Source organism: Rattus norvegicus, chromosome 17 (assembly GCF_021556685.1).
Source record: "Rattus norvegicus strain SHRSP/BbbUtx chromosome 17, alternate assembly SHRSP_T2T, whole genome shotgun sequence".
NCBI classification, from domain to species: domain Eukaryota; kingdom Metazoa; phylum Chordata; class Mammalia; order Rodentia; family Muridae; genus Rattus; species Rattus norvegicus.
In genome coordinates, this window is record NC_141550.1 from 23942141 (window position 1) to 24013159 (window position 71019).

Genomic DNA, 71019 nt, shown 5'->3' on the forward strand with positions numbered 1-71019 from the left:
GACCAAACGCCTTCCTATCCTTGTCCTTTACTCTTCCGTGGTGCTGGAAACTGAAACACACTCACTCATGCTCCGCGTGCCCTCCGTCACCTCTGAGCTTTCTCTGTTTACTCACCAAATATATTTTTATTATTACAGATCATTGTATAAAACACTAGATTTCATTATGACATTTCCATATATATTCATGTGCTTTGATGACATAAAAGCGCCCCTCCCCCGCCTGCCACAGGGAGCAGAGGAAGTCCTGAGTGATTCTGTATTGTTGACATGAGCATGGCCACCTCAAGGACTCCAGTACCTCAGATCGTGGGAATGGGAGGTCTTCCCAGGTCAGGGTCAGAAGAGTGGCCAAGCTGGTCCAAGAACAGATGTTAGGGATGCCTGGCCCTTAGCTACAAGGAGTGTGCGCAGAAGCTATTACATTTTCTTCCTCCCCGGATGACTTCGAGCTAAGAATGCTCCCTACAGAGATCTGCCACTGAGATTGCTAACCGGCCACTGCCTCTTCCTCACTGGTGCTGAGCGTAACACTATGAGTTTCAAGGTTGCTGTTGGTGTATCTCCATTAGAGTGTATGACCTGATCAATCCCTGTCTGTCTGTCCTCTCTCTATTCTCTCATCATTTCAGTCACGTTTCTAGGACCCAGCCACACAGGTCATGACAGCCCCAATAGCCTCCCTCAGCGCTCATACCCTACCTCCTTCCTGTTTATCTCCCATTTACTTGTGTGTCCGTTTTCCCTCTGGATTCTTCATCTGAAAGAAAATGGGACATTTGTCCTGAATCTGGTTTACCTCCAGTTTGACTCACCTTTCTGCATGTGACATTTTTTTTTCTTCTTTATAGATGAGATAGAACAATGGATGAGCAGGGGAAAAACACTTGCCACCAAGCCCGATGTTCTGAGTTCAATTCCCAAGTCCCATGATGTAGAAGGAGAGAATCAACTTCTAGGAATTGTCCTCTGACTTCCACAAGTGTGCCAGGGCCGTCCCAAACCTACACACATACATAAACAGGCAAAGAAACAGATAATTAAGTCAAGCCACCTCTTGGAAAAGAAAAGAAACTGAATATTCTAAAGATCTCTGTTATACATCTCTATATATTTCATGATGGTCCCATATATCTTGGCTATTGTGAGCAGTGCTGTAGTAACCATGAACCTGTACACATCTCTGTGGTATGATGTCTGGGAGTGCTTGGGGTCATGGCCAGGAGTGCTGTGACTGGGTCATAAGGTAGCTCTGTTTCCACTTCTGTGGAAATGCGCTGATTCCCATAGCACTGCAAGCCTTTGAAACCAATTCTGTAATGTTGAACTTGGTCCTTCCACTAGTGGGGAGCGTATTTGTTAAGTTACGATCATAAACTCATTCTCCACCACCAGGTTTCTTGGGATTCATTCATTCATTCTCTCTCTCTCTCTCTCTCTCTCTCTCTCTCTCTCTCTCTCTCTCTCTGGACTGGGTGAGCCATGGAACCAAACACTTTGTAATAGACAAACAAAATCAACCTAATTATGAAGGTTGTTTCCAGAGTGCCCCATCTTCGTCCCCTGCCCACACTTTTACAAGTATAGATTTGGAGTGGATCCTAGAGATAGAAAAAGACCATACCTGTGATTTAGGACCCTTGTGTATCTTTTAGAATATCAATTGGGTTAAGTAGCCAGGGCATCCTCTACTCTAATTAGAAAATGGGGGGAAACATAATGATATCAGCAGGTAAGTTACAGCGTTAGCATAAATAATGGTAAATAAAATCCAACCAACAAGCTTTGAACAAAATTCCAATAGATGGCAGTGTTGACCAATTTTTGTTACAACTGACATTTCTGCCCAGACCTATTAGAGCCGTTTAAATAAATACATTTTAAAAATTCCTGAATAACAATTCTATGTGTTTCGATTATGGGTTGTACTGTACACTGTAAAATAATCAAAGCCACAGAGGAGCAACAACAACACCAGAACCCCAGCAACCACAGCCTCACTAAGGGATGAGTGGATGGTGGTTTGGAGTGATGTAGCAGTCTTCCCTCACACATTCATAGGCCCAGGCAGGAATCCCAAATACAGCTCCATTTGGAAATAGGAATTTTGGGAGCTAAAAGTGCAATAGGTCTCAGGGTGGACCAATCAACCAGGGTTAGTTTTCATGGAAGAAGAGGGAGAAAGGTGGGGGTGTAGTTCAGAGTCAGAGCAGGTAGCTTGTCAAAGGCCTGGGATCTCATCTCATCACAAAGAAGAAGAATGGCAGGAGGAAAGGGAAGGAGAGGAAAGAAAAGGAAGGAAAGGAAGGAAGAAGGAAAGAAGGAAGGGACTCTAATCTCTCATACACACAGAGGCGAAGGGTAGAGTGTCCCATGAGAACACTACCGGAGAATCATGGTCTAGCTGCACATAATCATTGGGTACCCAGGTCTCAGGAGTCGGAGCCAAGAAGATCCTGAATTTAAGGCCATTGTGAGGTACATACGTTGTGACTCACGTACACATATAAATAAATAGGTAAGTGATATATATAGCAAAAAAAAAAAAAAAAAAAAAAAAAGAACATAGTTGTCCTCAAGCCACAAAGAATAACAGCACCAGAAGCAGCCCTGGAAGCACTTTAACCTTGACTTTGAAGCCTTGAGATCCTGTGAGAGAGATGTCTGAGCTTCAAGCTGTCGAGTCTGTGGTAGGCCCTCCCTAGCAGAATAACTCCGAAGCACTGGTCCTGCGGCCTCCCTCAGCTCTCTCAGACTACAATCCCGAGTGGATTAGTGCTCCCATTTTACCGATGAGCACAGGAGGATCCCGGGGCTGTGAGAGGCTTGCAGTGCTGAGGTACTATGAGGTGAGTTTGGTTAAGGCTGTGGTGAAGATCTGATTGGTTACAAGGTCCCTTTGCTGTTCTATCTTTCCCACCCACTGACTTCCTGCCCAGGAGCTACTGCCTGTCTTCATGATCAGGATCTTCTTCCTTTGGGGTCACAGCAGGTGTGGACATAGAAGTTCTCTCTCACTGGAAGTGAGTTTCCTTTTTCCTCTTTGCCCTACCCTTCTTTGGGGTGCTTGGTAGATGTCCCTGTCTGATGGACGAGCCTCTCTGACTGGAAGAAACCAAGGCTGTGTCAGGGTCTCTTTCCTCTGTGACCACGCCCCAGACAACTTAATCAGAGTTAAAATACCCGACAGAGCTAACTTAAGGGAGAAAAGACCCGTCTGGACTCACGGCTTTTAAAGAGTATGGCCCATCACAACAGGGTAGGCATGACAGAGCAGTGCGGTCCCTGGAGGACGAGCTGCTTTGGGTACAGTTCACAAGGTCACTTCCCAGGAAGTAGAGAGCAAAAGGGAAGGGGCGGGTATAGTCCTCCAGGCTTCCCCTAGTGACTTCGCAACTTCTCTCCGCATCACAACCCACCACCTGAGGAAGAAGACAGGAACCTATGCAGGGCGTTTCAAAGGCAAACAACAGTGAAGAGACACACCTTGGGGTGTGTCCGGGAGAGCGTTTCCAAAGCAGACTGACTGGGAGAGGGAAACTCGCCCTCCATGTTGGTAACATCTGATGTGTTGGCGAGTCAGGCTAAATAAAAAAGAGGAGAAAGCTAGTGGCGCGCCGGGCACCAAGGTTCCCCTGGCTCTGCTTCCTGATTGATTTGCGGGTGTGTGAGGGAACAGCAGCCTTCTCCAGCCTCACCTTTCTGCCCGCAAGAGCTTCCCTGATGAAATTCTCCAAAACAAAAGTCAGAGTCAGATGAGAAAAGGAACTAACTAAAGCAGTTAAATACTGAAGGTCTCTGAAGAGCAGGAGCGACACACAAGGAGCCATTTGGAAACAGGACACGGTTATTTGCCTAAATAATAATGGCCTTGTAGCACTGACTGTGAGTTTTCAAATAGCACGATCTTTTTTTTTTTTTAAATTTGAAAAATAACACGGGGCTGGGGAGATGGCTCAGAGGTTAAGAGCACTATGTGGTCTCCCAGAGGTCCTGAGTTCTATTCCCAACAACCACATGGTGGCTCATCACTATCTGTAATGAGATCTGGTTCCCTTTTCTGGCCTGTAGGCATATATGCAGGCAGAATGCTATATACATAATAAATAAATGAATTTTTAAAAACTTTAAAAAAACCACGACACAAATAACGATAAAGATTATTATATAGAATTTATTCAGGACTTAAGCAACTCAATTTCCTTAAGGACACACCAAAATCTTTACATTAAACACTCCTGACGTGTTTTCATATAGTTCTCTCAGAAGATAATGAGTAAGCAAGGTCGCTTTTACCTCATTTCTGTATCACTGAGAAGTCACCTGGATTTCACAGACTGAGATGGGAACCAACAGTCTACGTGGGATTGATGCTCCCGTGTTCTGACTTGTTCCACGGGAAGTGGACAACGGACATTCCCTGGTTTCTTCTAGTCTCCCAACTGTGGTTTGCTAGCTGTGTATTTCAACTGCACCGTCCTTTCTAGTCAGAGTTGCCAGGGCACTTGAGGAGCTCATACATTTGGGGCTCCTGACAACCTTGCCTTCCTGATTGGGAAACGAGACTCCGGGACACGAAGAAACTTGCCCAGGACATCTAGTCAGCTTGTGGCTGATGTTGGAATGGGGCTCTTCTGACTGCAGTTCCGTGGTGCTGGGGGAAATACTGATGAGCACAGATAACAGGGCTTTTCTAGAGGGGTGTGTGGTGCTGAATCTCGTCATATAGATTTAGAGAGATATCGTCAAGACCTGGGAATAGGGATTGGAATTTAGGAATCATGGCCAGGGTGACAGAATTGTGGGATGAAGAACAGGACACAAACAGCTCCAGTGTTTGGCTTTTCCATCAAATTGAACGGTGGCCCTCAGGATGACTTCACGTCTGTCATCACACACATCCTTAACACCAGATGACAATGTTCATCAACTGTGTTGGACAAAGACATCACATAACATGTCTGTGATGTAGATAAGGACACATGGACCTTTTCTACTCGGGAAACCTGTTTTCCAGTTAGCTAAATGTTAGGCCAAACTGGTAACAGGGAAACGGAAAGATCTAGCTGGATTAACTGAAATGTTTTGTTTTCCACCTTTGGGGCTGAAGTGTTTTAATTCTTAAGGTTAGGAATAGGTGCGGATACGTAATGATATGAGCACAGGTTTGGGTCTGGGTGTGTGTGTGTATCTGATTTATATTACGTGGTCCACATCTTACTGATAAGTGCACAGGTTCAGGAACTGTAAGAATATCAATGACTAGAGTCAGGTTTCTGCAAGCAACTGAGAATGTGATCATTTGGTACCTTGTCTAGTAAGAAATAGTAGGCTAATTCTCTACGCTACCTGCTACTGGGGTGTGATAAATGAGGTAGGTTTCTTTTTTTTTTTTTTTTAAGATTTTATTTTATTGTATATGAGTACACTGTAGCTGCCTTCAGACACACCAGAAGAGGGCATCAGATCTCATTACAGATGGCTGTGAGCCACCATGTGGTTGCTGGGATTTGAACTCAGGACCTCTGGAAGAGCAGTCGGTGCTCTTAACCGCTGAGCCATCTCTCCAGCCCTTTTTTTTTTTTTTTAAGATTTTAATGAGGTAGGTTTCTTAAATATGACCATGATTTGGAATCCTATGACCAGAGACATATCATTTATTAATTGACATTGATGTTTTTGAGTGTGGGGTATGTGTGTGTGTGTGTGTGTGTGTGTGTGTGTGTGTGTGTGTGTGGTATATGCATATGTTTGTGTGGCTGTGTATAAAAGTCAGAGGTTGACATTGAGTGTCTTCTTTGGTCACTCTTTGCCTTACTTTTTAGCCATATCTAGGCTCTTGATCTGAATATGGAGCTCAGTTTGGTTTCACTGGCTGGCCAGTAAATTTCAAGTATCTATAAACAAGAAAGACCCGTGTCAAACAGGGACAACTGAGGACGAACAGCTAAGGTGACCTATCATTACTTTCACATCTGCACCATGTGCCTACACCTGAACACACACGCACACACACACACACACACACACACACACACACACACACATACACTCTCTCTCTCTCATACACATACACACACACACTCACATACACACTCACATACACTCTCTCTCACACTCACACACACACTCAAACACACACTCATACACATACACACACACTCACATACACACTCACATACACTCTCACACTCACACACACACTCAAACACACACTCATACACATACACACTCACACACACACTCACACAGTCACTCACTCTCTCACACACACTCACACACTCACACACTCACTCACACTCTCATAGACACATTCACACACTCACACATACACACTCACACACACATTCACACACACACTCACACACACACACACACACTACCATTGGGAAGAAGCTAACAATAGAAAAAATAGGTTGGAATGCAGGAGCATCAAACATATTGGTGACTAAAGTTAACTGTGAAGAACAACCAGAAAGTTTTGATAGGACAGTAAAGACGTAAAAATGTATGTACTCAAGCCAAATGGCAATTAAGCTTTTATCACCAATGATCACATGCAATCTGGGCATGGTGGCTCACACTAGCACACTCAGGAGGCTGAAACAGGAGGACTGTAGGAGTTGAGCCAGTCTGTGTTACTTGGCAAGATCCTATTGCAAATAAACTATGATAATAACCATAATAATCACATAGAATGTGGAAGTCAAGATAACCTTAATAATTGCTCGCAGTGGACTGGAGATACAGCTCAGCTGGTAAAATGCTTGTCTACCATGTATGAAGTTCAATCCCTGGCACCCCGTGAAACCCTGGAGCAGCAGGTACTGCTCTAAACTGGATGTGAGGTTGGATACCTTGCAATCCTACAATTTAACATGTGGAAACAGGAGGATGAGTTGTTCAAGGTCATCCTTGTCTTCATAGTAAGTCTGAGCCCTGCCTGGAACACATAAGGCCTTGCCTCCCCTTCTATCCCTCCTCTCAAATTGTCCATATCCAGATTTATGACCCAGTGTCTTAGTTAGAGTTTTACTGTGGTGAACAGACACCATGACCAAGGCAACTCTAATAAGGACAACATTTAATTGGGGCTGGCTTACAGGTTCAGAGACTCAGTCCATTATCATCAAGGTGGGAACATGGCAGCATCCAGGCAGGCATGGTGCAGGCAGAGGTGAGAGCTCTACATCTTCATCTGAAGGCTGCTAGGAGAAGACTGGCTTCCAGGCAGCTCGAATGAGGGTCTTAAAGCCCACACCCACAGTGACACACCTACTCCAACAAGGCCACACCTTCAAACAGTGCCAGTCCCTGGGCCGAGCATAGACAAACCCTCACACCCAGGCTGCATCTGTTTGGAGTTTTCAAAGCTGCCAAACTCTAATTAAACTTGAAATCTTTGCATACTCTCCCTGGCCTTAGTAATTTTTTTTCTAATTTAAAGATTTATTTAATTCTTTTAATTACATGAATAGGGGGAATCCATGTGCAACTGAATGCTGGCACCTGTTAAGGGCGAATGCATTGAATCCCCTGGAGCTGGAGTTACAAGCAGTTGTGAGTCTCCTGACGTAGGGCTTGGAATCCAAACTCAGGGGCTCTGGAAGAGCAGTGTGCCCTCTTTACCAGTGAGCCATCTCTCCAGCTCCTGGTCTAAGGGGGTTTATGGATTTCCCAGAAGCATCTGAATCCCTGTAGCTAAGGATATGAACCAGTAAGCGTGTGAACCGTTTTTCTTTTGTCAGGGCAAACGTGCTTACTGCCATGCCCGGTGACCTGAGTCCAATCTCTCGAATTCACATGGTGGAAAGAGAGGACAAATCCCACAGAGTTGTCCTCGGATCTCCACATGTGCTGTGACACAGATGCCCACAGCGCCACAAAGTGTGGAGCCTCAAGGACAGCTCCCTGGCGTCTGTTCTCCCACCACATGGATCCCAGGAATCAAGATCCAGTTGCTGGGCTTGGCTGCAAGAGCCTTTATTCAAAGAACCATCTCACTTGCCCAAATGTGTGACTCGTAAGCCAAGATTCATCCCTTTGGGCAAAGGAGGTTCCTATCTTCTCTTCAGACCCTTGGTTGCCTCCTAACAAAACAAACGCTGGGAGGAATGGGGGAGAGACAGCAACTTCCTCACTCCTCTTGTAGCCACAGACAGCTGTTTTCATTTCCGACTTAGAGTGGGACAGAGCCCAATGGTTGGCCATTATAGGAAACGAATTCTTTCTTGTCAGAGCTACTCACGACAGCTGAAGCAGGTTTGCCAAGATGACAGAGAGCCATCACACTGACCTCTAAGTTGATGGCTTGCCTAGAGATGGGTAACTGGCTTTTCCAAAAGCCCTTTTTTATTACCCTCCAGGAGAATGACTGAGTCTAAGAGCTAGATGAGACCTCAGAGAAGATCTGCTTGATCCTTCCGGTTTCAAGTTTGAAGAATTTGGGACAGAGGGTTTGACCCATGACAGGATTATCCCAGAAGTCCGTGGCAAAAGTCAGGCCCTCCCTCCTCATTTCCATATTTTTTTCCTCAGGTCCTTCTTTCTGTCTGTGGCTCCTTACAAGGTTTCTTTGACTGGGCTTACGGGACCCGCCCCTCACTCCCCGCCACGCCTAGCCCCGCTCCAAGTCCTCCATGACCGGGATTTAGCTTTATCCGTCAGTTTTCTAAAGGGACACACGAGGGCAGCAAAGGTTTAGGAAAAACATTTGGTTCATGGGCCAACAGAAGTTCAAGCTGTTTGGGAAAAGGGTTATTGGGGACTTGTCTTAGCCTTGTTTATTTGAAGGCCTCAAGTTGATTGTTCTTTGTCCACTTCATCAAGGGGTTGAGGACTTTAGAAGATGTGTCCTTCACCACGGCTCAGTCAGTTTCTAAGTGTACCTCTGCTAGGAAACGGTGTAAAGCACTCCTTAGAGATAGGAGCTATGGGCTGGTAACTGGGATTAGCAGGACAGGGTGATTGCTACCAAGCCTGATAACCCAAGTTCAGTCCCTGGGGTCCTTATAAGGTAGAAGGCGAAACAAGATTTCTGCGAGCCGTTCTCCGACCTTTACAAATGAGCACATGTACACAATAAAGATGTTAAATAGCTAAATGTTAAAACAGAAGCCCTTGGAATGCTAACTTTGAATCACATCCTTGCAGAAATTGTGAGCTTTGGTACGGTGGAGAGATTAAGAATCATGAAACTTGGAAATTTCTTTCTACTGGTCTCCTAACACATTTTTATCGTATGGATTTTTTTCCTCTTTTGGCAAATTTTCTTTTTAAGTGCTTGTTCATGTGATAATTTCATGTCTTATTGTTGTTTCTTACTCATCCCTAAGTAGTCTCAATCAAATTGTAACTATTGACTTTTCAACTGCTTTTCTACTATGTCCTGTTGATTCTGAAAGGCAGGATGATGGCTTGCCACAGTGTGTGTGTCTGTAGCCCCAGTTACTCAGAAGACTTAAGACTGTAGGATTGCTCCCAGGCAAGGGACTGGAGTGCAGACTGGGCAGACTGGAGGGGCTGGCATAGGACACACTGACAACATCGAAAGTGACATTCTTGTTCTGTGACTTTATTGTTACAAAATATTAGTTCTGTGTCCACTCTTTTAAAGAATATTTATTTGTATTCTTTGTGTATACGAGTCTTTTGCCTTCATGTATGTCCGTGCCTGCATCTATGTCTGTGCCTGCATCGATGTCTGTTCACCCATGTGCATGCCTGGTGCTCTTGGAGGCCCGTGGGGGGCATCGGATACCCTGTCACCAGTGATTGTGAGCTGGTATTGGGTGCTAGGAACTAAACCTGGGTCCTCTGCAAGGGCATCAAGTGTTTGGGATTTGGGGTTTTTGAGACAGGGTTTCCCCTGTCCTAGAACTCACTCTGTAGACTAGGCTAGCCTCGAACTCAGAGATCTGCCTGCCTCTGCCTCCTGAGTGCTGGGATGAAAGGTGTACACGTAGCCTTGTCAAGTGTTTCTAACTCTGAACGTCGCTGCAGCTCCACAATGTCCCAACTTTTTGCAGCACATTAAAGACACAGGCAGAAATAGCCTAACTAGGCGACATTCCTATTCTGGTTTTCTTTTCAGTAGAGGTTGAGCTCCCTGCAGGAAATATTCTCTCTCTCTCTCTCTCTCTCTCTCTCTCTCTCTCTCTCTCTCTCTCTCTCTCACACACACACACACACACACACACATTCAACATTTGAGTGAAGAACCTTTACTCTACTTTGGAGTTCTTCACACTTCCTGCCCGAGGTGGGCAATGAGTGTATAACATCATTGATCATTCCATCCTCTCAGCTTACGAGCATTCATTAGTCAAAAATAAATTCTTATCAGGTCTTTAATCCAAGACCCACACTGATGCATTAACTCCTTTGGAAATGGATACAGAGAGGACAGGCCTGTCCATCTACATCTGATTACCTCTTCCACTAATAGCCTTCAGTAGCTCTCAGATCACTGTATGGGGGTGAACTGGGACCAGCATAGAGATTTGAAGGCTCAGTATACTCACACTTCAAGTTTTACAAATGACATAATAATAATAATAATAATAATAATAATAATAATAAACCCAATGCTCTCAAAGTCTAGTTCTGGTGATTTCTTCCTCGGGGTCAAACTATGGAAAATGTACTGAATTCTGTCTCTTTTGGAGACTCGAGCCAAGCCACGGTTTAACCTCAAACACCACAAGCCAAATTTTCCCTATTGCAGACTGGCATCTCAACACACTGGGGGTTGCCAAAGCTGTAGACTGCCCATTTATTAGCCTCTCTTTCTAGTAGTAAAGTTAATATTTAGCAAATATATATATGCTAAAAATAATGCTTGAAACCGAAATCGCAGGATTTTTTTGTATTAAATATTTGAATGAAATAGAAATGTTTAAGCTGGGCATTTTTTACATGCACCTACTTATTCTGCACTGTACACATAGTTGCTTGAATATTCTAATAAAAGGAGACTCTTTTAAGTACATGTTCTTTCTTAAGTAAACATATGAGTCTCATTCAAATTTAATTTTTTCAAAAAATTAAAATAGAAGCTAGAAACAGCCAACTGCTGCTGTAAAATCCTTGTTCTCCTAAGTGTCACACACAGCTTTGCCTTTAAGAGTTCCTGGGGTAAATGAAAACCAGTTTTTCATAATTAGAAATAAACTATTTAGACTGAAGACCACAATTATCCTAGTATCCTATAATTTGCGTATTTTACATAGCAGTTCTCCAAGTCAGAAAGTGTGTATAAATTGTCAGGTTTGTGTATTTGCTTTCAATCACTCTGGGGTGGGGGAGGGGAAGCAATCCCTTCCCTTCTTTTGAGCGCCACTCTTCAAAGGGAAATGATGAAATTCTCACATTCCCAGCCTTCTGTCTGAAATCATCTAATTAAAAAGATTACACAATTTACATTGTGAGCTTCAGAACCAGAAGGCTTAAGTTTGGGGACAAATGATGTCAGAGCTCTCTGTCAAAAATCCCCCAGACATCTCCCACCTCAGTGGCATGTATTTGGTTTGGCTTTGTTAAAACCTGAATTTAAAGCTTACCATGGTGAAATAAAGATAGAAAAAAAAACACAATGCTGTTTGAAGATCTCTCCGGGGGGCTAATGTAGTGTCAAATACTGTTTTATTGGGGGATGGGAATGAACTATTTTTTTTAAATATATTTATTTATTTATTTAATGTATGTGAGTACACTGTAGCTGTCTTCAGACACACCAGAAGAAGGTATTGGATTTCATTGTAGATGGCTGTGAGCCACCATGTGGTTGCTGGGAATTGAACTCAGGACCTCTGGAAAAGCAGTCAGTGCTCTTAACCACTGAGCCATCTCTCCAGCCTGGGATGAATGTTTTTTTAAAAACACAGGGAAATGAAACTCTCCAGACTTTGAAAAGCCAGCTATACCTGAAAGGCAGAAGTATCTGGCTTATCACTTTGGGATTGTCCATAAATATTTTTTTTTACAAAGCCGGCGTAGCTACAAGCACTGAGAGCTGTCCTTTAAGCCACATTTGCAATGATGAACAAGGCTCTGATGTGAAGAGCTTACCCAGCAAAGTGTTGGGACCCAGGGCTTAATCCCAGCACCTGGAAAGCAGAGGCAGGCAGCTCTCTGCCAGTTGGAGTCCAGCTTGCTCTACTACTAAGGACAACCAGAGCTGTGTAAAACAAAAACAAAGAATGAAGAAAATAGAAAAATAGTTAGATAAATAGATAGATAGATGATGGATGGATGGATAGATAGATAGATAGATAGATAGATAGATAGATAGAGTGGGCAGTGGTGGACCTTGCCTTTGATTCCAACATTAGGTTGATCTTTGAATTCTAGGCTAGTCTGGTCTACAGAGCGAGTTCTAGAACAACTGACAATACACAGAGAAGCCCTGTCTCAAAAACCAAAATACATACACACATAGATACATACAAACATGCATACATATATGCATACATACATACATACATACATACATACATACATACATACCAGACAGGCAGACAGACAGACATGTTGATGCTGGCGGTGGGATGTCGGGTTAAAATGGGTTTGAGGTCAGCCTGATCTACATGTTTAGAAAATAAGAGAAAGAGAAGACAAGAGGAAGTGGGGGCGGAAGGCAGAGGGAGGGAGGAACTCAGAGACTAAAATATAGAACTCTGGTTTTAATGGCAGTGGAGGTTTGCGCTGGAAGACCTGTGGGGTCCAGGGGTCCCCTGATCTAGCTCCATCAGCAGCAAATGGACCCCTTAAAGAAACATAAGAGGCAAAACAAGTGTCTCAGCTTTTTAAAATAAAGCCCTTTAAATCAATAATTAAAAAGGCACGCCAGGGTATTTCCAGATTAGAGTAACAACTTGAAAAGTCTCAGGCCACGCCCTACACCCCAGTCTGCTGTCACTCACCTAAGATTAACTGAAAGGAAATGCAATCTTGTGCGGGACTCGGATTCCCTCTCGGTCCCCACCGCTTACGGGGGGGGGGGGGGTGATCCGTGAAAGGACCTGGATAAAGGGACTCTGGACAGAGCACTGGCGAGAGCCCGGGTTTTGCATGGCAGAAAGTTTTGAGGCTTCCTTCCCAGACTTCCAGGAGACTTGTTTCAAATTAGGAGACTCTCTGTCTCCACCAGCCTCTAAATTCTGAATGGGAAGGAGCCAGATCGGCTCCCCACCCCCTGGCCCGGCAGGATTTGGCGCCGCTGCGCGCAGCAGGGACCATCCATCCCGAGGGGGCTTCCTATGCTCGGCGCCGCCTCCAGGCTGGACTCTTGGCTCCCCCTGGAGCTGGGAGGATCTGAGTCTCTGGGCCGGGGGTTTGGACTTACAGAAGGCCAGAAGCCCCTGTTGTCCCCTTCGTGACAGTAGGCGACGCCCACCTGTTTGCTCACGAATGATCCAATTCAGGCAAAGACACCTCAACTAGAGGCCAGACTCCACCAGAGGCACGGATGAACCACAGGGGCACACATCCTCCTGCAGATTAAAGTGCCGGAGGAACAACAACCTGGGGCCACGAGCTGCGGGTAGAGCCCCCTGGGCTTGCAGCCTTTAGCGTGGTTGAGTAAAACTTAGCCTGCTGCCAAATCCAGCCGCTGCTGCAGGAAAAGGTATCCGAGCTGTTGTGTCCAGGAGCCCTACCTTTATGCTCAGATATAGAAAATTTGACCCAGGAGAGGAAGGATTCCTGAGAGGACGCTAGGACGGAACCGATAGTGGCCAGCAAACAGCTTTGAGAGTTTAGGGGGTGGTGGGTGGGTAGAATGGAACAGAGAGAGCAATGTAGGGAAAAGATAAAGAGTAGACGCAGACTTTTAAAGTCATCCTCCGTGCTTAGGAGCACTTGTTGCTCTTCCAAAGGACCTTGGATCAGGTGCTCGCACCCTCACTGGGCTGCTCACCGCGACCCTATAACTTTTAGCTTCTACAGGCACCTTCACGGGACACACACTTAAAAAAATAATTTAAAACATTTTCTTTTAAAATCGCTTCAAGTGTGTAGTAGCAGCATTCTGAGGGGCAAGACAAACAATGCACCTGGTTAAAATATTGATGGCCAGGCCCCGATCCTCACAATATTCAGCAGAGTGGCATCTGAGACCTTGCCTAGTTTAACATGTTCCCAGCTCTGATAGTGACTTTCCCCTGACTACCCCCTCCTCCTCCTCCTCCTCCTCCTCCTCCTCCTCCTCCTCCTCCTCCTCCTCCACCTTCCTTCCTCCTCCTCCACCTTCCTTCCTCCTCCTCTTCCTCCTCCTTTTCCTCTTCTCTCCTCCTCTTCCTCCTCCACCTTCCTTCCTTCTTCCTCCTCCTCCTCCACCTTCCTTCCTCCTCCTCCACCTTCCTTCCTTCCTCCTCCTCCTCTTCCTCCTCCTTTTCCTCTTCTCTCCTCCTCTTCCTCCTCCACCTTCCTTCCTTCTTCCTCCTCCTCTTCCTCTCCTCCTCCTCTTCCTCCTCCTCCTCTTCTTCTTCCTCCTCCTCCTCTTCTTCCTCCTCCTCCTCCTCTTCCTCCTCCTCCTCTTCTTCTTCTTCCTCCTCCTCCTCTTCTTCTTCTTCCTCCTCTTCTTCTTCCTCCTCCACCTTCCTTCCTTCTTCCTCCTCCTCTTCCTCTCCTCCTCCTCCTTTTCCTCTTCTCCTCCTCCTCTTCCTCCTCCTCCTCTTCTTCTTCCTCCTTCTCCTCTTCTTCTTCCTCCTCCTCTTCCTCCTCCGCCTCTTCTTCTTCCTCCTCCTCCTCTTCCTCCTCCTCCTCCTCTTCTTCTTCCTCCTCCTCCTCTTCTTCCTCCTCCTCCTCCTCTTCCTCCTCCTCCTCTTCTTCTTCCTCCTCCTCTTCCTCTCTTCCTTCCTACTCCTCCTCTTCCTCCTCCTCCTCTTCTTCCTCCTCCTCCTCTTCCTCCTTCTTTTCCTCTTCTCCTCCTCCTCTTCCTCCTCCACCTTCCTTCCTTCTTCCTCCTCCTCTCTTCCTCCTCCTCTTCCTCCTCCTCCTCTTCCTCTTCCTTCTTCTGGAGTGAGGATTAAACCCAAGGCCCCCTTTATGCTAGGCAAGGGTCTTGGAGTTAAATCCTCTTGGAATATTTTTGCTTCATCCCTCCTCAGAGACATTCTTATGTAATTGCACCAGAAAGTTGCTTGGGCATCAAAACTGGAAAACTCTCCAGGTGAACTTGTTTGTAGAGCAAAGCTTTGAGAAGCCAAGACTTTTTAGTCATTGCTCCCTGGGAAGCTTTTTGGCTGGGGAAGGGACTGGGGTCACCCCACCTTAGACTTTTGAAGATCCTGTTAATTCCCAAGCCCCTGACAAACATGCTGGACAGAGAGCTCTTGCACCAGGGCTCCAGTGTAGCCCGGACACTGCTTTCCTGAGCTATATGGGAGTTGTAAATGGCGACATGGCTTCTCCCAGGCCTTCACCAAGTGCAAATGAGAAGTCCTCACTGGAAATTCTTGGAGCTGCATTGGAGGCAAACTTATAACTTCTGCTGTCCCTCTGGGCTCAGGCTCGTCCTTTGGGACTCCACATGATCTCTTAAAGGCTAATGGCCACAGACTTTTCAGACTCGGGTAACAGACACCAAGACTCCCCAATTTAGGGTGGCTTGAAAGTACAGGAGTTCGAACTCCCAAATGTGGATGTATGTACTTCCTGGATCATGCTGGGGATAGAAAGGCCAAGGGTAGGGGTGGTGAGTTAGGATACAGTTTTAAATGCTCAGGTACAAACTCAAAAAGTGTAGTTATAGTAAGAGGTGAAAACAAAAATGATACCAAGGCTGACAAAGCAGTCTCCAAGGAAGAATTCCTTCTCTTAATGTGTTTGTTTGTTTGTTGTCTCAATGCAATGGAGAGGCAGGCGGGAGGCACCTGGGTGGAAACCCCTCCCCCTCCCCAGTCATCCCAGTGTGTGAGCTTGGCTACACAAAACACCTCTCATCCTGCTTTAAATCTGGAAAAAATTAGAAGATTCCAAGGCTTGTGGGTGAAGAAAAGGATCTCTCATGGTATTTAGGACAAACATTTCCAGTTTTGCCTTGACATTTAGTGGGTACCACCCGGCTCTGTCTTAATCTCTCCCTTTCCAGAACAAATTCAGGAGAATGGCCTCCGTTGCAGGAGGCACTATCCACTGGCACCGGTCAGGAATTTCATGAGCACCCCTGTAACCAGAGACTCCAGAAGGGACTCACAGTTTCTAAGAATTCAACCCCTTCCCAAAATCTCTCAGCTATCTTGAAGGGCCTTATGGGCATCTGAAGACTTGAGGAAAGCTGGCATTAGTGTTAGGTGGGCAGCAGTTGGGTTCATTCCATAGAGCCAAGAGAGGAGACTCTGCACCTTGCCTGGCCCAGTCCTGGATGCTGACTGGCTGAGCTCTTCTGCCAGGGTCCTGCTCCAAAACCCAGGGTACGCTGGTCTTTCTTGGCCTGTCAGGGCAAGACATGATGGGGGCTCGCTCTGGCCAAGCGATTTACTCTTCAAGGAAGTTAGAATAGTCTCCATTTCTTCGGTTACCTCTCATGCCACCCACCACACCACGAGCGGTTCTCCAGAGTTTCGCTCCCAGGCAGATCACGTTATGACAGGGTGTGACAAGTGGTGATTTTGTTCCTCTTTTGATGGCAGGATTGCTTTGTAAACAGAAGCACAAACTCGTTCCGATAGTGGTTCCGCACCAATGCACCAGCAGCCCTGGCACAGCGGGAGGCCGAGGCAACCGCTGCACCTGTCGCCCAGGGCAGAGAGGGCCCCGGAGGCCGGGCGTGAAAGGTGTGTACCCAGTGGTGGCGTACTCTTCCAGCCTTCAGGGCACATCCCCAGCCATTGGGCCTTTCTTTCCTCTAGTACACACTTAGGGCTTTTTGCCCAGGATGACTCTTTCCACTGGCACCAGGGAGCCTCAATGTGGAGCAGCCCGGTTCCACTCCGAGGTCTCAGGTCCTCAATTCGGCACCTGTGCAAAGCGATGTAGCTTCCTTCTCTTGTGGTTTCCTGGTAATCCTCTTCTTTTGCCTTAATCCTACTGGAGAGTCCAGAGGGCTTTGGGGCCCTGAAGACATCATTTCCAGTGAAGGCCTCAGGTACAGTGGGAAAATGCCACCCCCACCCCCACCCCCTTCTTTCTTTTCAATCTCTCTTCCTGGCTCGGACCCTAAGAACTGGTTACTAGTTTACTATTCAAAGTTGATTTGAGTTTTCTCTGGCCCAAGGGCAGCCAGGAAGACAAACCACTGCTAAGAAAGAGGGCGGTGTTCACTGATTCCTGATCCTCAAAGGGGGAAAGCTAAGCACACACAGGTCACCCCCACAGGTGTCTGAAGTCCTTTTAAGGAACTTCGAGGTCCAAAGCTGGAAGTCCCGAACCAGATCGGCAAATGAGAAATGACGAGGAGTCCTGGTGGCCCTGGGGTAAATGAAAGTGAGGTAGAGAGACTAATCTTAACAGTGTATTCCTTTTGCGGCTTGGGGAGCTGGTGGAGCTAAAGAAGAGCTTCGGGAGAGGAATGGATTCCTGTGTATTTGATACTCCGGCCTGGCAGAGCCCCAACTCAACTCTACCTGCAGCTGGAGTTGCCTGTCATCTGTCATCCGGTTTACTCAGTCTTTCCCAGAGAGCGCGTCCTGGAAGGGCACAGAAAGTTTGCGATCCGGTGCTAAGTCCTAAGGCCCTGTTAGCTGCAGAGCCTACAGCATTCCTGCCTCTCTAGGAAGGCGGTCTTAAGCCTGGTGCCGACTGAAGCCGAGAGGCAGCTCAGGTCGGTCCTCCTATCCCGTCCTGGGCACTGCAGGTGTTTGAGTCCCTCTGCGCCACAGAAGACAGATGAGATGAGGTACAGATATGGAAGCTGGTGTCTGGGTGGAACGGGATTTGGGGAGGTAATCTCGGGAGGGATCTAGACAAACATCTCAGCCTTTTTGGGGGGGAGGGGTCTGCGGTGAGGAAAATGGAGCTGATCTCGTCTTGAATCGAAGGTGTGTTTGCTAGGACGGGAGCCTCTGGAGTGCTCAGACGGTCATGCTCTCTTCATATCACCTGCTAACGGGGGTTGGCTCTTCTTCCCCTCCTGTTTCTTACCAATTACCCATTTGAAAAGGAGCAAGTGAGTTTCAAAGAAATTCACCGTCTTGGCCAAGACCACTCATTCAGCAAATGAAACAGGCAGAACTGATGCGTACTCTAAGGTTTCAGCTGGACACTCTAATTCTAGATCTCCTCTCTTTTCCAATCTTCTTCCACCCTCCAGCATCTAAGGAGAGTTCCCCAAGACTCTTTGATTTCTAGCTTTTCTATCTGCTCTGAGCAGCGATTTGACTTGGTGACCACCACCACCACCACCACCACCACCACCACCACCACCACCACCACCTTACTTGTCTCTTCCAGTGTGCATCACCTTGCCCGCCAACAAAAACACCCAGGGTGGAACTGGAACTCCTTAAGTTCCACCCCAGCACACACATGTGTTAGGTGTTTCAGGACCGGGCCAGGCCCAAAAAGGGGGTGCGCTATGGATCCATTTTAGGGAAAGGCTTGGCAGACAGGACCTATAACCACCGCACATTTGTGAGTAAGCAAGGGCACCAAGGAGCGTCCAACACTGCCTTCACCTGCGTCTTGGGCTAAAAAAAAGAAATGGGTTTCACCACCCTGCTTTCAAGAGCCTGTCAAAAACAAAAACCAAACCCCCAAATCAGGGAAGGTTCAGTGTAGACATTCAAGAGTTTAAAACACAATTTGGCCATAAGTTGCCACTAAAACAAAATAAAGGGGAAACACCCCCCACCAAACTCCACCTACAAACAAACTCCAAACTTGTTGAGCAAGGTTTCAAGACAGGTCCAAGAAAGTTTCCAATCAAGTAGAAAATCGGCCCTGAGATGAAAGGCCAGAAGATTAAGGGCCGATTAAAACGCTGAAGGGACTCTAAGGAGAGACACCAACACTCCTCCCCTCGACACTCAAGTGGGGTGCACCATCTAGACCAGGCTCCCCGCCAGAGTAGGAAGGAGGAGTTTTGGGGTGGAGACCTCTTCTCCACTCTGCGATTCACAGATGACCTTTTACATATATTTGCTGACCTGTGCCAGAGAACCGATTGGAGACCGGTTCATTGTTTCTCCCCAAGTCCCCGCGATAGTAGTACCAGGAGAATGATTGAGTCTGTGTCCTGGGTGCTCCAGACCTGCGCTCTGTACAGCCTGAGACCTCGTGGTCCTCGGGAAAGGGGCTGCCCAACTGTGGGAGCAGGGTGCCTACCCCTCGGGCGAATCTCCTCTCGCCTCTGCTCCTGCCCAGGTATGATTGCTGACGGAGATGAGCAAGATGGGAGCCCCAAATCCTGTGGCTTCTTTTAAACTCCCCTCTAATTAGAAACAGCAGTGAAGTCACCTGAACGATTTTATCTGTCATGGGAAAGCAAACCCCAACCCTAAACCTCGGCTGCTCGGCCCAGAGCCACCAACGCCCCATCTCGCTTTTAAAAGTTTTTAATGAAAAAGATCTTTAGCCCGAAATCATAGGGGGTTGGGGGCGGGGGGGCAGGGAACGTGGGTTGGCGGGCTTTATATTTAAGTGCTAAATATTCCAACCTGAAAGAGCATGTGTGTGTTTGTAGTCCCCCCCCACCCCAGCCCCCGGTCCCCAACTCTCTGCCCATGGGAGGAGACTACATCTCGGAGACAGAAGTGAAGCAGAATTGCGAATATCTTCACTTATTGAGCAACACTTGATCTGGAATCCACCGCCGAGGCCGCCCTGGGGGTGGCAGTCAGATCCGCTAAGGCTGACAGTGCCTTGAAGATTGTGGGCGGGTGAGGAGGAGGGGCGGGGACCGTGTCCCACCGCTAGCGTCCAGGTGCGCCCAGACTCTCCAGCCGCCCTTTCTCAGGTCTGGCCCATCCCCCATCCCCTCCCCCACCTCTAACCTAAAAGTTCCGGGGGCGAGGGGACAGTGGAAGGAGCTTGCAGATGTCCCCACAACACGAGTGCTCAAACGCACGCTCACACCCGCGTGGGACTCAGCAACCTTCAGCAGTCAGTCCCTGGCTTCGGTTCACTGGCCAGGGACTGACCGGGAAAGCGGGTTAGGGCTGTTGGGAAAAGCTGGAGCTGATGGTGAGATTGCCGTGGTTATAAATCCATCACTTCCCAGGTCAGCTTAGAGAGGTGCTGGGACTGGAGCTGGCGGACTGAATTCCTTAGGCCAACGCGCATGCGTCGGCAGGTAGCAACCCAGCTCTTTATGACCAGGTGAGATGTTGGTGAGCAGGTAAAAAAAAAAAAAAAAAAAAAAAAAAAGGATTTGTCTAAGCGATTCCAGGGAGCGGGCCCGGTCGAGCCCTCCAGCCCATGCCCGGCGGGGACCCGTCGCCTGGAGCGCCGAGCCGCGATGTCCATACTTGCCAAAATGGGGGACTGGCAGGTACGGGGGTTTGCCTTGGCTGGGGCTGAGGTGGGCGGGGGTGGAGCGGAGGAGGGGGCCGGGAGTGGGGAGGCGGAGAAGTGCCTTGGCCCAGGGCAGGGGAGTCCTAGGTGAGGCACGCCTGGCAGCGCCCAAGACTGCTCCCCGGAGAGGGAAGACTGGATAAACCAGCGCAGGCAACAGCCTCGGAGCTGGGGGCCAAGCTCCCGGCTCTCGGGGCGGAATCCGGAATAAATTCGGCGCAGGTTCCACAGGTGGCCCCTGGGGTCACTCGTGGTTTGATCTCCAGCCATTTTCCCACCTCCATCCCAATAGAAACTTGGGTAGATGACTAATAAAGAAGTGGGGAGAGACGCCGGACTGGAGGTGTGGGTTTCCCGATGGCCGTGCCTTCAGCTTTGCCCCTAGACTTGGTGCACCTGACCCGTTGGCATCCTGTATTTTGGGGACCTTGGAGGGTGAAATCAGGTCGTCCTGATTGCCAGACATAGCCGGGAGCACATTCTCTTTTTGGAGAGACACTTTTTAAAGTTTGCCTAAAGTTGAGCTGTTCTCTCAATTGGCCTCCTAGGGTAGGTTTTCGGTTGTTGGTCTACGGAATTGTGGTGGTGAGTAAAGGCAGCGAATTTTCAGTACTAGAACCTGACAAGGGTGACCCTGCTAGGCCGTGGACTCCTCCAAGCTGAGTAGGCGCCGGGTCTGGCTTTTCCCGAGCCACAGACCCCGACACCGGCCCTGGGAACGGGCTTCCACATTTTCCTGACAAGGAAACAAGGGCGGCTCTAGCTAGGATGAAGTAGCGTGCCGCCAATCCCCAGTTGAGGATTTCATAATAGGAACCGCGGGGCCCTGTTTTTTTGCCCCAGTCAACCGAGGCCTGGTTAGAGCGAGATTCTGTAAGCCGCAAGCCTAAGGGGCAATTTGAACCAAGGACTTAAACCTTTCCAAAGAAGAAAAACAGAGCTGGAAGCTTTGCTCCTTCCAGGGCCAGGCCCTGGAGTTGATCTTCTTTCTTTCTCTTTTGCCTGAGAGGTCAACTATAAAGTTCTGAGAGGTGTCTTCTTCATTACATTGTCTGGAGTTGGAGAAACGAAGGCATTTGGTCCCCCGTCCCCTTATACTTACCACTTTTATTAGTTGAGTGAATACTTTTATACTCCCTCTCTATTTAAACTACTTAATAATATTCCTTCCTCAAACTTAGACTGACTTTGCTTAAGGATGAAAGTTTCACACCATACACTAACGCTAGAGCCCAGTCCCTTCTCTCCCCACACCGCATGTGCCTAACTCTTCTTTCTGGGTGCTGAAACTTGGAGCAGTTCTAGCTAAATTCTGAGGAACTCTGCAGGAGGTGAGAAGGTGCCTAACGCCCACAGTGGTTGGGGTCAGGCCTCCAGGGAGTCCGGCTAGGTTTTGAAAGCTAGAGATTACCAAAGAAAAGAGCCATGGAGGAGCCCAGGGCCTGCTGCGGAGAGCCTACAAATTGGCAAATGGGTGTAGCCCTGAATCTGGGGCTGAGGGTCAGCGGTTTAGAGACCCATGAGAACAGATCTATCAGGCTTGCCCACTTGAGTATTCCCCATCACAGTGGATGCTGACAATCAGAGAACAGACGGTCATTCTGACCCGCGTTTCTTTGTTTCTCCCCACGTCTCTGCCTCGGTACAGTTCATTCCCCCAGGTCAGGCCTACATCCTCAGCTCTAACTCTAGGCTGCTATTCAAGGGAACCACGGGCCCCTGCCCAGCTGCCTAACTCACTGCAAGAGATGAGTTGTAGTAATGAAGCTCATGCAAGCGTGAGCTTCCCAGGCTCAGGGGCTACCCGACCGACCGCTCTCCCCAGCCTTTCATCAGAGCCCACACTGCGGGGTGGCGGCTGGGCCGCTCTGAGCTGGCAGGCCCAATCTACACGTCAATGGTGCCCTTGGCGGGAGTACAACAACAGTTTAGTTGCCTTTAACTGATTTGGAGCCAGAGATCCGCCGGGCACTGAGCTGTAGGGACAAGAGAGGGAATGGGGGTCGCTTTAGAGAGCATATAACCCCTTAAGCGCCTTTCCCCTGGTCACAACTGAAGGAAAAGAAAGCGAAACTTAAAGAGTTCCCGCAAACACCCTGGCGAGCCCGCAGGATGTAAAAACCCCTGCTTGCAGGTCTTTAGAGCGGGCCTACAGGTCATAGGGCACCTGGCTGTGGCTGTGGCTGTCCCTGGGAAAAGTGGAGGTGCTGGCCCCTCCCAGAGGCTGAGCTCCAGGTTTTAAGCCATTTTACAGCTCAGTTGGGCTTGGGGCAAACCTTACAGAACCTTACTTAGAAATTGACCATTTTTCTGGGCAGAGTGGGGTGCCAAGCTTCTACACCTATCAGCCAAAGGACTACTTAAATGTGGAACGGTATCTCTAGGGGGTACCCGGGGCCTTGCGACTTTGAATTCACTTGTCAGCTCTGGCCTTGTCTCTGGCTTTTCGAGGAGGAGACTCTAACTTAATTAGGCAGGTTCTTGAGGCTGAAGCACTGCCTCTCTTCAGTTTTGGGTGGAGATTGGGGTTCTTCTCTTCTTTTGTTTTTCTTCCACCTGTTAGCGAACACTTGGATTTGCCGGGCGTCTTCCTCCCCATGAGGAACTCGCCATGGAAATGGAGGTGGGGGGGGGCAGAGATTTTTGAAAAGAAAGAAAGAAAAGAAGGAAAGAAGAAAAAAAACAAAGAAAAAAGATTCAGATGAACCAGAGATCTCTGAGGAGATCTGTTGTCGTTAAGCAGTTTACCACAAGTAGCAGAAGAAAGAGAGTTAAAAAAATATTTTTTAAAGTGCTAGTGGCAGAACTCGGTCAGAGAAATCCCTCTATGTCAAAGCGTCATATTAAAGTCTTTAATTTTTCCCCTTACTTTAAAATAATTGTTGAGAGGGACGAAGGGTCCCAGTGGAGTACGTAAGCCCCTGGGTGGAGTTGGAAAAGCCACGAGTGGTCAACTTGGGGAAGGGGTGTCTCCCGCCTTCTGGTTCTTCAGCAGACGGCCAGTGCGTCTCCAAAACGCCGGCGTCAGTAACAACAAATCATGAAGGATCGGGTCCTTCTTTAATTAAAAAGGAGAATCTTGGGAAAACTGGAGCCGATTAGCAAGGAAGAGTTGATTCCCAATGTTTTATTTTGATGCATGTACGACACCTCATGGAGAGTCGCAGGAGCTCATGGGTCTGCGATTTGGCTCACTCCGGAAGGGGCTTTGCATCTCCATCCGAATTCCGTGGAGTTGGTTGTCCACGTTGCACCTGGGAAACCTTAGAGTCCAAAAGCCCCGATGAATCGTCAGTCCGCTTTGGCTTCCTACAAACGGGAGGAAAATCATTTAACACCCGGATCTGTCGAGTAATCTCTTCAGGGTACAACTTTTATTTTACACGTAGCAATTAAGAGATCGCAAACCCCAACCGAGCCACCGGAGTCGGTTGGCAGAATCTCCAACCTGGGGGGAGGGGGGGGAAGCTCAAAGCTAATAAAACTCCCAGGGCGCTGCAGCCCGAGGGGGTAACAGCCGTGAGTGGAGGCGATCTCCAGTTGGGCAAAAATCCTGGAGTGACTTTGCTGGTCCTGGTTTGATGGTTACGGTTCGTTGCGAAAGGGATAAGGATTTCTAATAAAATCGGACCGGGACGAAGGCAGATAGTGGCGGTTGTAGTAGGAGTGAGGGTGTGGGGTACTAAAAGTTGGACCCCAGGCGCCGCCGCTGTTACCCTGCGTAGTACAGAGCGCATCTTTTGGTTAGCAGGACCCGAAGACAGGCGAAGGGGAAAGGGATGAAACTGGGGACAGGGGCCGCAGGAACAGGGAGGGTGCTGGAAGCTCTAGGCAGAGTTGTTGGGCTAGCAGGCTAGCAAGCCGGCTTGTGTGCTCTAGGAGCAAGTTCGCGGCTAGAAGAGGCCTTTATACCTGGGTCTGAGCGGCCGGGGGCAGATTGCGGTACTGGCGAGCAATTGGACTATTGTTGATATGCTAATGAGGCGATTAGGCTGTTGGTGAGGAGCAGGAAAAGGGAAAAGTTTCTACCATTAGAGGGAGATCTCCGAGCGCACACGGGAGCTCTCTAACCCTTCTCTCCTCCTCCCTCCTCGCCCTTCTCCTCCTAGCCCTCCTCCTCTACCTCCACCTCCTCCACCACCTCCTCCTCCTCCCCCTTCCTCCCCTTCTCCTCCTCCTCGCCCTCCTCTCCTCCTCCCCCTCCTCCTCCTCTTTTGCTCACCGCCCGCAGCCCGCACTTTGCGCTAACCCAGAGAGTAGCTCCGCTGGGGTGCAAGGCGCAGAGGGGCAAATCCGATCACGCCGATCCATGAAAATGCTTTGGAAACTGACGGATAATATCAAGTACGAAGACTGCGAGGTAAGCGCGGCGCTGGCTCAGTCGTCCTCGCGGCCACAAGCTTGGAGATTGACCCTCCCTCTCCTCCTCCTCTCCACGCAGCTTGCTGCGAAATGCGGGTGGGACAAACTTACACCAGCGCATCTATCTCCCACCCCTGGAATTCGCCAGAACAGCACGGGGGAGAAGCTGGAGGTGGTGGACACGGACCTCGCTTCTTTCACTTTATCTTTCGAAGCCCGTGTCCCACTCCCCACCCCACCCCCCTTTTTCTGCTTACTTTTGGTTCTGCCTGAGAGTGGAAAAGAGGAGCTTGGGTTTTAAAAAAAAAAAGCTGGCAACTGGGCACGTGCCCGTGCAGTCTGGTGTGTTTTGAATAAGATCCTGGGGGTGCCTACAGTAGCAGGAAGAAAAAAAAACATATTCCCCTTTTTACCCCCTATCTGACATTAATCCCCCCCCTTTTTTCATTCATTCTTTTCTTCCTTCCTAAAGAGCTTTTGGTGAAGGGCCCACACACTTCGCCGCGACCTGTAAAGCGGGTTCGGCTTGGGAACCCTCAAGTCAGTCCTTGCTGCCACTCTTTAGCTTCTACAGTCCTTGAAGTTCTAAGCAGTTTCTCCCGCCGAGCTTTGGGGTGGACACACCCCATGGTGGTGGTTGGGTGCTGGTGTGTTACCAGCCTCTCGGAGCCGGGGGCGTGGGAGGAATCCCTCTTCTACCTGTGGGCGCTAAACAGCGGGACCCTGAAAATCCTGGGGCGACTGCCGATCGTCTCCGGTTGCCGATAGTCCACTGGGATCACAGAGGACTCTCCCTTGGGAACCCATTTTAAAACCCAGAGCCTCAGAGCATAACTTTTGGGACAGCCAGGGAGGCATGGAGAAAACACCAACGGCTTGTGCAGGGGATGACCTTAGCCTTGTTAATTTTTTTTTTTTTTACAAACTCCACTGAAGGGAGCTGATGAGTGCGTGGGGGTGACTGAGGGGTGGGAAGCCCGTGATTATCCAAAACTGTGGTAGCCTTGACTTTCGCTATTCTTATTTCGCTTCATTCCTTTTGGCTTTTGGGGTTTCTGGCTGAAAGGTCTGCTCGCGGGCGCAGAGGCAAAAATTCTGTCTCCACTCGAAATCAGAAACTGGGTTTACATGAAGGAAGTGTCACCCGCTCCCTCCACTTTGCTTTTAAAAAGCCATTTTACTTTCTTTTTCCTCTCCTGCTCTCTCTTTACCCCTCTCCACTCCTAACCTGGCGGAGGGGACACCAGGTGACAAACAATATCCGTGCTTCTTTGGGGGGCTCCTGTGGTGCGCCGGAAGGGGCACAGGAACCCCACATAGGACCAGCCAGCTTTGTTTTCTAGGCTAAGGGTACTTTGGCCGGCAGGCCTAGGTACTCCTGCGACTATTTAAGAGCAGTTTTTTCCCTTAGGGTTTTGGGCTCCCTTCCCAGGCTGACGCTTTTTCACTTTCTTGGAACCCAGAAGTCAGTTCGAGATACAAGCGCCCTGAGTGGAAGTGTTAAGAACCTTCGTGTGGCTCTACACACCAAAGGGATCTCGAGGGTAGGGCGCGAGATGAACTTGAACCCCCCAGAGGGACTCTGGAGGTGCATGAGAGAGGGTTGGGAGAGGGGTGTGATGAGACTGGGGCCGGGAAAAAAAGTCTGGACAATTTCAACAACTTTGGTGGCGGCGGGATAGCCAGCGCTGGAGCAGGGATTTCAGGTTTCCGAGCGGGCTTGGAGTTGTCTGATTTAGCTGAGGCTCTGCAGGGACACGCAAGAGGCGAGGTGCCGCTTGTTCCGACAACCAGGCGGGCAGACTAGCAGTGGCGACGCGCGGGGAGAGCTAGCCCTGTCATCTAGGGGGTGTCGGCGGGAGTGGCCCAGCCAGTCCGACGGGTTTGTGCAGGGAGCCAGGAGCCCTTGCCAGAGGCGCCCAGGCTGGGCCGCTTCGCGTCTGTGCGCGCCCCGGGCCGCGTTCCGGCTCCCGCTCCCGCTCTCGGAACCCGGTCCGGGGACCAACCGAGATCGGAGCAGTCGCAGCCGACGAGCGCACGGCTCCGAGGTCCTAGGGAAGGCGACTCGCGACCAGGCGGAGGACAAGGGTTAGCGAAGCGGGCGGGTTGCTCCCAGGCGGGACGCCGGGCCATGGAGGAGCAGCGAGGCAGCGGGCAGCCGAGTCCCGAGTCCCAGGCCCCGCTGCGCAACAGAGAATCCCGGGGCCGGAGAGCGGCGGGAAGCACCTCCCAGGCGCAGAACTCGGTGGGCAGCGGCCAGCGGGTCCCCGGAGCTCCAGCTCGCGGCGCGCGACCCCCGCTCCATCCCGAGGTCTGCCCTAGCCTTTTAGGTCCGATTGTCCTCCCTCGCTTCCTCTCCCCCTCCCCCCCCCACTCTGCCGCGGGCTCCCCCTCCGCAGCTCCGGCTCGGCCCCCTCCTCCCCCTCCTCCTCCCTCCCTCCTGCCCTCCCTTCCTCCTCCCCGGCGCTCCCTCCTTCCTCCCTCCCTCTCTCCACTCCTCTCTCTTCTGGTCGCCCACACTTTCTTTCGCGCACACGCACGCAGACACATCCTCCCTCTCCGCGCTCTGGCCCCTCGGCCTCCCTCTCTCGCCTTCTTTCTCTTTCACTTTTGCAGGCCCTGCAACCTTTTAAAATGTTGCCCCTTTGCTGTGATTCGCCAGTCGCCGCGCCGCGGCCCCCCGCACGCTCGCCCGCTCCCTCCGTCGCTCGCTTTTTGTCTCTCGCGCTCCCTCTCCCCACCTCCGATTTGCTACACTGAGACTCCCGTCAATGACTGCATTGAGAGCCGGCTCCGGCGCGAGTTGCCTCTCCGCTTCACGCTCGATTTCCAGGCATTCTTCCCTTATTAAGTATTCGTGTAATATTAATAGTCATGAATATCTGCTATTAGGAGGCTCCAGGAACGCTGCCCAGCGCGGTTATTAGAAGCTGAAGTGAAGCCGCCGCTAAGGAAAGAGGGGGAGACACGGATTAAGGAACACGCGCGCGCGCGCACGCACACACACACACACACACACACACACACACACTTTTTCGTATTTTTTGGTGGGTTTTTTTCTTTTTTTGGTTTGGTTGTTTTTTGTTGGTGGTGGTTTTTGCTTTTTGTTTTTCTTAAAGAGCTCTGAATCCTAACCGATCCCGGGAGGATAGAGATCGTGGGTTCGACCAGTTGAAGGCGCCGCGCGACTCGGTGATACAAGTTCGGATGGATCCGAGCGGGGCTCCGACGCTCGCGGGAGCGTCCGCGCGGTGACTGGAGTCCTGGGTGGCGCGGGGCTCTCGGCGCCTTTTGTGTGTGGCTCTTTCGGGCCGCCGGGCAGCCGGGTGCTCGAGGCGTGGTGCTTTTTGCTTTTTGCTTTTGTTATTGTTGTTGGTTTTTTTTTTTTCCTCACCCTGACTGGTTACCCCAGATTCTTCGCAGATGTTAGTTCACAGTTTTTCAGCTATGGTGAGTCCCACCCCACCCCCAACCCTGTTTCCTTAGGAATTCTGTTCCAGAAACCCGCAGCCGAGAAACTGCCCGAGATCCTGAGCTTCTTGGCCAGGGTTCCTTGTGGACCTCGCCTTCCATTTGCATTCCTATCCCCCTTTCCTCTTTTCTCTGGCTCCTTTCCATCCCCAAATCCAACGCGTCGCCACTGCCCTGTCCCTGCTAGACCTCTCCGCGCACGCAGACCTACCCCGCAGCTCTTTCCCTGGGCCAGTTTCTCGCCGGGTTTGTCTTTCTTTCCTTGCGTCTTTACTAGTTTCGGAGACGCTCTCCACAGCTGATGTTTAATCCGTCTGTGGGGGGTGAAAGGCGCACCCCGGTGTGTCCCCTAGCCTGGGGCCTGATGGCTAAACCTCGGAAGGTTCCCGCTTTCTGGAACCCACCCTTGTCTTGCTTTGCAAGGGAATTGCAATTGAGAAACCTAAAGTCAGGGGTTTCTTTTGCCCTTTGGGGCTGGGGTGGAAGGGGCGGGGGCCTCCGCCCCGGGGTGCACCTCTTTCTTTTAAAAAGAACCCGGTAAGACAGAATCTTTCTGTTTTAAACCCTGGCTTGGCGTCCTTCACTCCCCATTCATATCATAAAAACGACCCTGTCGTGTAAAAAGCCTTCTAACAGAGGAAGCGGAAAAGACAGACCCCCTCCCCAACCATGCAGTTAAAACCTTTAAGCTGGTCATTTAAACGTGTGCTTTCTTACGGCCTCTATGTGAAACATGTTTCTATTTAATAGTCATGAAATGGTAATAGTCTTTGAAGGTTTATGATTTTCCCCCCTCAAGATTAATGGAAGAGTAAACAATAATGCCTTGGCAGACAGGTTCAAATCCGGGAAAAGCAAAGGCCGCTTCTCCTGTTTAATATTTAGTGGCTATCTGAATTTTGCTTAAGGGAGGTTTGGTACTGCGGCTGTTAAGGGTTGTAGCACAGGACATACTCTTTTATGTCTTCTTCCCTCCTTTGAGAGGAATGTCCGGGAGAGTCTGTTGTGCCACTAGATTTACATATTCTGATTTCTTTGCATTTTTTTTTAGAAAGGCCTGCTTCACTTCTTGGGTGTTTTCCAATATGAACAGTGTAGAGTTGATGCCCCTAGTTCGGTGGCCTGCCCACACTGGGTTTGTGGAATAGATCAAGTAGGATAGCTGAAACCCTGAGCCTCATTTCTTTTTCCTTCCCTTTCTGTCTTGCTTTCTTCCAGGACCGTCACGACGGCACCAGCAACGGGACGGCACGGTTGCCCCAGCTGGGCACTGTAGGTCAATCTCCCTACACCAGCGCCCCGCCGCTGTCCCACACCCCTAATGCCGACTTCCAGCCTCCCTACTTTCCCCCGCCCTACCAGCCTATCTACCCCCAGTCGCAAGATCCTTACTCCCACGTCAACGACCCCTACAGCCTGAATCCCCTGCACGCCCAGCCGCAGCCGCAGCACCCGGGCTGGCCCGGCCAGAGGCAGAGCCAGGAGTCTGGGCTCTTACACACACACCGGGGGCTACCCCACCAACTGTCAGGCCTGGACCCTCGCAGGGACTATCGGCGGCACGAGGACCTCTTACACGGCCCGCACGGGCTCGGCTCCGGGCTCGGGGACCTCCCGATCCACTCCTTACCTCACGCCATCGAGGACGTCCCGGTAAGAGGCCGTGCAGGCCACGGGAGGGAACGCAGACCTAGGCTCACCTGCCCGCTGGGAAGCTTCGTGGAGCCCAGGCCCTCAGGGCCTTGGTTTTCCTCAATAATAGTTGGGGGGTGAGGGTGAGACTCACTTGAACAATCGACTTTTGAAATTAAAAAGTAATTGAGAACAATGCTTCCTGGAGCTCGCTCAACAAAGCCTGGGTCACCACTTCCAACCGACACAAATAAATCTGGCGATTGTCACCCTTCAGGTAGCTTCTCTCCGAGGCGGTAAAGTGTGTGGATCGAGGGAGAATGTAATTCCACTGCTGAAGGTGTCGTGTGTGTGTGTGTGTGTGTGGGGGGGGGTTTCTCGCTGTTCTAGGAAATAGGTTACATTTAATCTAGAGAGCTTTTCAGATGCGCTCACAAAGTAAAAGAAAGTATGGGAGACTTAGGAAAAGGTCCTTGAACCGGCTTTTATAAGCATTAGTAAAACCTAGAAGTTATGCCTTCTCTATCCTGATCAAAGGGACATAAGTAGCAAATCCGAGCACAGGGACATTAAAATGCAGCTTTCTTCTCTTCCTGGGGGTGCTAAGTGGTGACCTCATAAATCATTAGCTAGGTTCCCAACGCCTATCAGAGTCTGCTAACTGCATATTCAATTAAATGTTTGGAGACTATTGGGTGCTGTGTTGAGTTCTAATTCAGTTCTCAATAAATGCAGTTTTAAAATAATTTCTAAATAAGCAGGGCCTTAGCACACGTACTACTTAGAATGTAGCCCAGGCTATTGATAATTTGAAAATACGTTTAAAAATTAAATTGCAACCAGCATCTCAGCCTCAGCTCTATAAATTTATGACTTTCTTACAATCGTCCTGAAATGGAATATATATATATATATATATATATATATATATATATATATATATATATATATATATATATGCACCGTTAAAGGTGCTTTTCTTTGGAAAGGAAATGTATCTGGATGTGATTTCTGCTAAAATGCTATTTCAAATTACTACATCAAATATAGCAGTGGTATGTCTGTTGACAGTTTAATGATTACTGAATTAGATTGTAAGGAAAACGGGCCACATGGACTTACCTGATTGCCTGGCGGATTTAAAACATTCTTGAAGTTCTACAGGAAAATAGAAAATTTATTACCTCTCTCATTTAGCCCAGTTAATCACTGAAATTTGTTGGTTATGCTTAACAGCCTTGCAAGGAACACAGAAAGCAGGCACTTGGTCCAATGCAAGGCTTAGTAAGCTCTGTGTGTGTGTGTGTGTGTGTGTGTGTGTGTGTGTGTGTGGTGTGTTCATATTTACATGCTTTTAGAAAATGATCCTTAGTGAATTTGAGGCAATATTTTATAAAAAAGTAATTTTGAATAGAACTAGAAGTTACGGTGATTTTAGAGAGGCTCTGAATTCTTTTCTTTGCCCGTTCTTTGAAAACACTCAAATAGCAAGTAGTATCTTAAGCTTTGGAGTTACCCTGCATTGGACATAGGTCTGCTTTTGCAAAAATGTCCTGTGGCTGGTGGGAATTCTTGATACCTGTGTGGTAAATCTTTGTGGTGAAATTGGTCAGTAGGAGAAATTAACCAAATGATCACATGAAAGCAAGAAGCCCAGCGTTCTTCTCACCCTCCCCCACCTTTCAAGGGGAAAAAAAATCTTTCAAAGGAATTTGGGTCAGGAAAAGGGTTGTTTTCAATTTTCTCATTGCTGCCACGGTTAACTTTTAATAAGAATGGCTGCTAAATATTTAAGAAAATCAAGTCGATGGTGAAAATTATTTAATCATTAATATCTCAGTGGGATTTTAAACTTAACAGTCTTCCCTGTATGGACAAGGTCTAGCTAGAAATAACAGAAATAAAAGTATTATGCCACACTACATTTACTTTATGGGTTTAGGGTGCATGCATAAAGGGATCATATTTCCCCATATAGTTAAAACACAAGAACTGCAGCAGTAGTCATTTCTGAACATTTCTCAATTTAATTATACTTAAATCCAGAAGCACTTTAGGCAAGTTACAAATGAGAGCATTGAGTATAATAAAACCTGTAATAAAGCAACTGAGTACCATCCACCCGGAATCATTGCGATCAGGCGCAATTAACAGGAGCATAAATCCAAGACAGAATGGAAAATGTTCGAATCAGTATTATTGTTGGACAAAGACTAGAGAAGGAAGTAATAGTTTTTTAAATGGCAATGCCTGTGCTTGGTAAGGATTGCGAAATTCTCTATCTCAGCAGCCCTGGTGCTAATTTGTAAACACAGCCAGACATTATATTGCCTGTCAGTTTCTGCATTAGAAAACATGATTTCATTTTACTTTCTAATCACGTTTTGATTCTAGCATACATGTATACCCATCCATCTGAGAGAGAGAGACAGAGAGAGAGAGAGAGAGAGAGAGAGAGAGAGAGAGAGAGAGAGAGAGAGAGGGAAACGGGTGGTGGTGGGGGAGACCTCACTGCTGTTGGACAACAGGAGAGCACCATCAAAGGGTTTTTGTTCCTGCTATTTCCACATTCCTGCCATATCTACTGCGGGCAGCAGTCTTTTTACAATTATTTCTAGCTTTCCTTAAGTGAAGGTGTGTGTGTGTGTGTGTGTGTGTGTGTGTGTGTGTGTGTGTGTGTGCGCTTTGTCGCATTACCTACAGGGTTTCCAACAATCTGCTGTTCTCCCACCCCCGTCTTTTTCTATTGTGTTTCTTTGGCTTTGGCTGCCTCCACACTGGGATCCCTGAGGTCTCAAGCTACAGAAAGGTGCCACACTAAAGCGAGGTGCATTTCTAAAGGTTGAACTGACTGTTTTAAAAAAAAAAAGATTAGGGACTCCAAAACTTCATTTGATTTTCAAAGAAAGTTTTATTCACCATCCCTGTCCTCTTCAATGTGGATTATCTGCTGGGGGAGGAGAAATGGGCCGTGGGTGTACAGTCAAACCTCTTGAGTTTTAAAGCTCCCGAATTCAGTAAGCCAGGATAAGATGTTTATATAGAAATGTCATGGGGGAGGCGGAGGGAGCACTCCCCTCCTCCACTTTCCCCTCCCCCACCCCACAGCGAATATTCATTCCCTTTTGTTTTGATTATACACTTACATTCATGTGTATCCTTTTGTTGCAGCATGTAGAAGACCCGGGTATTAACATCCCAGATCAAACTGTAATTAAGAAAGGTAAGCCATTTCCTCCTGCATTCCAGGCATGTCCTTACTGGCAGAGTGCTATTTAAAAGAACTTACAGGACTGTATTTATCTTTTTTCAAATAGGATTTCCTAAAGGCTCAGAATTAGCAAAGAGATAGGCACAGAAGAACAGTGCTTAAACAACCAGCTTTCAGGATCTGGTGATGGCAACAGGCGAGCTTTGTTCTAATCAGGATTTCAGCATCGAATGCAGTTTAATGATATTTGCACAGAGTGAAGTGGGCAATAGTTGACCTGATTTGGAAGTGGCATTTCAATTTGGAAACCGTCTCAGAGTTAATTAATTGTGTGCGGTTAAAGGGCCATGAGGGTTAAAAAGTGTATGAAGCTGAAATAATACAAATAATTTAATATTAATAAAAGGTCACATTGGGGGGAAAAGCACTCTGTAAGGGGAAGACAACTTTCGAGATCTCTGATTTGGTTTCTAGTCTCTTGATTGAGTCTCAAGGCTTTAAAACTTGAATTAGGTTAGCAAAAATTTAGCTTTTGGTTAAAATTAGCATCTTGAAGATGCTAATGTTGACCTATGTATCTAGAAAAGAGATGATTAGAAAAATGTTACATAATTTGAATGGGCTTATCATCTGCATTGTGCTTAGTGGGTAGTAATGAAGTTTCTTGCATTAAATGCAGCCGCAGTACTCGAGTTGTTATGGTGGCAGTCACTTCAGAAGTCTGGGCACCACCAGAGGACGATGCTATATAAAACTGTTCTCATTTCTAACCCCAATCAGTATATTGTTAGCTAGTTTAAAGTTTCATTTTTGCATCTGTGAAATCTTTGTCATGTCAAATTAGATGGGTAAGGGATAAATCTTAAGAGGTAGTCTTTCCAAGGCGACATGATAATTGGCTCTTTTATTAGTAATCTCTCTCGAGTTCGTTTAACTCCCATTGTCTCTATTAGCCTCCCTAGAGCTATTAATGTCACAAGTGATCTATCCAAAACCTAGAGCCCCTCACCTCCCCATACAACTAGAATATCCCCATTTTAAAACAAAACAAAACAAAACAAAAATGAGAAACGCTATGCTGGGATTGTGCATATTCTTATTATATGTCTCCGTGTGGAATTTTAAGATACAAACACATTGTACTTAAACGATTGTGGATGCATCTGAATTACATTGGTGTTAAGAAATGAACCCCTCGTTTTGCTGGTCTTGAATTTGTTTTCTAACAATGGTAGATCCAACAATGAAGAGATTATGGTTTTAACTGATTATATATCCTAACCCCCACCCCTTTGAAGAGGCTAAGACAGACAGGGTTCATTTAGTATTTGCTCAACAAAAGGATGCATTCCTAATGTTCAACTGTAGGCCTATTCTTGAGTCCCGTTCACGGGCTTGGAATGATCTCCAAAGCCTGAGTGTCTTTCAAATGGAACATAAGGGTCTATTGATGGAAGGACGGACGTGTAGTGTGTGACAACAGAATTCACCACTTGCTAGCTAACTGAAATGTTCGTTTACTGGCTGCTGCAGCCATCGAAACTATCGGTTGGTTTTAACAGCAATTTCTTTCGCCCGCAAAACCCCGACTACACCAACCCTGTCCCGGGTTTGCACGTAAAACCCATTCGCTGCCTCCCTAAACTCGAGCTCCTGCATCACTTCGGAGCCCTCTAAGAGCCCAGGGGTCGCGCCAGCATCAGCCATCTCTAGACAGCTTGCTGCAAGGGTGAGGGCAGGAAGCCGCCTCGGGATTCCCGAGCTGAGCAGCGCTTGGTCGGTCCGCCCCCCACCCCCACACACGCGCTCGCATCTGTCTTCGCAGGCCCTGTGTCCCTGTCCAAGTCCAACAGCAATGCCGTCTCCGCCATCCCTATCAACAAGGACAACCTCTTCGGTGGCGTGGTGAACCCCAACGAAGTCTTCTGTTCAGTTCCGGGTCGCCTGTCGCTCCTCAGCTCCACCTCGAAGTACAAGGTCACGGTGGCGGAAGTACAGCGGCGCCTCTCACCGCCCGAGTGTCTCAACGCTTCGCTCCTGGGCGGAGTACTGCGGAGGTGAGGCTCGGCCCTGCCCCGCCCCGCCCCGCTCCACCCGGCCCCGCCCCGTCCCGCCCCTCCTCGCGAACGCGGCCCCAGTGCGCCTGCGCCGGGATGGTAGCGGTACTGCACGCAGGCAGGGAAAGGGGCGGGGAGAAAAGAGTGTCTCTCTTTGTGGGCGTGGCCGAAGGCGGGGTGAGGCGACGCGCCTGCGCAGTCGGGGAACTCCGCTTTCTGCAGCACGCAGGCGCAGTTGTCTCCATCTGGGGCTCAGTCCCAGGCTTGGCAGCCGTGGGGCGCCGTGCTGCTGCCTTTTCCCTGGTTGCGCACAGGTTACAAGCTCAGGAAAGCTTCTGGGCTCTTTGCTTTGCCTTACCACATTGTAGGGTCTCTGATGGGAACCGGGTGCTCTTGAGTGGAGATTTGACAGACAGTTTTTCAAGTAAAGGAAGAGAGTGACTTCTGCTTGCTGCATGCCTCCCCATTCCTGGTGGCTTGGCACCTCTTGCCAGAAGGCACTCCTACCCCCACCCCAGTCTCGGTGCCGGAGGCTCTAAGTTTTGACGTTCTGATTTGCTGTGACGTGTGACGGGCAGTATGTGGGATACATTTCCAGTTTCCGTTCATTATAAGTAGTCGCTCAAGGACTGCATCCATTAACACAGGCGTCCCACCTCTCTGAAGTGAGTGAGTCCTTTATTCACAGGGCCAGGGAAGATAGAGTCTAAAGAGAGAAAAGTCTGGAAGCCAGCTGTGTTGTGTGTCCTTCCCCTTTCTTAGAGTTCTGTCCAGTGGTGTAGGTTGTAGGCCTTGTGTTAAATTTGGCCAAAGAGCACGTCCCTTACCCTCCTCCCCACAAAAGGCCTGTAATTCATTGTCCAACTTGATTCCTGTATCTTAATAACTCTAGTTGGGACTTGGTTACAGTCCACCTACATCCTCTAAGAGGGTTTGGCAGAATTAATACCTTTTACTTTTACTGCCACAGATCTTTCTCTGCCCTCTGCTTTTTCCTCCCCTCCCCCACCCCCAATATCGGAGACTGCTTACCTATGGGAGTATAATCTAATCCACACAATTAAAGAACCACTTGAGTAGGGAATAAAATCTGAAATTAATTAATTTGCTGTTTTATTTAAACAATTTATCTTAACCACTTTCTGATTATGGGAGTCTATTTAGACATCTATTTAGAGGTGTCTCTGTTGTCTCTGAAATCGGGGAAATGTCTGAAGGCCAATATCAGCCATCAGCCTTTTGACATGTTCAGTTACGCTCCTGACATGGCATGTAAACAGTTGGCGAGGAGCATTTCCCACTGGGACCAAAGCCAGGGCATGAAATGTGAGCGTGATGATAACTTTGGTTACTGGGAACAACCCGATAGCAGATCTTGTGAAGACGATTTAAAGACCCCACTGGGCTTTGCCGTGATTGTAGCGACGGGGAAAATACGCAGTTATCAGTGGACCTCAAGAATACCTCCAGCTCTAGCAATCGGAACTCTGTGTGTGTGTGTGTGTGCGCGCATGTGTACATGCGTGTATATGTGCATGTGCGTGTGTGCGCGCGCGCACGTGTGTATGTGTGTGTGCGTGTGTGTATGTGTGTGCATGTGGGTGTGTATGTGTGTGCGTGCATGTGTGTTCGCGCGTGTATGTGTGTGCGCGCGTGCATGTGTGTGCGCGTGTGTGTATGTGTGTGCATGTGTGTGTGTACGTGTGTGTATGTGTGTGCGTGTGTGTGTGTGCGTACATGCGTGTATATGTGCATGTGCGTGTGTGTGCGTGCGCGTGTGTATGTGTGTGCGAGTGTGTGTATGTGTGTGCGCGTGTGTGTATGTGTGTGCGTGCATGTGTGTTCGCGCGTGTATGTGTGTGCGCGCGTGCATGTGTGTGCGAGTGTGTGTGCGTGCGTGTGTGTGTGTGTGTGTGTGTGTGTGTGTACACCTTCTTCAGAGAGCTGAAAGTGAAAAGCTCTCAACCTGCCACAGTAGTTGCAGTGGTCACTAACACAGTGGGTGCTTTACATGCCAGCATCTCCTACGCTCTTTCTGTATGGTTCCTTGTTGCTCTCTCCTCTCTGCCTTGGGACTATTTTCTTCAGTTTTTAAGAAGACATTCAAAAAAGTGTTCAGAGTGACTTCGATGTGACACGGAGCAACTCAATATTTGCTACATCCCTGTCTTCTCGTGTTTCTGAAACAGAGCGAAGTCTAAGAATGGAGGGCGATCTTTAAGAGAAAAACTGGACAAAATAGGACTGAATCTGCCCGCAGGGAGACGTAAAGCCGCCAACGTCACCCTTCTCACGTCACTAGTGGAAGGTAAGCGGATCTACTTGCTAACTAGAAGGGGAGCTGTCAACGTGGGGGGGATGGGTAATATTTAGTAGCCAGATGTTTGAGTGTGTTTTGTGTCCTTTGGGTAGTCTCACCTTTCCGTGAAATGTAGCTATAACTGAAAGAGAAAAGAATTTGGGATGCCAAGGAAAAACAAGAAACAAAACAAAAGATCCGAAGCCTATTTGTGTAAACGCATGCCTGTATGCTCCTCTTCCTCCCTGGCACAGCCACTCTATCCTCAGTACAAATCTGACCTAAACAGTGCACAAATTTAAGGGCTCTGCATTCCCCAAGTTCCTGTCTCCTCTAAAGAACTCAGCAGTAAATCACTTGAGTTATTCTGACATCTGCATTTGAGAAGTGCGTGACCACTGCTTCCTGAATTAATTTGGGAATCTTTGACCTGCATCCTGATTTAAGACTGTCCTGAAAGCTCAGGGTTAAAAGCCCTTGTAGGCTGTCCAGTTCATACATATACTTCCTACCCCATGTTTTCATTGTGTCTTCTCTCCAGGAGGGGAAGAAAGTGAGCAACTTTAGAACCTGGATTGCTTGAGACAGAAAGATAAAAAGAAACAGACATATTGTAAAAGAGTTTTTTTTCTTTTCTTTTTTCTTTTTTTTCCTCGAGCTGGGGACCGAACCCAGGGCCTTGCGCTTGCTAGGCAAGCGCTCTACCACTGAGCTAAATCTCCAACCCTGTAAAAGAGTTTTTTAATGCCAGTTCTTGTTTCTGGTTTTTCTTTTTCCTTTTAGCACACATACCTTTCTAAAGTCCTTAAGACAAAAAGCCATCCTGGCCAGCTATCCAAAATCTATCACCAGAGTCTTCTCACTCACATTCCTGCTTCCTAGATTCCTAACTTCTTCTGATACTCAGTTCATTTAAGGTTGGGATGGGTGCATAGCTCTCCTTGGTGTCCTGTTATTATCTCACGTTAATAGAAAAATAAAAAGATGGCGGTTTATTCCCAGGCAGATTTAAAACTAGCACTTATATTTTCACGAGGCATAATTTATTTGTGCAGTGCATTGGGGGAGATGTTGCCATTGCATCCAAGAACTTGAAAGTTTCTAAAAAAACACCTGAAGCGATGTTTTTGAGGAGGAATTCTATGATTTCCGGGTGTCAAATGGTGTTGAAGGTGGTGATAATGTAACTTTAAAAAGATCCCTTTTTTTTTAAGGACCAGAAATTCAAATGCAGCTACATTATGTTAAAATAATGGTAGTATGTAGAGAACCCATTATTCATACCCTGCTCCCCAAATTATATGCCAGGAAAATGGTGGTGGAAGCTGAGGGTAGGGCGTGAGGAGTTGGTCTGGGTCTGGGGGTTGAGGGATGCAGTGGGGAGGCTGGTTTCTGGAGAACTGTTACTGTTTGTGATCCGCTCCATTTTATGGAAACAAGCTCCGCGGAGAGGGCTTTGATGCTCTAATTGGCGCATGCGTTTTTCCGGAGCTGGAGCTAATGGCAGGAAGCCCCGCAGTAAAAACCAACTGGTTCAGGAAATTAAAACCAAAGATTCGAAAATCAACAACACAGACAGACTCAGTGGAGTGACCCTCAAATCCTCTCGGTTAATCGGCTTGGATGAACAGATAATTGTATGCGATCAAGTTAAAATGTAAACCCTTGGTTCTTCCCTTGCTGAAAAGCTCGAGGAGTGATTAGGAAACGCTGCCGATTGGTGTGTTGATAGGTGTGAGGTTGGAATCTGAGCGGCCATTTTCAAACAGAAGTCTGGGATGGGTAGTGGGTGATGGGCGAGATTAACATTTTCAAACCCTCTTGGCCTTTTAAGCCAGGTCGGCACTTTTACTGATGAGTCTGTTCTCTAGATCTCATAGAGAAGAAGGAAAGTCTAAAGTAAGAAAACAAATGGTTTCTGTTCCAACTTTTGGTGAAGAAAGTTGAGGGAGTTGGGTGTGGAGAGGAAACTTTGATCCTGATTCCATGATTCTCTGGCCCTCACTTCCCTCCCCCACCTCTTGCCAGGAGAAGCCGTCCACCTAGCCAGGGACTTTGGGTACGTGTGTGAAACCGAGTTCCCTGCCAAAGCAGTAGCAGAATTTCTCAACCGACAACATTCCGATCCCAACGAGCAAGTGACAAGAAAAAACATGCTTCTGGCTACAAAGTAAGGCACTTACCTCTGTAGGGTCGGGCCTGTTCACTGTCAAAAGAAACAAAATTACCTCACCCTTTGTTTTCTCTTCCTCTCTTGTTGATGTGCGTTGTGTTGTGAATACCGAAATCAGGGTAACCAATGTGTAAGTGAGCGCAGTCTGTATCAAAGAGGAAACAGTGGGATCATCAGTGTGTTTCCTGTGTTCCTCCTCAGGTCTATCTCTTTCTGTGCTAACTTTTACATGAATGGGGATGTGCTGTGCGTGGTATGCAGCCCCGGCTTTCACTGAAAGAGTATGGATCTGTTGAGGGTGTTGTTTCATAAAAACCAGAATCAACCCTCAAAGGGTTACCAACCAGGCTCACCTAGGTTTTCTCTCTTATCACTATGTTCTCAAAGGCAAAGATTAAGCCCAGGACTACAAAATGTGCCATCCATAAACAACTCTACCTTTACCTCTAACCCCAGTTCCCATTGTCCTCTCTCTCTCTCTCTCTCTCTCTCTCTCTCTCTCTCTCTCTCTCTCTCTCTGTGTGTGTGTGTGTGTTTCTCTGTCTCTCTATCTCTCTCTGTCTCTCTATCTCTCTCTGTCTCTGTTTCTCTCTCTGTCTCTGACTCTGTCGTCTCTCTCTCTCTCATACACACACACACACACACACACACACAGAGAGAGAGAGAGAGAGAGAGAGAGACAGACAGACAGACAGACACAGAGACTCAGAGACAGAGTTACACAGTTATATTACAAGTTTTAGCTAATTGGCAAGCTATCAACTGGGTTTCAAGATGGCTCAAGTTATATGGGAATAGGTGCCTGGGCTGAATTGACTTCTCTGGGTAGAAAAGAAAATGACTGCCTTGATATGTTTGCTGGAAATTAAAAGGCTTGTTTAGAAGTCCTCAATTATCAAAAGCTGGTGTCACCAGAGGGCCCGGCAGAGAGTTGAGAGGCTAGGGCCTGGGGTGGGACAGTTTCTGGCCTAGTGACATGCTTCCTCACCCCTTCCCCTGACCCATGGGCTATAACCACCCCAGGAAGGCCTCTGCTAATGCTGGCTTCCAGGACCAGACAGACTTCCTGTGTGCTGAGGTTACTTTCTCATAGCTTCCCATATTATTCTTAGAGATAGTCTCTGTCAACTGACCCTAGAGCTCTCTGTTTGGGCTAAAGTGGCTGCCCAGCAAACCACTGGGATCCCACTCTCTCTCTCTTCCAGCCTTGGGGTTAGAGACATAAACCTCCAAGCTGGACTTTTACATAAATTCTGGGGGATCCAAAGGCAGGTCCTCTTGTGTGTGTGGTCAAGCATGAGTTCTGTCCCTGGGCCCTGCTGTTGTTTTCAAAAAGCAAAGTTTGCCTTTCTGCCTAAATTTAAACCTCATCTGGTTTGAAGGTGAATGAGAGGAGGCCCCATTCCACCAACTGTTATTGTGGCTCCCGTAGGGGTGTGGAGAGCAGGCGCTGATGATATTTTGAAGAACAAGTCTGACATTTCTAGAATACTGAAGAGGGATACTTGTGTTTTTAACTTCTGGTGTAACTTTTCTTTGCCCTCATTCACGGCCTATAAAATGCTTGCCTGGGTTCAGGGTGTTTGCTGTGAGAAAGGTGTAGGCAGAAGTTCAGGTCTGAGGGCTAGGGATGAGGAGAGACGGGGAAGTCTTTTTGAAGTAGGAAGTGTATTCATTTAAGGGAGGAGAGTTGGTTTAGTAGTGACCGGCTTTATTTTTCTGAGTGGCTGGCCTTAGGTCCTGGGGGCGGGGGCGGGGGTTAGGATGGGGGTGGGGGTAGGCTAGGTGGCAGAGGTAACTGCCTGGAGGGATGGTTTTTCACTGCCACTAAGGCCTGAGGGGAGCTTTCACTTCTTTCTCTGTCCCGCTGCAGACAGATCTGCAAAGAGTTCACTGACCTGCTGGCTCAGGACCGATCTCCCCTGGGGAACTCGCGGCCCAACCCTATCCTGGAGCCTGGCATCCAGAGTTGCTTGACCCACTTCAACCTCATCTCCCATGGCTTCGGCAGCCCGGCGGTGTGTGCAGCGGTCACCGCCCTGCAGAACTATCTCACCGAGGCCCTCAAGGCCATGGACAAAATGTACCTCAGCAACAATCCCAACAGCCACACGGACAACAGCGCCAAAAGCAGTGACAAAGAAGAGAAACACAGAAAGTGAGGCTCTCCTCCCGCCCGCCCCCGCCCGCCTCACCGGCCGGCGTCCCCACTCGCCCCTCCCCCACCCGGCAGGTGACAGCTCCGGGACCAGCCACTCCTACTGCTGCTGCTACTCTCTGCGCTGCCGCGCCGCCCTTCGTCTCCGCAGTCCTCCGGATTGCTCTCTCGACTGCCAGTGGGGCTGCCGCTTCCTACTCAGCGCCTTGCCTCAACTTCCCCATCAGCACCAACACCCCCTTTACCCTCGTGTGGAGCCTAAGAGAACAGAACAGGTCGTGAAGCCAGCAAAGAAAAGTTCTGTCGCGTTTGTGAAACTTTTTTTTTTTAAATCAACAACAAACATTAAAACTTTTTTTTTTAAAAAAAGGACGTTAAAAAATTTAAAAAGTATATGAGCTTCATGGGACTAACTCATCGCCTTCCCTTGCATACTTCAGATTGTAGCCATACTTTAAAAAAAAAAAAGGCAAAGAGGATAATGACATTTTTTATCAGTATTGTGAATAAACTTGAACACAAATCCAGAAGTTCTATGTCCTGTCTTCAGTTGTAGAAGTTGTCTCTGCAAGGTACAACCACCCATTTGAACTTCCTCTGATGACACAATCCACAATTCTATAAGGGAATCAGTGTTCACGTCTCTGTATATATTTATTTATGTGTAATTTAATGGGATTTGTAAATATGGTGAGTCTGCCTTTTTTTATTTATCTGGTGATCTCGTTTACCTCCTTGTTTAGTGGGCTTTGGATCGATCGTCCTTCTTAGTTCTTCAGTGGTTTTACTTAGAAATCCAAGGTTTGGGTAATACCCCCCCCCCCCCGCCCCCTTTCTGGAATTCATGGATTTAGCCCCGTGGTAGCATGTTAACAATGATAATGAAACAGCTGAACAAAACATTTTTAAGGTAAAATAAAAATTTATATATAATTAGTATTACATTTAGCTTTTCATTGAACTGACAAGAAAAAAAATCAGTGATATTGGGACACTGGAAAAAATTTTCTTAAACTGGAGTGATTTGATAATCCTTCTATGGTATCATGGGGAGAAAAAAAATAAAGTTTATTTGAGTTCACTGTCCTCCCTTCAAAGCGTCCTCTGAGCAATAAAGAATATTGTCTTTAAACCAAGGGTTAGGGATTTCTCTGCTCTCTCTCTCTCTCTCTCTCTCTCTCTCTCTCTCTCTCTCTCTCTCTCTCTCTTTGTTCAACTGTCTTCACTGGCCACATCGGAAGCAGTTCTAGATGTACTGTGTTGAGTTGCTCTGGCAGTAGCCTCTATGCCTGTCAATGTATCATAGTCCTTTGTTGCCCAGATAAATAAATATTTGATACGCTTTATGTCGATTTTTTTTTTATTCAGTGGCTGTCTTTACCCAGGCGTATTTTTGTTCTTGGCAGTATTTTTTATTCAGTATGGTTACAGTAATTGAGTTTAACTCTCCCTTGGCAATCGCTCTTTGCAATAAGCAGCTGAACCCATTGTTTCCCTCAAGTATAATAAAAACTTACTTTCAACTTGGAGTTCAGAGCAGGGTATCATTTAGATATTCCACTGAGTCTGTATTCAGACAAATGACCCAATAAAGCCCGATGTATTCTTTTGGATAAAAGATTGTTTGTAATGCTAAAGGAATGGCACACTACTGCTTCCTGGCTGGGAGCATTAACTTTATTAATTAAAAATAAAGTTTTATTTTATTTATGTTGATCCTATAGGTTTTCATTTGCATTTCGGAAGCCAGACTATTAAGCCCTCAGAACCAAACATTAGAAATGACGGATCTGGTGGTGAGTGGAGTAAGAACACAAGAAGCCCCTCCTCCCCGACTGACTCCAGAATCTGTCTCTGAAGACAACTGAAATTCAAATGATTAGTTCATTAGTACAAGGAAGATGGCCATTTCAGTCTTGTTGGCTTAGGCTTTTATGGCTTAAACTAACTCCCATTTTTTTTCTGGGAGGAGAAAAGGGAAGGTGGCAGAAATACACATGGAACTCAGAAGAGAGACCAGATGCCCCATTTGCTTTAATATTTCATCTGGAGATGAATTCAGTACTGGAGCCAGTAGAGGGGAGGGGCAAAGTAGGTGGAGCCTTAGAATCTTTGACACCCCCACCCCACCCCAAATGCAGGCACACCCAAGCCCTTATCTCCACTGGCTCCTTCTTGGGCCTTTTAGAAACACAAAAGTCTCTAAGTGGGATAGAGAGGGTGGGGGAGGGCCGCCCCTGCTAACCTTCTCTATCTGTCGCCAGCTCAGGGAAGGGGAAGGCCCTTCCTGCATAGGAAGATGGCGAATTCAGACCTTTTTTCTTTTTTTCTTTTTTTTTCTTTGTAAGTGGAGTTTGTAATTCTCTGCCTTGGAAGTAAGGGGGCTTTTTATTTTGATTGAACTTATGGCTTTGTTGTTATTATTATTTTTATTTTAACAAAGAGATGGAGGTTGGCTTGCTGCAAGGAGGCTTAAAGCAGTGCTGTGTAGGTAGGCACGCTGAGAAGGGCTGGACCTGTGGTCCTGGGCTTTGGCACTAGGGAAGGCTGAGAAGGCAAAGCATCCATGTGTTGCTTGGGCAGCCTCCCACCCCCCCCCCCCTTTCTGATCTCCTTAAGGAAGTCGGTGTGAAAATCAATCTCCACCAACCAACAAGAGTTGGTGGAGTCTAAATTCTATTTTCCAAAGCCAGAGAATTCATAACAATGGTGGGTTTAAAAAAAAAAAGAAGAAAGAGTTCAGATGGAAAGTGAATTCTCAGAACGAAACACAGCAATTGTTTTTTTTTTTTTTAAAGCGGTTATTTATTATTTCCTAGAGAGACTGGTTAACTGTAACATAGATGTAATAAAATAATGAGGCGAATGAACCCTAACTGTACATACTGTTGACAGAAATGAAATGCACACATCCTCGTAGCAGGTGAAGTGAAGCATTGTCTATCAGGGCTGTTTTTCTTGGCTGCATCTCAGATTGTGGGGCAGGGGAGGGGGGGGATCCTAACCTCAGGCACAATCGCATTCATAAACAGCCGCACATTGCCGCTCTTTCTCCAACGACACATAAATACTCATTTTAAAACGAAAACAATCTTATTAAATACCATTCATTCATATCTGGATTTACAGATGCTTGTGACGTTGGAAAACCTGAACCCAATATAATCTTTGCATCCCAAGAAACATGGAAAGGAAATAGTGGCTGGAACAGGACAAGGTTAAAAAAAAAGAAAAAGAAAAAGAAAACAAACAATGGCTTTTGCGATGTAGAGCATCAGTGATTTTTATTCTTCTGTTGGGCTCGTGATCTTGCCACTGTTCATAAACAATAACATTAAAAGGAGTTGTGCACATTTTAGGGGAGCGGGATGCAGAAGGTGATTTTCAAAAAAAATTTTTTTAAGTTTAGTAAACCAAAGGCTATGTGAATTTTGGCTTTTTTTCTGTTGTAACTGTTGTATATTCTCTCAAACGTGTGGGGATTGCTTGACAGGTGAGGTGTTTTATATGCTAACCACAAAGATTCTCTTTGGATTAAACCAGTTCAAGGTACATTGTTGAATTAGAAAGATGCTATGCTAATTACCACACCCAATTCTTATGGAAACACAGTGTTCTTTCTAGGAGGCTAAGTCAGAGTCACCCCCTCTTAAACTTCAACACCCTTTAGAAATCACAACCCAACCCACTCCTCCCCAAAATCGAATATTAATACGATTTGTGTTCTTGATGGAACTACCATCAGGACCGCAATGCCCCGCAGCTGAAATAATATTTAAAATAGAAGGGATTTGACATTTGAGAAGTCAGTGGCTTGAAATACCCAGTTGTACTTAGCTAATTCAGTCCTTAACCTCTGGTTTCAAATAAATCAATTACAGTCGATTCCACTTCAGTTCAGAAGTGCACAGGGTTTTAGTTAATTGAATACATTTTATTCACTTGCTAGGAATATTCATTTGTCAAAAAAATCCAAATTTAATGGACATTTCTTTACGACCCAGGTTGTGTTGGACTGCACAATCAAATCCAGTTTACCTGGATTTCCCCAAGTCCCTCTTAAAATTTGAAATTTATCTACCCTGAAAAAAATGCCTCCCAGTACTTTCAACCCAAAGTGTGTTCATAATAATTCCGTGTCAGGCAGGAGAGTTCCCTCATAAAGATAAAAAAAAAAAAAAAGTCATGTGGTCATTAGCCTTGTTCTAAGTTTAAATAGGTTAAAAAATAAAGCTGGAGTAATTCATTTTTTTTAAAGTGTAGACTTGAAATTAAGAGACTATAGCTTGCATGGTTTCTATTAGAGATTTACTTTGCTGGGCAGGTACACGGTGTTCCTGATCTTAAAGCCACAGGCTACTTTCTTAACTCTAACTGTGCCTTTGCCTCCCACCCTGAGGCTTTTGGGGCAGTGAGTGGATAGATAGGAACGGTTACGCAGAGCAGTGCAGTCGCATGTGCCCAAACGAAGTTGTGCTTTAAGCAGATATTGATGTATGCAGTGTTTTATGTTTATTGTTTGCAGCATCCTGCTGGCAGCCATTTACTCTTTGGAAAGGAAAGGGGTTAATTAGAGTCATTATCAATCACTAATGCTTGCCTAACGTGTCCAAAGAATAATCAAGTTAGAGGAGGGCACGAAGCCAACAGCTGCTTCGGCCCAGTTACTGATCTTTTAAGCCACTCAGTGATGGCGTGGAGAGGAGGCTGAGTGGGAAAGAATCCTCATTGCCCGGGTGAAAGGGCTACAAAAATCAGGCCAACGTGCTAGAGATCTGAGAGGCAGAACAAACAACACAAACCAGCCTTTTCGTCCCCTGAGTTACAGGTGTAGGGATTGCTGTGAGAGACAGTTGACATTTGCCCCTTTAAAAAAAAAAAAAAAGATTATCCAAAGTGAAGACTTGAAGAAACAGATCCATGTTTCCCCATTGTTAAGTGCTGGGTGGGAAAGGGGAGGGAAAGAAAGAAGAGAGGAAGGAAGGGAGGGAGGGAGGGAGGAAGGAAGGGAGGAAGGAAGGGAGGGAGGGAGGGAGGAAGGAGGGAGAGAGAAAAGGTAATCCAGGAACCAAAAAGTCAATTCCAAGTATCAGTCAATCACTCCATCCAAGGAGAATAAAATCACTGAGCAAGTGACAACATCTGTCACACCTTTGGAATATCTGCCCTTGTAACTTTCAACACCCCACCCCCCCATTCTAAACCTGGCTCAGTGGCTAACTAAGCTATACAAAAGATGTCATGTCACCTACCTGTTAAGCTTAGTGACACTGCCTTCCCTTTGACGCACCTGGGACTAGAAAACATTCTCCTCTTGAGTATTCCTTCTAGAAGTTCATCTTTAATAACATCTAGGGCCAAGGTAACCGCGAGTCGGGACTAAAGGTGTTACTAACCATCAGAATTGAGTTAATTGCCTCTGATGGTAGGGATGGACTAGGTCAAGGTAGACCGAGTTATAGACAAGTGGAGAGCAGTACAACGGAATGAAACTTCAGTGTGTGGATATAGATCAGACACATTTCCCAACCAAATCATGCTATCTCCAAAGGGATAATGGATGTTTTTCGTGATGGACTGCAGGGTTGTCTGCAGAGTGGAGAGAAAGAACTGTGCTGAACTGGAAAGCTGTGGAATTCAGGTATGGGAAGAGTTCACAGGCTTAAAACAAAAAGTCTTGCTGTGTATAAAGAGGAGGGAGATGGGGAAGGGAGTCTGAGAAACAGAACTTTGCCGTTATTCATATGCAAGGTTGAGCTTTTATTTTGTCTCACACAACAGGAGGAGAGCAGAGGCCACTTAGCTTTCCCAGAGCAGGTTTCTTTCTGAACAAAACAGCTATGCTTCTGTAGCAGGAGTGAGCTGTAGACAAGCAGAAAGCTAAGGAGCTGAAGCTTTCATAGTTAGGGCAGGCTCTCCCTCCCTGCCCCTTCTAGTAAGTCTGGTGATCCTGAGCGCTGTAGATTGACCTCCCATTTCCTGAGTAGGTCTTAGCAATGGCCATCTTTCCAATTGCAAGGAAAGGTTGTCTTTTCCTGTTACTTCTTCTTTTTCTAAAGTGGCTCAAACCCTGCTGTGATCTCCTCTATGGAAATAAAGTTTTTGTTTTTAGCTGAGGGGTAACTGGGTGGTAGAACACTTGACTGGTTCTGGGTGGACTCCTGCAGCCCCTCAAACCCAAAACCAGACAATGACAACCTCTTGCCCTTTGAGTAGCAAGAACCATCTTAAACACAAATGGTCTAATTGAGAGCAGCCAGCCCATGAGTGATCCTACCCATGGGGCTGAAGTTACAAGTCATTTCTGATTCCTGGCTTCTACCAGTTAGAAGCCTGGGCCTCTGCTTTTTTGTCTTGGAATGGGCAGTACCCAGAACTCTCTGGATCATCACTCTTTAAAAATCCAACATGACCTGGGGATATGGAAGACACACACACACACACACACACACACACACACACACACACACACACACACACACAGACGGTCAAACTAAATTTAGCTAATACAGCTTAAAATAAAAAAAATTTTTTTCCTGAGGCACCGAGTTAATGCTAGGATCAAATTTCCGTTTGCTTTGTCAGCTACCAAATCCTATTTCAGGATGCCCCTTGTCTTTTTTGGAGCCCCAAGTCTGGGCTGCACTTTTGTCTACAACAGGGACTCAGCCTGGGAGGAGGTGGCAGCGGCAGCGGCGCCTCGCCCCCCCCCCCCACAACCCCCAGGTTTTTATCTGGCCTTCCAGGGACCAGGCCTTCTGAAAAGGCATTGCTTCTGCTGAAGTCACCCTCAGCCCACCTATTCTGCTTAGAGCCCCTGGTATTGGGAGCAATCCCCAACTTTATTTTGTTGGTCCTGAGTGGGGGTACAGTGCCGGTGGGAGGTTAGAGTCCTGGGAGGTTAGAGTCCTACTTGGGGTGCCCCAGGGGCTTAGGGAGAGGCTAGGTTGGGGTTCCAAGGGCAGGTAGAGTTAAGGGAATTCTGGGCGGTAGCCACTATCACCTGCATCCCGGTTAGAGTCAATTAAACCGAAGCACAGGTCTGAGAGAGAGCATTGAAACCATTTTGTGACTCCGTCACCTCCACTATTTCTCTGTGGAGTCAGCCAGAGCTGGAAGGCATGGAGTTACGGTTTTAAGGGCCCCTTTCGCGGGATCGACTCTTTAATTAATGACTGCAGGCAGGATTTGGGAAACTTTTTGGCTCCACCAGACCCAGGACAGCACGAAGTACGCATAGCCCTAGCCCAGGGCTGTAAACTAGGAACTGCCTACCTACAGCCCATTGCACCAATTTCTGCCCCACACTTCTCCCTAGGCCTTTCTTCCCTACACCCAGAGCTCCTGTCCGGCGCCCCTTGTCTGTTAGCTATATACTGTAAGCTTTGCAGTCACATCCAAAAATCTTTTGCTTTATTATAACAATTTATGTTGCCTTTCAATACAGGTTTGAGAGAACACCCCAGCATAAACTTGTTACTAATGTGGAAATGTCGTTCATCTGACTTGGTCTGGGTCTCCACACCCAAGCTTCAGCGTCTCAGGAGGATGACATCCACCCCCCAAGGAAAGTGGTGTCCCTGTGCAATATCTATTTATTTGAGATATTCCCCCCTCTTTTCCCTTCCATCCATCTGTCTGTCGGTCCGTCCTTCCTCTTCTCCCACCCTTCTCCATTCCTCTCCCCACTTTTCCCCTCTTTTCCTGTTCTTTGCAAAAAACCACTCTGACTTTTCGGGGACGGGGGCGGGGAGACAAGCTGGGCTGTGCGAGCGAGGGGGGCTTCGCAGATAGTTGATATTCCGGGTCCAGCCGCTCTCCGCGTTCCCATTCTCTAAGCTCAGCCGGGGGGAAGTGTCGCCCCAGGCCAAACATATGCTTCTTTCCAGCGCGCTAATCCACCTTCAGCGTGGAGGCGTAATTGCTCGAGTGTCCATGGATTCTCTGCGCTTTGTCCCTCGCTGGCTCCCATCAGCCCTGGCACACGCCATTTCAATCAAATCTTTTCAGAAAACTGTCTCCTTTTATCAAGTCGCAGCCCGTGCGAACGACGGGGGCATTTAACAAAACACCCTGCGTGTTCTGCCGGCCTCCCTTGGCCCTGAGCAGGGAGCTGCGATTAGAGCAGCAGCTTCCACAGAGTTCAGTTGTGTGGAGGAAGGGAAGGAGGAAGGGAGGGACGAGTGGAGAGGGGGAAAATGAGGGAGAGAGGGAGAGTAGAGGGGGAGAAAGATAGGAAGTGAGATGAGAGAGAGACAGACAGACAGAGAGAGAGACAGACAGAGAGACAGACAGAGAGACAGAGAGACAGACAGAGACAGACAGAGAGACTATGAATCAGAATCAGCAAGCCAGACCCAACGCGAATCTCTTTGAAGACCCTGGAGTCAGGTGTATTGGAAAGAAAAGGTCAAAGGTTACATTCAAAGCAGAAAACACGTTTCATCTCAGTTATTTGTTTATTTTTTTTCCTTGAAATCCCAGAAATGAGTTGCTTCTGTGGGAAGGGCTTGGCCTGCCCAGTGGGATTAAAAAAGGCCAACAGAAAGCTAGCTCGGCAAAGTGGGCTGATGGTGAGGAGAGGCCCTGTTTGAAGGGCATCACTGGTGGGCTTTGCTTCTGAAAGCTGAGACAGGAGTTTGGGAGGCTGATTTCCATGTATGTATCACATCTCTTCTGCTGCCAGGGACAGATGCCAGTAAAAGTTGTCCGTGGCCTTTTCAACCTGATGCTAACACTCTCTTGGTAAATGGGGATGCTCACACATTCTCTAGTCAATGTTTTGACTGTATTCCGAGTTTCCTGAGGAAGAAAAAAAGGAGGCTGTGATAGCTCGAAAAGAACTTTAGGAAAAATCCCTAGAAGCAGATTAAGAATTAATTTTTTTGTGCCAGAGGGGAGAAAACGGAAAACAAATGAGTGAAAGGAAGCACAAGGTTTGGTTTTGTGTAGCAGTTATTACGTAACTACACACAGGCAGAAGCCACTGTGGTTCTGTTAGGAGAAAGCATCCTTGTTGCTTGTTTATAAAATGAGAGCATAGGGTAAAAGAACAAATCTCAAATCCCAAATCACCTCACATCGAGACCAATTCTCATGGCTTGAGTAGTCTTTCTTTCTTTCTTTCTTTCTTTCTTTCTTTCTTTCTTTCTTTCTTTCTGCAACAACTTATTCCTGATAACAAAGAGGAAGAAGACTGCTCATAAGCCCCCCTCCCCACTCCCCCCATCCTACAGATGTAGAATTTCAGCAAGTCTTTAAGTCATGAAACTCCCTAGAGCTTGGAGGGCACCTCTCCTGGCTGCGCACTCTTGGACCGAAGTACTTAGTTGCATGGATCTTCGGTGTCAACCCACTGCTCTACTTCCTAAGTCTGACAAAGCTATTCCAGGGCCTCCAAATGGATCAGACAGTTGACTCAGGAGGATGCCTAGGTAAGTAATTTGGAGCCAATCTCCATAACCACACGTGTTTGGAAACACTTTTCTTAAGCCCCTAAAATGTTCAGGCTTTGGGATGGAAAATGAAGCAGTGTGTGTGTGTGTGTGTGTGTGTGTGTGTGTGTGTGTGTGTGTTTGATTCCTCCACGACCTAGAAAATGGGACATAGTTTGGCTAGGTAGCATTAACTTTGTCAGTGGTCTTAAGTAAGGAAAAGATGATTTCTCTGGACATCCCAACCAGGAAGATTTTCTGGAGAATGATTTTGAAATCTGAATTCATTTGTTTAGCCCACTGCCGCTCTTTTATTTCTGCACCTCTATGGTCAGTGGATACCAAGGGTTGAGGAAACAGTAGGGAAGGCCATACTTAGTAAACTTGTTGCTGATTCTTCGTTTCTCACTCCACCTTCCGTAGCTAGTTGAATGAAAAGATTCAAGACAATGTTTCCAAAGAAGAAAAAGTGCTTCCTTGAAATATCAGGGAGCATGAAAGTAACAGGTCCTAAAATTGAAGCTGTTTCTTCAAAGTTCAAATAGATTTGAAGGTTCCAAGTTTGTGGGACTGAAACTGAATCCACTTCCCCAGGTTTTCCCCCATTGTTGAGGTGAGGTCATCTTGCAACCTAGGGTGGTTCCCTGGGTAGCTTAGATGACCTGGAAGGTTTGTTACTTGTGTCCCCTTGCCTGTGAGGGGATCACAGGCCTTTGCCACTAGGCCTAATTTGACTTTCTCTTCTCTTTTCACCATGACATATAATCAGATAGGTTCAACTTCTTGAATCAACTGAAAGGAAGACTTGGGGCAAGATCCATAGTTAAGAAACGATGCATTTGGAGGAGTTTCTAACCAGCCCTGGGACCACACCCGTGAAAGCTTTAAGGAGAAGAGACTAGAGAGAAATTTAGATCAGGAAAGCCTGAAATAAAACCATCTCCTGAACAATAAGATCATTTTGAGACAAGTCCTATCTTCTTAAATGCTCAAAAGTCACGACCTCACCCCCCCTTCCCTATATACGACTTTCTAACTCTCCTGCTGGTTGAGCTCAAGGAGACCAGAGGCAGGGAATTCTAAGAGTGGCACTCAGAAAATCTCCAGAAGCCCCTGCGCTTCCCAGGGACTGGGTAGAGGAGGAAAATACCACTTGCTTGCAACTGAGAGGGGCTTTTGCTCTTAACCAAAGTAGCTCATGCAGTTGCAGACTGGGCAAAATGTATAGTGCACTGAGAGTCCTGGGTGCCTTAAAAATTGTAACCCTTCTATATCCTCTAGCTCAGGTTCCAACCCTTAGCTATGGTGTCATAGGGGTGACAGTCAAGTGAGGTGTTGCTTGGGGAAAAATGGAGTTAGGAAGTTTGAGGGTGTTCTTTAGAGGGGAGGAATGTGGAAGGAAAAAAGAGTTCAGATAACTCTTCTGAGCCCTCTCCGAAATGTGCCCTCCCTCCCAGCATGTTGGCTGAACTTAGTGTTTCTTTGTATTGCTGGGGAAACCTTAAGAACCTTCCATAGGCTTAGGTTTAACCACAACCTTGACTGAATCTGGTTTATGAAAACCAGACTTCTCCAAGAGCCGGGTCTTCTGGCAGCAATTAGCCTGACTTTTCTTTAACAAAATTCTTTGTAATGCCATTCAGAAAACCAGTTGGTAGGAGTTTGTGGTACGGTGTGTGTTGGGGGGTGAATATGGAAAGGGTGGATGGAGTGGGGGGTGGCGTTAGAGAAGGCCAATTTGTATGATTTGGTGGAAAAAATTCACAGTGTTAGCACATTAGACTGGGGGAGCTGTGAAATATTTAATTAGTGCCCTGGCTGGAACCCTATTAAAACAGCTTCCATTTTAGAAAAGCCTGTTTGTCTCTTTTCTATATGCAAAGGAAGGGACAGCATTGTCCTCCTTCCTTGCCATCAAATGATTTCAAACATTTTGCCAAGGCAGTCTAAGATTTGGGAGGGTGAACGAAAGGCCCTACTAGTGAATACTGGGAAGGATTCTGCAGGCGCGTAGGTGGAATGGCAGTGAGCAACTTGGGGCAGGGGGATCCTGTCTTCAGGACGTGAACAGCTTCTCTCTTCTTGGCGGGTGAAGCCTGGCTTCAGCAAAGCCTTAGATACCCTTTCCCCTACGCAGGTTTAAAAACCCAAGCCCACAACACGTTCACACTGACAACAAACAAGAGATCCATTCATGGGCTCTGCCACCTTCTCCGGTTGGTTATGCAAATACTAAATTGAATCAACTGGCTAGAACGTTCAGCCCGTTGCTGAAATATGATAGAAAAAAAAAGTTGGGTATTCCAAGGAAATTGATTCCAACAGTTCATTTTCAGTCTTCCAGTCGGTAGGGATGTCTGCTAGTCTGACGGTGGAGGGGACACAAATAAATCTTGTTGGGGTTGAGGCTGCCGTTTTGCAAAGTTGCAGGCAGTTTGGGAGACGCCCCCCCCGCCCCCTTTTGCTCCCGGGGAGATAAGAATTCGAGCCATTTCGCCGGCGACGCGCAGCACTACGGGGCGGCTCATCCCTCAGGCAGAGGACTTCCCCCTGAACCCTTTTCTTGGCTCGACTTTCGCTGACTGCAGGGCAGGAGGTCCACCCGGCCAATTTAATTGAGAGTCCATTTCAGGCGTGAATGCAGCTAGCTCCTGCCTCCAATCTTGCCCCAAGGAGGAAGGGATGGTGGAGACGAACCTCGAGCCCGCTGGGAACAAACATACTCTCCCTTTTCCTCCAGACCCCAGGCACAGGAACTTCCTTTAGGTTATGCGGAACAGTCTTGTTTCGGAAAGCCAGAATATTCTTTCTCTTTTCTAGGCCTCTGGAAACTTCGATATTTCAAACTTGTGCCTCAGTTTCCCTATTTCAGAGATCAAAGGGAAAAGTTTCTCCGGGAGGTGGCCAGCATAGGCTTGTTTCTCGGGCCATTACGGTGCAGGCTGGCGGGAGCAGAGGTGCACCAGCCTGGGCGAGGGAGTCCAAGCCTTGTCACCCAGCTAGGGCCACCCCCTCCCTCACAGAGTCCCAGGCACCCCAATCGCTACAACGGGCGCGCACCGCAGCGCTGGCGGCGTCCCACCACCATCGTCTCCATCCCAAGCATGGGTGGTGGTGGGGAATCCAATCTTTCTGCAACCCAATACATCATTCCAATAAGAATGACTTCACTTTAATAAAGATTTAATACGCTAAATCTGTCCTTGTCGCTGATTGATGGTTCTTTGTCCCGAAGCCGATTTGGGTTTTACTGATCAGGAATTCCGAGGGCAAAGCTGTAATTCAGACTGTTGTTACTTTTGATAACACTCACAGGAGAGGAAAACGTCTCCGCGTGCGCACAGCCACGCACACGTGCTCACAGGCTTGTCGCCTTGTTCTCGCTGGGTTCCCGGTACCCGCATCTAGAAAGCTCTCTAGCTGACTGCCTGGGCCGTGGGGGAAGGGAGCTGGAGTAGGGAAGGGGATGGTAGGGGAGGGGAGGGGAAGAGAGGGGAGGGAAGAGAGGGGAGAGGAAGGGAGGGGGGAGGACATGGAGCGCCGCGTCTGTCGGAGAACCATTTGCTCTGAATCACAAATTTTCACGGCTTAGGAAGAAAAGGTAGAGCTAATGTCTGACTCAATTAATAAACATGGTAATTTCACACCCGGAGAAGGACATAATTTCATCCGAGCGCTATCGGCGCCATCACAAAGGGTCAGGGCGCAGCTGCGGCGAACCCGGGTCATTACAGAGTCGCCGTGCGGCTCCCGCGCCCCGGCCCAGCGCGCGCCTTCGGGCGACGTATGGCTGCGGGCGAGGCCGGGGCTTCCCCCGATAAAGGACTTACCCACCGTGCGGGGAATGGCGTGGCTTTCAGAGCACCAGTAATCAGCTCGCAGACGTAGTGTGGGTCACGGGCCCCCCTCCCCTCCCTTGTATACTTTTTCCCCCCTTTCTTCTTTTTTTAAAATAAAAGATGCCCTTGAGCTGCACCCTCTGCCCATAGCCTCCGTCTCTCTTCCTTTTTTTCCCCTTGAGGTGGGGAAAAACCACACTACCATAAAGAACATCCGCACATATACCCATTTTTAATTTTGAGAGCTTTCTTTTAATGCACTGGCCATAGAAGCCTATTGTATCTGGAAATTTCAAGACAGTTGTCGTTGATAAATTTCTGATGTCAAGATATTGGGTTCAGGAGCTGGGAGACAAGATATTAGCTTCAACCTCATAATCTTTTAATCACATTACACTTTAAGTGAGCGCGAGTGATTTCACCCATCAGTGATTTATGTAAGCATTTGGGGCACAATTACTCGTGTCTTACACGCATACCGACTGGAGCACGGTTGGTTAAAAAAAAAAAAAAACCTTGAGCTTGAGGAAGCCGAACCATCTTCACGACGACGCACCCCATCTCAGAATCAAAATTCATGCGTAATCAGGACCCGCAGGGCCCTTTTCCTCAAAGCAATGGGTCCCAAAGGCAAATCTACTCCGAGCCTCAAGGGAGGCGACACTCCCGCCTTTCTGGATTTAGATTTTAAAAGCAGGTCTTCAAAGCTAAAATAAATGCCCATTAAATAGCCTCATGCAAATGGAGTAGAATAGGGCAGCTAAAATACACAAAGCCCGTCTCAAATAAAACAGACGTATGACGGATGACAACACGGATGCTGGGATGTTTGGAAAAATTATAGTTGTCCAGTTTCCCAGGTGTCTGAATTATTGAAGAGCGATGTGCATATTTCAACGAGAGAAGGTGGCTGAGGTTAGAGACCAGTGGCTGGCGTCAGGAAAGCCATGGAATGATATATTTGGGGTCCGGGAGACTCCCCGGCGAAGAATTTTTAACGCATTCTTCTCTAGGCCACTAAGGAGACAGCGTTACCCTGACAGCTGTAGGACAAATGGGTAGAGAAAATGGATCGTTTTCTGCGGCCGGGGACCTCCCGTTTCCGGCTGGGGTCGGCAGGTCCTTCTTCGGGGCTGACCGCTAGGTCATCAAGGCCAGGCACGGATGGACGGGGGCAGCGCAGAGCCGGGCGAGCACGCGGTTATTACGATGCTCAACGGAGCGCTGAACTTCCTCCTGCGGCCTTGTTGGGAACCTGGGGCATCTGCTAGTGTGGTCTTACAGTTCCTAGTTCCTGGGAACAAGCTCCAGGCGTCTGCTCTTTGTCCATGCCTTTTCCTGACCTAAGGGTGAGGTAACCTTACAAGGCAGGAGGGGTCGACTCCATGGGTGGAGAAAAAAAAAAAACAAACGAGGTTATCAGGGCGGGATAACGGGTGCTGAAGCTGCTGGACCGGCATCTCTAGGAAGTAACTCAGGCAGGCATGTTAAAGAAAGTGGAAACAGGAGCTCCCAGTATCCAAACAAGAACATCCTAAGCTCCCCTCCTCCCTTTCTTTGCCCCTACCCCCACCCCATCCTTGTTTCTCTGGAGATATTTCAAAAAAGAAAACAGACTTCTTATGTACCCATTTGTTCAAGTCAGAGTGCTTGGCCAGCATGCCAGGAGCAGTGAGTTCGAATCCTTGAGCCGCACAAACAGAACAAGATCAAGTATGCCTGTAAGCCCAGCCCTCCAGAAATGGGTTTGGGGGATTGTCAGTTTAAAGTTGTCATAGGCTACGCACAGAGTCTCGGGCCAGTCTGTGATGCATGGGACCCTGTCTCAAAACTAGAAAAGGGATAGAAAAAGAAAGGAGAAAAAGAGGAAAGGAAGGATCTATCGGGATTCCACACTCACAGTTATTTAGTGAATATAGGATCAGGTTTGGTGGCCTCTTATCAGTGAGCCAGATTCTCCCCATTTTGGTGAGTTGGGGTGGTGCCTTGTGAACCCAAGGTTGTCCTAGGCTGGGGAGAAGCCTAGGAATTGGATCTCAATCCCAAACTTGATTCCACCTTGCTGTTTCAGTCAAGCTCGGTGGATTCATACTATTGACGACAAAGAGTAATTAATTACATATTAGAAAACAAAACAGTCATTACACCACCCTGTCCACACACAAGGCAGCCGAGCACAGTGGCCCAGCTGGAAACACCTAAGCTCTGGGCTGGCCCCGGGGGCTGACTCAGCAAACCGCAAGGGCATGGAGTTGGGGTCTACAGTGACCTCTTCCCAGGACTGTTGGCAGATGCTTTGGGGCTTGTCCTGGTCACCTGCAGGCTTGGAAGTTTCCCTTAATACCATCTGATTTCAAAGCTCTCTGTCTGAACCGCATGCTACCAGAATTAAATAACCATCTTTCTTTTCTCTTTTCTCTTCTCTTCCCATCCTTTCTTTCTTTTTTTGGGAGGGGGTTGTATTTTTGTCAAGGGAAGCATACAGATTCTTGGGTTTCAACTACTGTTACATTTAGACACGAGAACAGGAGTCTCTTTTCATGTTAATTTCTCCTAGCACCTGTCACCCAGTCCCTTAGTGACCTCACCATGCCCCCAGGCACTGGAATCTTCGGGCTCTGATGAGGAATATTTCCTTCTTCCTGGGGGTTTGGAAATGGACCTACTGAGAGATGAGTGTCCTTCTAACCACTCGGAGTCTGAGCCATTGTCCCCAATTTCCTTGGACTGGGAGTGGAAAAAGACCTCACTCCCCACTTAACCATTTTGCAGACTGAGGTTTAGAGGTGCTCTTGTCTGTAGGGGCTGGAGTGGGTGTGCCATTAGGGGACTGTACAGTGGAGGCGTACCCTCCAGGCAAAACCCACCTACCTCCATTTTGACTGCACACACCACAATGGGATCATAGAACTCAGTACTGAAAAGACAGAGCCAGGGCCTCTCCTCCAGCTTCTGGAAGCCTGGCTTTCCAGGGATTAGAGCATTCCTTCAGAGTCAGGTGACTTGAATCCTTTCAGGCCCCAGCTCCTTGTCACCACAAGTCGCACCACCGACAGTAACCACACGCTATCTTCTTCTTCCAGGCCCTATCGCAAAAGAGTAAGATTTGGCCAAGGAGGTTTGAAAGGGTGTGTACCCAGTGTACACACTGGGCAGTGTTAAAAGCCAGCAGCTTGTGTGGGAAACCTCCCACAAGCATGTCCTCTATAGGACTCCAGAGGCCCAGTTGTATGTGAGCAGCTCTCTCTTCACCCACTCCAAGGCTAAGAGAAGGACAAAGGACCTACAAAAAGGAAAAAAAAAATTACCACAAAATATCAGCTTGACCCCCCCCCCAACCAAAGAACACTGTTTAATGAGGTGGAAAATTCTTCCACACAAATTGCTTTTTCTACTACTTTATGAGAGTTCATAAATGTTAATGAAATCCAGTTACCAAAAAGTAACCATACATCATTGCCTCTGAAGGGAGGCAGAGGAAGGAAGGTGCCGCTTAACATGCACTCATAATTAAAGCGGCAGCTGCAACAATGGTGGTGCCCCTGACCAGGTGGCAGAGGCCAGGGCTGTAGCTCATCAAGGTTGGCCACTGGGTGTCTTCTTCACTGGGCAGGGACTGGGCAGCCTAACTTGCAGGTGCAACAACAACAACAATGACAAGCAAACAAACAAAAATCTGGAGGTGCAGAAGGCTGTAGATGAGACGTAAAGCAGCATTCTGAAACATCCCTTGCTTCTTTATCGTTTGACATGGGCGATGTTTGCTCTAGACACAAGATTCAATAGACACCGTGGAGAAAGGAGCCCTCCATCCTAGAGGAAGAAGATGGCCAAACTCATTGTAAATTCCTCCTCAATGCTCCCCCACCTCCGGCCACCCGCATCTCCCTCCTTCGTTGCTTCCTTTTTACCTGGGATTGTAGGCAGGACCTACTGGATGCTAAAAAATAGCTCTACCGGGATCTACCTCGGGTGAGTGCTGACAAAGTGAAGGACAGAGAAGATCTATGGCAAGAGGTTAAATAAAGCAGTGGCGGTCTGCTTGGTAACGTTCAAAGGTGAGACTGTGACTCTCAAGCCTGTTTGGGAATCAAATGTGTTTGATCCTAAGGTTGCACCGTAAGCAAATTCAACATTAGCATCCTGTCCGTCTGCTTCTGGGACAGGGTCTCATGAAACCCTGTCTCCCAGCTGACTTGACATGTAGGTAAGACTGGCCTCAAACTCCTGATCTTCCTCCGAATGATACCTCTGCTAACTTCTGAAGTGCTGGGATTGCAGGTATGCGCCCCTGCACGGAGCTTGCGGTTTCCCTCTGAGAGCTGCAGAAACCAAGTCACTTTGGCTTTGCCCAGATTAGTGTTCCATGTAAGCCTGGATTCAAATACTAATATTTATAGTTGTTTGTTTGTTTGTTTATTTGCTTATTCATTGCTTTTGAGGCAGGGTCTGACTGTGTGTTCCTGGCTGGCCTGGAACTCACTATGTTAACCAAGTTGGCCTGGAGCTCACTCTGTAGACCACGGTGGCCTGCAACTCAGAGTTATCTCCTGTGCAGACGCTTAATTTCATTTATTTTGAATGTCAGCTGATGAAGTGACATTGCAGTTTCCTCTTTTCCCCTCCCTCCCTCCCTCCCTCCCTCCCTCCCTCCCTCCCTCCCTCCCTCCCTCCCTTCCTTCTTCCCTCTCTCCCTCCTTTCTTTCTTTTTTTCCTTTCTTTGTCTTGTTTTGCTCTTGTTTGGTTTGCTTCTTTGTTTTGAAGCCAAGTTTTACTATGTGACCCCAATCTGGTCGGGAACTTGCTATGTAGATCAGGCTAGCCTGGAACTCACAGAGACCCAACTGCCTCTGTCTCCTGAGTGAAGGCTAAATACCGACATACCACATCCAGTACATTTTGGCGTGTTCACATGTGTGTGAGAGTGCGCACACGCAATGGCATTTTGTTCTTCTTATTCATTCCCCTCCCTTGTGCCCCTCCCCCACCAGGCCCTTCTCCCAGCTGGCTGTTTCTTTTTTTAACCTCATAAATGGCCTTCCCTTCCCTGCCACTGACCCATCACACGTATTTGTCTTTCACTGGTCTTTCTCTGGAAGTTTCCTCCTTCCCTCTCACATATTCCAGCCCATCATCTTTCCAGCCACTGTGACCTGTGCCTCAAGAGCCAAAACCTCCAGCCATCTCTGAAGAGAACTTGTACTGCTCCCCTACCCCTCTCTGCCACAGAGCTACACCCCAGACTCTTGTTTTGTTTTGTTTAAATATCGGAAGAGGGCAAGTTCAGTGTCTTCGGCACCTGTAGGGGAACTCAGGTCTCTGTGACTCGAGTCTGGAAAAGTCCGTTGTCACAGGAGTCTTAGCTCTTCCAACGTACGCAGTGTGGCGAAGCTAGACGCATGTGCTTATGAAATGTTTGCCCACTCTACAGTCGTGTGGCAGTTCACACACTCCCCCTTGCGTGTTCTTTCTTATCAGGCTTCTCAACACCCAGTCTGGTCGCAGACACAGCTGAACTGACTGAATTTCTGCTGAGTGTCGCTTTGGGGTACAGAAGGTAATGGACTGGGTGAGAATGGAGTCTGAAGATGTTCCTGGCTGAAGGCAGGAAACATTTGTCAGGAGACGGCGAGTTTTCTCTGCGTCTTGTGGGGTCTGAAGTTTGGCAGGCCTAGGTGAGCCCACTGCCCACCTCCACAGTCTTTCTTGGGGTTACCCTCCCTTTTAATTGCAGGGTGTTCTGTTCTGCCTTGCCTGCGCCATTAGCCCTGCTGTTGTCTGTGCTCTCGGTCCAGGCATTACAGTGAGAAAGGTTAAGTGTTCGTTTTTGTGCGGAAATTTGCAATGCTCCCTTTGGAGACGACGTAATTACTACTTCCCACACCGTTTTGTGTCTGGTAGAGGAATGGCCACAAAGACATCAAACACACACTGGGTCTCTGGGACTGCCTCCTGCTCCTGTCATCCTTCAAAAAGTGGGTGAAACCTGCGGGCTTTGAAACTCTTTACTGTCTTTCCGTACTAGTGACTTGTCTGAGGCAACACCTGGAGGTGCCTTTAATGTTTGAAATTCTCCTTAGTCAAGCAATAAGGAGGCAGAACTACCAGGACACTGGATTTCTTCAACCATCAGTTTTTGTACTTCATTTTGTCCCCTGTTCATGCATTTATTCAAACTGAAATTCCATTGTTAGCAATTAAAAAAAAATCTCACTGAGAAGTTTCTAGGCTGGAGTGTGTGTGTGTGTGTGTGTGTGTGTGTGTGTGTGTGTGTGTGTGTGTGTGTTGGGGGAGGGGCACAGAAACAGAACAGTAGAGGGAGCCCCTATAATGTTTTAAACATCAAATAGGACTTAGTCATTTTAATATATGGAATCAGGGTAGGAAATGTGTTCCCAATTGAGATGATGTCACCCTCAAAGGGGCAAAAATTGTCTCTCGGGGAACAAAATAATCTCAGCTAGTACAATGATTGGTGGTCCTCCATGCTTCAACCCTATCCAACGACATCACATTCCTTCTGATTTAATTTCTCTTGTTAGATTTTTCTCAATTGAATTTATTTTCTTCTCCTTAGAGAAAGTGATAATAAAAGAGAGCTGATAAGCATTGGGCCAGCCGGAAGTCTTGACTTAAGGGTTCCGGTTCTTTCTGCTCAGGATTATCAGGACCACGAGTGGAGCACACTGGTGGAATACTTGGGTGAAGCAGAGGTTCAGTCCCTAGCACCAGTGGGGAAAAAGAGACTTGCGCAGCTGTTAAAAGCAGCGAGGAGACCAGAGAGATGGCTTAGCCGCCGAGAGCCATGGCTGCTCTTCCAGAGGGCGTAGATTCGATTCCCAGCAACCGCATGGCGGCTCACAACCGTCTGTGAGTCCAGTTCCAAGGGTTCTCCTGATGATCTCAGGCTTCAGGCATGCTCTCATAAGTGTACATACATGTAAGCAAAACATTCATACACGTTAAATGGGTGTGTTTGTTTGTTTGGTTCTTTAAAGCAGCGGTGGGGGTGTCTGGAGAGATGACTCAGTAATTACGATTATTTGCTGCTCTGGGAGAGTACCTGGGTTCAAATCCCAGCACCCACGGATGACTTCCTACCATTCACAACTCCAGTTCCAAGGGATCTATGCTTCCTTCAGACCTCTTTAGATACCAGACATGCATTAGTATACATACATGCATGCATGCATGCATACATACATACATATAATATACTCATATACATACATTTAATTTTAATAATCTAAAGAAAAAAAAAGAAAAGGCAGTCCAGGACCGTAGGGTGCTCCTTTAGTACCAGTACTCAGGAGGAGGCAGAGGTAGGCAGTTCTCTGTGAGTTCCAGGTTAGTCTGACTGATGTCTCCAAACGACATGACAGTATTTTACTAACGAAAAATACCTTATCCTGGGGGTTGTGGCACATGTCCTTAATTTCAGCACTCAGTAGTGGGTAGGGACAGGAAGATCTCTGAGCTCAAAGCCAGTCTGGTCTACACAGCGAGTTCCAGGAAAAGCCAAGGCTATACAGAGAAACCTTGTCTTGGAAATCAACAAACAAAAGAAATTAAAAAAAGAAAGAAAAGATAAAAAATAAAGGAAGAAGGAAAGAAAGAAAGGAAGGAAGGATAAAAAACAAGGAAGGAAGAAAGCAGGTTTGTTAGGAAGCTGTAGTTCATCAGTAGGATGTCTGCTTAGTGCCCAGGGTTTAATTCCTAACACTTCCTCAAAGTATCCCAAATCCGTGTCCTGGTACAGACACTGCCACCCCGAATATCTATCATTTCAAATAGCCAAGTAAATTCTCAAGTCTTCCTGTAACATCAGAAGTAGGCTCACTCTAGGGAAGCCTGAAAAGCCACCTTTTGGCCTCAGTTGCTCCACTAAAAAAAACCCACAGTTGCAAGACAGAGCATTGGTACCGGAGATGGTCCGGACTACGTGCAAATGAATTCTCACATTACCACTTAACAATGTGGAGTTGGCTAGCAGCCTCCCCTCCATTCACTTGGAGGTGACGGGATCAGATTTTAATATATGGAGAAAGCAATAAGCCTCCTTCTAAGGCTGCCCGTAATTTATCCTTTTGGTTTGGAGTTTTTAATCCTTGGGCCAGCTGTAATTATCTCTTCTACGTCTGGCCCAAAGCTTAACCTAAGAAATTGCTGAGCCCAAGATTTGGAAGTGGCGGAGACAGCTTGGAAGGAATTTTTCACTGTATAAAGACTTAAGTGGTGGGACGTAAGACAAATTTGGAAAGTGCACGAAAAGCTGGACTCTGACAATCAAGAAGGCAGAAACAATAATTACTGAGTAATGGGGGGAAGATGGCCTGAGGGAGATGGGGCAAAACTGGTCTCAGAAATCACTTTACCCGGAGTGGCCCCATTTACAAAGAATAATAACAACTCCTGTTTCCCCTTCGCTAAAGTTTAAAAAATAAAAAGCCACCCACAAAGACAGCCTGAGTAGTTCTAAGAAGTGTCTGAAGGAGGCCATGAACCTGGTAGGCCGTGTGAGCGGAAAACCTGCCAACCAAGTACAAAGCTGGGCCAGCTAGAGTTAGCGACTTTTCAAACTAAGGCCACAGGCTGACAAAATTATTCAACCCACAGTGCCTCTCTCTGGAATAGCATTTCAATCCACACAGGTCAGAAGGCTGCAGCGGGGGCCTACGGGGAGATATAAGCTGTTCTGTAGAAACCCTTCTCGCGTGAAGTGACTGCTTGTCCAGTTACATACCGCAGTCACACAGACAGGGACACAAAAGCCATTTGTTAATGCTTGTAGACAAGGCAGTGAGGGAGGCATGAGAAGGTTGACCCACATTCCTCAGCCACTGTAACAAACAATTCTTCCCATTCACACCATATTAGTACTGACTGCTTTATTGTCGTCCTGTTATTGTGGCTGTTACTCCTTTAATGACACCATTCCCAAAGTTTAAAAGTTGACTACTAACATTTGCTTCACTGTAGATCTCAGTACTGTTGCTAGCAGGAGAGAGAGAGAGAGAGAGAGAGAGAGAGAGAGAGAGAGAGAGACAGAGACAGAGACAGAGACAGAGACAGAGACAGAGAAACAGAGACAGAGACAGAGAAACAGAGAGAGACAGGGATACAGAGACAGACAGAGAAAGAGAGAAGGGGAGAGAGAGATAGAGACAGAGATAGAAAAAGAAATATAGGGGGCTGGAGAGATGGCTCAGCCGTTAAGAGCACTGTCTGCTCTTTCAGAAGTCCTGAGTGCAATTCCCAGCAACCACATGGTGGCTCACAACCATCTGTAATGGGATCCGATGCCCTCTTCTGGTGTGTCTGAAAACAATTACAGTATACTCATATAAATAGAATAAATAAATCTTAAAAAACAAACAAACAAACAAACAAAAAACCCAAGACAGCCAGGGCTACACAGAGAAACCCTGTCTGGAAAACTCAAAAAATAATTAAAAAATAAATAATAATAATAAAAAAAAAAACAGAGAGAGATAGAGAGACAGAGACAGAGATAGAGTCAGAGACACACAAAGAGACAAAGAAAGACAGAGACAGATACAGAAGAAAAGAGAGAGAGAAACAGAAGGGGACGGAAGAAGGGGTACTGGATTAAAAATATTTATTTATTTTAATTTTCTATGTATGGAAGTTTTGCTTGTATGCTTGTATGTGTACACGTGTATTCTTGGTGTCTTAAGGAGGCCAGAAAAGGGTGCCTGATTCCTAGAACCAAAATTACAGACAACTGTGACCTCAGCCCCCAACCCCTCTTACCCTGTGCAAGAACGGCAAGTGCTCTTAATCATTGGGCCAGGACACTCGTTTTTTTTTTTTTTTTTTTTGTTGTTGTTGTTGTTGTTCTTTTTTTTCCGGAGCTGGGGACCGAACCCAGGGCCTTGCGCTTCCTAGGCAAGCGCTCTACCACTGAGCTAAATCCCCAACCCCAGGACACTCGGTTTTAAACTTCCAAATATTCAAAGTTTTGAGCTATAAGACAAGCTGCTTCTGAGAAGAGGATTCTCAGTGTGGGGCAAAGGTGGACCTGCTTGAAGCTGGCTGAGGTCTAGGGGAAAGACGAGTGATCTGGAAACTGACAGGCAGGCCCTGTTCTGCTGTTGGCAAGTCGCTTACTATGGGTGTGCCTCCATTGTTCTCTCTCTCTCTCTTTTTTTTCCCCCTGGGGACCAAATCCAGGGCCTTGCGCTTGCTAGGCAAGCGCTCTACCACTGAGCTAAATCCCCAACCCCACCTCCTTTGCTCTCATCTGTAACATGGGCATAATTATATATATAGACCGAGTGTTCTAGACACCACAGCTGAATGAGAAGAAATAATCTGGGGCTGGAGAGATGGCTCAGCGGTTAAGAGCACTGACTGCCCTTCCAGAGGTCCTGAGTTCAATTCCCAGCAACCATATGATGGCTCACAACCATCTGTAATGGGATCTGATGCCCCTTTCTGGTGTGTCTGAAGACAGCTACAGTGTATTCACATATATAATAAATAAATCTTAAAAGAAAAAAAAGAGGGAAGAAATAATCTATGGTAAAGCTACAGAGGGCCTTGAAAGCTCAGGGTGGTTGTACAGTCAGCTTGAGGATGCCCTAATACAGAGATTTCCTTCCTGATATCCCCACAGCTCGTCTTTCCTCCCTTGCCCCAGTCTGTACTGGCTTTAAGTGGAACATTTTATGTGGTGTCCAACTGTATTCCTGAGCACAAGTCAATTATATCGACTACTTTCCTGCAGCTCCCGTTTCCTCTCACGCCGCTTAAGTTGCCTTGCTGAGTTGGAGACCATCTTTGACCTCACCTAAAGTGATTTTCTGGATTTTTGTCCCATGAAATGACTCCAAAGGCCGCAGGCTACTGTCATGTCTTTGATGCATCAAGAACTTACAGGGTTCCCTCCTGGTCTTGCTCGGCCTAGAATCTCATCAAAGAAATTTCAAAATATGTTCTCTCTCTCTCTCTCTCTCTCTCTCTCTCTCTCTCTCTCTCTCTCTCTCTCTCTCTCCCTCTTCCTCCTTCCATCCCTCCCTCTTTTTCTTTCTTTCCTTTTTTTTTCTCTCTTGAGACATGGTTTCTCTGTGTAGCCCTGGCTGTCCTGGAATTCACTCTGTAAACTTGGGCTGGCCTTGAATTCGAGGTTTACCTGCCGCTGCCTTCTGAATGCTGGGATTAAAAGTGTGTGCTCCCACTCCTGGGCTTCGAAATATGTTCGTATCCATTAAATTCGAGTCATGCAGCATCTTTGCTTTGCAGGTTGGGGATGTAACCTGGGCCTCCACACATTCTCCAGAAGAGTCCTACCACTGGGCCACACCCCAGCCCTCATAAGCGTCTTTAGTGTCTTCTTTATCAGCACGATTTATCTCTCCGTTTCACTTTTTATTGCATGAGTCTTGTAACTTTATTCAACATTGCTTTAACTTTGTTTAAAACCTCCTGCCACAAGCCGAGGAGCAGCACCAGCACGTGTTGCTTAGCCTAATATCTTTATCACAGAGTTATTCAATGCAGCACCATGTACAATGCCACCCTGGTTAACTCTAGTACAAACACGAACTGTTCATGGCTGTATCCTTTACCTGATGATGAGTTTACTGAGCGCAGAAAGGCTTTGTTTTGATCTTTGCTCTACATGGTGACTGGCGGAATCATAACAACAGAAGCTGCTAGGGAGAGATGGTGTGGTGGTGCATGTCTTTAATCCCAACATTTGAGAGGCAGGGTGGGCAGAGAGAGACAGAGAGGGGCAGAGAGAGGCTGAGAGAGACAGAGAGAGGCAGAGAGAGGCAGAGAGGCAGAGAGAGAGAGAGGCAGAGAGGCAGAGAGAGAGAGGCAGAGATAGAGGCAGAGATAGAGGCAGAGAGAGAGGCAGAGAGAGAGGCAGAGAGAGAGGCAGAGAGGGGCAGAGAGGTAGAGGCAGAGGAAGGTGAACTTCTGTAAATTCAAGGATAACTTGGTTTAAATAGGAAGCTCCAGGCTAGCCAGGAGTACATAGTAGAACCTTGTGTGTGCCTCTGTGTGTGTTTGAGTGTGTATGTCTGTGTGTGTGTGTGCATGACTGTGTGTGCCTTTGTGTGTGTGTGTGTGCCTCTGTGTGTGTGTGCATGACTGTGTGTGCCTTTGTGTGTGTGTGTGCCTGTGTGTGTATACATATATGACCATACACACACACACGTGGTCACACACGTTTTTTCTTTGGGGCACTGGGGATGAATGTGACTAGTTCACGCCAGATCCACGCTCTCCCACTGAATTACACATGCTGCAGCAATCAGTATAGCGAGTAAAAGTTTTCCTGTTCTGGGTTGAAAAACGTTCCACAAAAGTCATCAGATAAGATTTAGCAGCAGGTACATTTAGAGAAGACATTTTCATGCATGGGCGGACAGACAGTTGAATGGATGGACAGACGGACGGCCGACTAAACATAAACTTATTTCTTTATGTATCAAACTGGCTCCAAGTTTTCAGTTACATGGAATTTTGTGTTGTTTGCTTTGGGGGTGGGAGAGAGAGAGACAGAGACAGAGAGACAGAGAGACAGAGAGACAGAGAGACAGAGAGACAGAGACAGAGGATTTCAGACTGGCCTCAGACTGGTGACAAGGTGACAGTCCTCTTGCCACAGCCTCCTGAGGGCTGGGATTGCAGGCGTGGTTCACCACACTGTCAATAGATCTTTTAAACAGAAAGGCACTCCTTGAGCTCTTTCATCAACTCTGTGCTGAATTTGCAGGCTAGATTCTCTGTAAGAGGACTCTTACGTCAGCCTTACCTCAAATCCTAATTGTTGCTAACACACAACTAAACTGCCTTTTTCAATGTAACAAGCCCTTCCTCCAGGATATCACCATGGAAGGAAGCATCAGCTGCTGTGTGCCGCTGAAGTTTCCCGTGTCTTCCTGGGTGAATGAGTGTCATCAGAATTAATGATGGAGCAATTAGGTTTTATTGAGTAATTAATTAGTGCAGAGGAGGAGGATCCTAGATGCTACTTCTATGCCCCTTTTCTGGATTTGTAAGAGAAGTATGCAAACCCAAAATGAATGAAGCTTTGAGTCAATCACATTACCAGGACTCTGGGAGGGGGTGTGGCAGGGGTTTTCCGATGACTGCATCGAAGTAAAGAAAAACCTCAGAACTACCGAAGGCTTGTATAAGCATGCGTGCATTTCCCTTGTGTGGAGACGTGTGTGTGTGTGTGTGTGTGTGTGTGTGTGTGTGTGTGTATGCGTGTGTGTGAGTGTACACCTATTTTAAACTTGTATTTTAGTATTCTGGGAAAGAAACACACACACACACACACACACACACACACACACACACACAAATATGTCCCACCTTAGCAAAATCAAGCAAGTACAGACAAAATTCTGTTTCTCCTTTTATTGAAAATAGATTCTTTTCTCATGTAATACCTCTGTTATGGCTAGTTTTATGTCAGCTTGACACAAGCTAGACTCATCAGAGAGAAGGGAGTCTCACTCCAAGAAACACCTCCTGAAGACTGGGCTGTGGACAAGCCTGTAGGGTGTTTTCTTAATTAGTGATTGACAGGGCAGGGCCCAGCCCACTGTGGTATGTGCTGTCCTTGGGCTAGTGGTCCTGGTTTCTATAAGGAAGTAGGCTGAGCGAGCCAGTCAGCAGCATTCCTCTATGGCCTCTGCATCAGCTTCTTCTGCTTCCTGTCCTGCAACGCTTGAATTCCTGTCCTGACTTCCTTTCACGTTGAACAGTAGTGTTCATGGGTAAGCCAAATAAACCCTTTCCTCCCTAAGGTGCTTTGGTTGTGGTGTTTCCTCACAACAATAGAAACCCTAATTAATAATAGACATCCTCCCTCTACTTCTCAAAATTGCTCTGACAAAGGTCACAGGGGACATCTCCTTCAAACCTTTGTGTGATCTTACCATTAGCTCCTCTCCCATTTGAATCAACTCTCTTTCCAGACAAAATTTTTATATAGCAAGGTTGTAGAATTTTTTTTTTTTTTGGTTCTTTTTTTCGGAGCTGGAGACCGAACCCAGGGCCTTGCGCTTCCTAGGTAAGCGCTCTGCCACTGAGCCAAATCCCCAACCCCAAGGTTGTAGAATTTAAGCAGAATGGAGAACAACCATTTTCAGACATATACTAATTCGTTTGTGATTAAAGTTTATTCTTTTTTCTTTTAAAGACTTGTTTATTTATTTTATGTATGTTATTACATTGTGGCTCTCTTCAGACACACCAGAAGAGGGCATCAGATCCCATTTGAGGTGGTTGTGAGCCACTATGTGGTTGCTGGGAATTGAACTCAGGACCTCTTAACCACTGAGCCATCTCTCTAGCCCTAAAGTCTACTCTATACACTGGCTACTTTTTTTGTGTTAACTTGGCACGAGCTAGAGTCATCACAGAGAAAGGAGCCTCAGTTTACCATCCTTCCACCATTGAGTTCTCTGTCTTGAAGTAAACAATGCCAATATTTACGACGGTAATATTTTATTATAATTTGAAATAAATGTGATTGACTTTTGCTTTCTGTTTTAATTATTTTCATTACATTTATATATGCATGTATGTGAGTGTCTGTCTGTCTGTCTGTGGGAGAACACACATGGCCCATGTGTGAAGGTCAGAAAACAGCCTGTGGGAACCACTTCTCTTCTTCTACTACATGGGTCCCAGTGATCAAACTCAGGTTGTGAGGTATGACAGTGGGCTGTGCTTGACTTATGAATATATAATATAGTCACATGGCTCCTAACATCTACAGAGCAATAGACAACAAAGTCTCAGTCCATTCATTTCCCATCTGTTTTGGTTACTTTTCTATTGTTGTAATGAGACACCATGACCTTGGTAACTCATAGAAAGAAACGTTTATTCGGGCTGAAAGTTCTAGAAGAATGACTCCATCACTACCACCATCATGGCAGCTGGAATCTTATGTATTCATTTATTTTATTTAGACAGAGCTTCTCTCTATAGCCCTGGATGCCCTAGAGTTCACTATGTAGACCAGACTTACCTGTAACTCACAAAAGTCCCCCTGCTTCTGCCGCCTTAGCTCCCACCATGCTCAGCAAGAGCTTCTGTCCTCAACCACAAGCACAAAACAGAGAGAATGAACTCCAAGTGGCTTGAGTCACTCTCAAAACTTGCTTCCAGTGATATACCTCACTCAACAAGGCCACACCCTTTAAACCTAGTCAATAGCACCATGAACTGGGGACCAAGTATTCAAGCACTGAAGACTATGGGGGGACATTTCCTTCAGACATCTGTATGATCTTACCTAATCTTGTCTCAGCACTGTGGTCATTGATATTACTGGTTAATTTATATACATTATACATTTTTATCCTTTTCACACCTTAGTCTTCATCTTATGTCCCCCAGCCCCACGAGTAGTGTTTCTGCCTCATTGTTAAGGAGAGAGGAAGCTTGTGGCTTCTTTAAGGTCACACTCTCTCTTTCTCAGTGTCAGCATACTGTGCTTCTGAGCACTAAGTTATAGGAGAAATATGTCAGCCAAGACTGGGATTGTTAGAGCTTCCCACCTTACAAAGTATGCAGTCACGGAAATTGGGGTAGCCTGAGACAGCAAGCTTTTGAACTCCCAAGATGTTCCAAGATGTTCTTCTAGGCTGGTAGGAAAGGGCGTGTGAGCAGAACGGGCTTCTGTGTCTTCTCGGTCTCCTAGATGCTGCACTGCCTGGTAGGATGCTCAAAGTGACAGGTGTCCAGATCCCAGAATGCCCTCTGAGTCTGGTGGGCTCTCTGCTCCCATACCTGCAGTGCAACATGAGGTTAATTAAAAGTGTGGCTTTCAGAGTCGTGGGCTCAACATGAATTCCTGTTATCAGCTGGAGGTTTGGCCCATTGACTGAATCTCTCTGCATTTCAGATTTGATGGCTTTTTTTTTTTCAAATGC

General features: G+C 47.3%; 1 protein-coding gene and 1 long non-coding RNA gene across 5 annotated transcripts; one reads left to right on the forward strand and one right to left on the reverse strand.

Moving 5' to 3' along the window:
* Positions 1–19814: 19814 nt before the first annotated feature.
* Tfap2a (transcription factor AP-2 alpha) lies at positions 19815–43532 on the forward strand. 4 transcript variants are annotated; one of them, XM_087590507.1, is made up of 7 exons: positions 19815–20431; positions 29506–29940; positions 33091–33142; positions 34956–35187; positions 37377–37495; positions 39515–39656; positions 41533–43169. In XM_087590507.1, exons 1-7 carry the CDS (start codon positions 20399–20401, stop codon positions 41819–41821), a joined length of 1302 nt encoding a protein of 433 aa, XP_087446633.1. In that variant the 5' UTR covers positions 19815–20398; the 3' UTR covers positions 41822–43169.
* On the reverse strand, positions 23286–24793 carry LOC148000078 (uncharacterized). The gene is made up of 3 exons (XR_015641231.1): positions 24704–24793; positions 24367–24446; positions 23286–23763 (listed from the first exon to the last, which is right to left on the reverse strand). It is a non-coding gene; the product is annotated as an uncharacterized LOC148000078 (long non-coding RNA).
* Positions 43533–71019: the final 27487 nt, after the last annotated feature.

Bases quoted from the DNA above. Each gene is read 5' to 3' on its own strand.
- Tfap2a (XM_087590505.1), top strand. From the start codon at position 26,948: ATGGAGGAGCAGCGAGGCAGCGGGCAGCCGAGTCCCGAGTCCCAGGCC. The intron at 37,496-39,514 runs GTAAGCGGATCT...ACCTCTTGCCAG, and splicing joins TCTCACGTCACTAGTGGAAG to GAGAAGCCGTCCACCTAGCC. The intron at 39,657-41,532 runs GTAAGGCACTTA...GTCCCGCTGCAG, and splicing joins AACATGCTTCTGGCTACAAA to ACAGATCTGCAAAGAGTTCA.